Source organism: Drosophila navojoa, chromosome 4 (assembly GCF_054131105.1).
Source record: "Drosophila navojoa isolate 15081-1374.11 chromosome 4, UAZ_NAV_1.0, whole genome shotgun sequence".
In the NCBI taxonomy this organism is placed as follows: Eukaryota; Metazoa; Arthropoda; class Insecta; order Diptera; family Drosophilidae; genus Drosophila; species Drosophila navojoa.
In genome coordinates this window covers 6545110-6604201 of record NC_142892.1, presented here as the reverse complement: position 1 = coordinate 6604201, position 59092 = coordinate 6545110, and the positions used below count along the sequence as shown (strand labels likewise).

General features: G+C 42.5%; 8 protein-coding genes across 8 annotated transcripts; 4 read left to right on the top strand and 4 right to left on the bottom strand.

Annotated features, from left to right (window-relative positions):
- Positions 1-18300: 18300 nt before the first annotated feature.
- Positions 18301-19223, bottom strand: ND-24L (NADH dehydrogenase (ubiquinone) 24 kDa subunit-like). Its single transcript, XM_018102513.3, has one exon. It carries the CDS (start codon positions 19140-19142, stop codon positions 18402-18404), a length of 741 nt encoding a protein of 246 aa, XP_017958002.1. The 5' UTR covers positions 19143-19223; the 3' UTR covers positions 18301-18401.
- A 1431-nt stretch (positions 19224-20654) lies between these two features.
- On the top strand, positions 20655-23884 carry LOC108650131 (uncharacterized). The gene has a single exon (XM_030382867.2). The coding sequence runs from the start codon at positions 22026-22028 to the stop codon at positions 23847-23849; it is 1824 nt and encodes a 607-aa protein (XP_030238727.2). The 5' UTR covers positions 20655-22025; the 3' UTR covers positions 23850-23884.
- Positions 23885-24016: 132 nt separating this feature from the next.
- LOC108652346 (uncharacterized) lies at positions 24017-25044 on the top strand. The gene has a single exon (XM_018102515.3). It carries the CDS (start codon positions 24148-24150, stop codon positions 24745-24747), a length of 600 nt encoding a protein of 199 aa, XP_017958004.1. The 5' UTR covers positions 24017-24147; the 3' UTR covers positions 24748-25044.
- Positions 25045-36867: 11823 nt separating this feature from the next.
- On the bottom strand, positions 36868-39198 carry LOC108650130 (transmembrane protein 209). Its single transcript, XM_018099248.3, has 5 exons — positions 39064-39198; positions 38655-39001; positions 37871-38601; positions 37485-37814; positions 36868-37420 (listed from the first exon to the last, which is right to left on the bottom strand). The coding sequence occupies exons 1-5, from the start codon at positions 39183-39185 to the stop codon at positions 37058-37060; spliced, it is 1893 nt and encodes a 630-aa protein (XP_017954737.2). The 5' UTR covers positions 39186-39198; the 3' UTR covers positions 36868-37057.
- A 137-nt stretch (positions 39199-39335) lies between these two features.
- Or74a (Odorant receptor 74a) lies at positions 39336-40726 on the bottom strand. The gene is made up of 3 exons (XM_089259326.1): positions 39799-40726; positions 39634-39729; positions 39336-39575 (listed from the first exon to the last, which is right to left on the bottom strand). The coding sequence occupies exons 1-3, from the start codon at positions 40672-40674 to the stop codon at positions 39336-39338; spliced, it is 1212 nt and encodes a 403-aa protein (XP_089115452.1). The 5' UTR covers positions 40675-40726.
- Positions 40727-41926: 1200 nt separating this feature from the next.
- On the bottom strand, positions 41927-46666 carry Mip (Myoinhibiting peptide precursor). Its single transcript, XM_018102514.3, has 2 exons — positions 46375-46666; positions 41927-42982 (listed from the first exon to the last, which is right to left on the bottom strand). The coding sequence occupies exon 2, from the start codon at positions 42976-42978 to the stop codon at positions 42322-42324; it is 657 nt and encodes a 218-aa protein (XP_017958003.1). The 5' UTR covers positions 42979-42982; positions 46375-46666; the 3' UTR covers positions 41927-42321.
- A 1888-nt stretch (positions 46667-48554) lies between these two features.
- On the top strand, positions 48555-53465 carry LOC108652353 (uncharacterized). Its single transcript, XM_018102522.3, has 6 exons — positions 48555-48755; positions 48820-49237; positions 49293-49543; positions 49602-50195; positions 50255-51101; positions 51166-53465. Exons 1-6 carry the CDS (start codon positions 48672-48674, stop codon positions 52695-52697), a joined length of 3726 nt encoding a protein of 1241 aa, XP_017958011.1. The 5' UTR covers positions 48555-48671; the 3' UTR covers positions 52698-53465.
- A 1624-nt stretch (positions 53466-55089) lies between these two features.
- On the top strand, positions 55090-57290 carry tap (Basic helix-loop-helix neural transcription factor tap). Its single transcript, XM_018099699.3, has one exon. The coding sequence runs from the start codon at positions 55289-55291 to the stop codon at positions 56450-56452; it is 1164 nt and encodes a 387-aa protein (XP_017955188.2). The 5' UTR covers positions 55090-55288; the 3' UTR covers positions 56453-57290.
- The last annotated feature ends 1802 nt before the right edge of the window (positions 57291-59092 follow it).

The following is a 59092-nucleotide window of genomic DNA, read 5'->3' as shown; positions in this document are numbered from 1 at the left end:
ACAAATTGTTGTCATCATGTTGACATTTGCGACATCTTTATCGGCATCGAAATTCGGTCCAGGCCCATGCAAAGTAGACCCTGGCACTCTTGTTAATGTAATTGCTGTGCGAACGAGTGAGGTGATATACAGAAAGAGAGCGACGCGACGACAGCGAGCTTAAGTTCGATTCCCAATTGGAAAAGATCAACTATAACTAGAGCTAAGTGGATGCGCATCAAATCCATTGCAAAAGAAATGCCAGCAAAGTGAACTAAACTCTGATTGCCGGTCAGCAAATCCCTCGACGCAATCGCTAACTTTTACAAGGAACTCAAGACTTCCGGGCGGCGTTAGTGACTGTGACGGTGCTCTTAGCTCTTCCTGATGCCAGGCGCAAATTAAAAAGAAACCAGGAAAAGCCAGAACAAGAGAAAACAATAACAAGAACAGCATGAAAGACAAAAAAAAAAAAAAAGAGAAAGGAAACGGGGCGAGCTGTAAATTTGCTGTACATTTTATTTTTATTTATGTATTTGCATTTGCCATAAAACTCAACACAACATCATCAGCGACGGCGCTGAGTAGAAGAAACAACATCATGAACGTCGACGTTGCCCAAATGACTTCCGTTTCCGTTTAAGATGCAGCCACGCACACACACAAATATATGTATGTATGTGGACGGGGCATCAGCATGCAGTACGCGTCATTTGTTTGGCTGGCTTGTTGTTGCCCATTACCATCTGCGTCTACACATTTGCTGTCCATTTTGACAACGAAAAATTGCATCAAGTATAATGTAAATCGTGTCATTTGTCAAGGCCAGCTGCTTCCCAGCTGCCAACAGCAGCAACAGCAACAACAACAACAGCGAAAACAGCAGCAGCAAAAAATAATAAAAACAAGCACAGCCTAATGACAATCGGCATGTCTTGACAATCATACGAAAGTGTGTGTCATGCACTGAGAGAAAAATGTGAAGGTGCTGATGAGAGGCTCTAGATGCAGTAGAAGACTTTTAAGACTAACTGTATGCAGAGTTCAACAGGGCATTAGCAAGATCTTGTATTGCTTTTCTATAAATATGGTTTGCTCTGAGTCAAATTGGAATGAAATAAATATAAATAAAATTTAAATCAAATATACTATAAATACTAATAAAAAATTCTTATCAAGTTGGAATAATGTTGCTCAATAAAAATGTATATAATAATTTGCTTAATAACATATTTGTTTTTCAAACTCTTGCAATATTTTCTTTGCTTAAAATCTAACTAAAAATTTATTAAATAATATATAAATTATTTAAATGTAAATTTCTTAAGTAAACTACATTTTCTCCATTAGCAAATTCACCTCTCGTTGCGTTCAGTGTATTAGCATCGCTAGAGATAAATGCCTAAGCACATTGCTCATAAGCCCAGGCACTCGAGTTGATTTAATGAGTCTTTTCGCAAAAGTAATTTGAAAATTTTCGGGGCACTTCGTCTGTGACTAAGTCGGAGCCGGGCGCGTGAATAATTCAATAAACTAACTTTCATGAAGATTAATTAAATATTTCTGTCTAATTTGACGCAATTTATGCAATGCGTCGGCCAGGAGCCGCCGCACAGAAAAATGAACAAACTTTGAGCGTTAGCTATCTGCAACTCCTAAGTGTCTGTGTGTGTGTGTGTGTGTGTGTGTGCTGCTAAAACTTTTATTAATTACAAAAGATACACATAAATATTAGTAGCGCAGCAGTTGGGTAGTCAAAGTAGCTGCCGCCGCACTCGTTTATTTGCGAGAAAGCCACTCGACGAGTTACTAACTTAGTTTCTTATGTTTCCTGCTTGCTTTTCCAGTGTCCGGATAAAGTTGACGAGCTCTGGAGACCACAAACAACAAACAGTAAATGGAGTAGCAGGAGACGGGAGCTGCAGCTGGGTATTAATGCCAGCGGAGCTACGATATTCGCTATATACATATGTATGTATATATATGTATATATGTATATGCTCTACGGTTTACGGCTTACGCTCTAAGGTAAGTGGGGCGGTGTGGGCAGGAGTGACGGGAAATAATGCAAGTTAATGCGCTTGTGTACACGGACATAATGTATAATTAATTTGGCTCGACATGCACATTTGCCAGCGGCCACCTGTTGAGCGCCGGCTCTCACCTGCCACCGTGCCACGCCCCCAGTTCAGCCAGCCAACCAACCCATTGAGAAGTGGCATAACGAGCACTCAGGCAACGGCTTAAAAGTGCTTACAAATTGCTACATGGCAATGTCTGTGTTACAGTCGAGAGATGTGCATGTGCATGTGTGTGAGTGTATGAGTATGTGTGTGTGTGTGTATGCTGCTGGGCTGCTGCTTTCATCAACACTTCCGCTGCAGCAGCAGCAGCAGCAGCAGTTGAAAAAGAGCTGCAAACTGAAACTGCAATTGAAGCGCTTTCCACTGCAGACAGCAGACCCACCTGGACACAAAGCACAAAAAACAGGTTCAGGTGCACTAATTGGCCATGCTCAACGGCCAGATGCCCTGTAATTAGCTGCAAGCTATCATTTGAAATGATTTGTATATAGAGTATATGTGGAGTATATGAAAAATATTGCGTACATATATTTTAGTGTTTACAGTTTATATCGATATTTATCGGTTCAATGTAAATTTAATGCGTAGAGATTTATTTAAAATATATATTATACTAAAATGTTATATTTAAAGCCCCTAGATTCTGTTTCCTGAATCGAAAGAAATATATATTAAAAGTTTATACTAAAAATCCTTGAACTATTATTTATTATAAAATAAATATACTAAAAATTAAAAAATACTAATATACTAAAAATATATATATATCATTTAAATGGAAATTTTGTTGAGCTGGAATTATTATAACAATAATTTTTAATAATAATTTATAAAATAGATATAACTACAGTAGAAAACAGCTATAACGACTCCGCTTATAACGTCCCAAACAAACTTATTTATATAAGTTATATGACTTCTTCTTCTACTGTTTATTATACTTCTCAATTTTCGGTCTTTGTGCAGCTTCAAGTATGAACTTCGACTCGATTCAATGTCTATATCACTTATATGCTCTATGCTTCCATCCTCTGCTCTCTGGTCTGTTACATGCATTTGCATTCGACTATGAATACCCCTTTTAGTCAGTTTCAATGGGCTCAGAAACGAAGCAAGTAGAAGAGCAAGGCTTTTTAATGAGTCAAGTGGCCAACACGTACTCGCTAGCCGTATCCGAGCGCGTGTGTGTATGTGTCGACGTGTGTAATGACGCGCATTCGGTACGCTTTTATGCCAGCGTATTCGTACGAAATAAACCGTTTGCTTTTGAAGTTCGTTTCTGGGCGTCATGCCAACGTTTTTTCAGTTGCCAGTTTGCATTTGCTTTTATAATTGCATGCCGCTCTTAATGAGCCAAGCGCCATGCAATTTGTACAGCACCCACACACACACACACACACACACAGTGAAAGAGTAAGAGAAACACTGAGAGAATGAGTGAGTGAACGACTCACTATGGCGCAAATCAGCCTTTCAAACAACTTTTGCCGCCACTTGAAGTTGAAGTTGAGGTTGGGCTTGGGGTTGGGGCTTTTGAGGTTGGTTAGTTTAGCCCCGTTTGCTGAAACAGCTGCCAAAAAGCGTTGCTGGAAAAAGTTAAGCTATGGCCAAATGGATTTGCTCGTAAGCGAAAATAAAACCACGCAACGAAACGAAATGAGTAAATTGCGGTTTCAAGTTCTCGCAACTGTACAACGCCGCACACAGTCGTGCCTTGTGCCACATCCGCAGCAGCACCACACAACCCCGCCCTCCCCATAGCTACGACTGTTGCCCAGGCAATGCGTTACTCTTTACCAATTTTTTGCAATTTGCCCCCGAAAACCACTTTGGTTGTTAAAATTTTTAACACATGCTGCATACTTTTAGGGGTAAAGCGGTTGCTGCTGCTGCTGTTGCTGTTGGTGCTGTTGCTGTTGCCGTTTCTGCTTGGATACGCGGCTTAAACATTTGATTGACTTTTGTGCACGGACACAATAACAGCGCGCGAAAATCATTTTTGCTTTTAATGCCAGTGCCAACAAAAATGGCTGCCACACACAGACAGACACACATAGGCAGCAGCAATTTTGCAATTGCTTTAAAGCGCTTTGTATAAAATATTGCGCATACGCCCCGCTGTGCACACACGCACACACACATGTAGAGAACCCTCGACACAAAACGTATAAATGTATAATTGAAAACAAATTTTACTGCATGTAATTGAGAGTGTTTGGTTGTGTGTGTGCGTGTGTGTGTGTGCGGGGGCCTGTCTTGATATCGATAACAAACGCCACAAATTGAATTTAAATCATATTACACATACACATACGACTACAGCCAAGGCGCATACAAACAAGGCATTTGGCCTGCTTGTTTGTCGTTGCTTGACTAAGGGCAGGGACTGAGGGGGGGGGACTGGCGCTTGGTAGCTGCTCTAGCCTTGCCTTGCCTCGTTTGTTCGCTGTGCCATGTTCGCTTGTTTTATTTATGGAGCCAGTAACAGCAACGACAAACAACAACAACAACAATCATAATAACAACAGCCCCAGACGGCAAAGCAGTAGCAGCAACAACAACAACAACAACAACAACAACAAATTGAGCAACGCCTTCGCTTTTGCTCTATATGGCCAAAAGGGCTGGGTCACATGCATTTGCCAATGGAGCTAGCTACGAATTATAGAAGAGATTTTGAAATATGCTCAGACAAGTGCATTTTAAAATTTTAATTTAATTAAAAATTAAATTTTATAAAATTTTCAAATTAATTGCTGCACAATCCATCGATAGTCCGATAGAAATAAATATACATATGATTAATTTAATGAAGTTAAGTCCGAGTCTTTATTTTTTTTTTTTTTTAATTTGAAAAGAGTTAATATAATATAATATTTTAATATAGACTTTTAAATAAATTTATTTTTAATTTTTAGAAATTTTATCAGCATTTTTTTGCTTTGTTTTGTCATTTAATTTAATCTAAATTCATTTGCTGTGAAAAATCAATATTAAATATGGATTAAAAAGAGTTAAATTAGTTTTGTAAATAGTAACTACTATATATTTTCACAACAGTTTCTTTCTAGCTAACAAATAAATAGCTAAAATTTCGCAATTTAGTTTCTGCTTTTCTTTCCAACTAAATTCAAATTTTTCCACTACAAAAGAACTTCTTGGCAATCACTCAATGCTAATACTTGGTCAATTTTTCATCTCCGTGTTCTGTGAATTCGTTTCCTCGAGCAGAGCATTCAACTAGTCTTCATGGGAATCGAGTGCCATTCGCCGTTGCTTGAGTTGAGTTGAGTTGCCTTGTTTTGAGATTTCCGTTTTATGCATTCACTGCACACGTTTGCCAGAGACAAGCGAGCCAATCTGTTGGCAGGCTGGCTGGCTGGCTGGCTGGCTGGCCGTGCGCCTCCTGCCATAGCAGCGTGGCGTGGCTTCGCCTGCCACCCAGCTCTTAATTGTCTGTGCCGTGCTCTGTGGCATGCAATAAATTTATGCATTGCATTTGAATTTCGGTACTATTTGGAGGCAATGCAATCCATTGCACTTGCCCAGGTCAGAGGCCTATCGGTAGCTGCTACCGGCTCTCAGGCTATTAAAGTCATAAATAAATGTTTGATTAGCAGTCAAAATATGCTTTGTGCCATATGAAAATATTTTGAAAGTTTCATTCAATATTTGATTTAAAGTTAGAAATAAATAAATTTTGCAATTGAGTGCTCTCCCTACAACTTGCTTTAAGCGCATTAAACTATAAATACCGACTAATTAACAAAGATTTAAGAATGCCTTTAACAAATAAAAAAAAAAATATATATATATATATATATATACACGTAAAAGCATTTTATTAACAATGCGTTGAAATTGGCTTTGGGCTTGAGAAATTAATATGAAAAATGTTCGGTGAAAGCAAATAAAAATGTTTTCATACGTTATCTGGTATCAATATATTTTTTCGCAGAAAAATCATATCATAAATCTTCTTTTATTAAAAGCTGCAGCTGCAGGGCAGTCAACAAAATCTTGATAAGAGCCAGACGCATTCACTGAAAGCCTAACGATATTTTCCTGCTCTCTTAGCTTTGTTGTTCAATTTAAAGCATTTTAAAGTCCGCAATTTATGCAGCTATTCATATTCATTTAAATGCTACACCTAGAAAATAAATATTAGGCTCGAATTGCCACCTTTGCATAATTTAAATATTAGAGTAGAGGGGAATTTGGTTTCTGTTGAGCATTGTGTAACGCAGAGCAGTTGAAGGCATAGAGAAAGGAAACGATATGGAAGATGAGAAAGTAAACAGAAAAATGAAAATACGAGAAAGAATATATGGCAATGAACTAGAACAAGCAGAGGAATAGAATAAAGGATAAGAGTATGACACTGAAGAATAGATGGAAAAGGGAGCGCAAAATCTGAGGCAGAGAGGCAAGACATGGCAACAGAACCAAGAGAATAGAATAAACGAATATATTTTAGGAAGAGAAGAAGAGGTGAAGAACACACTTTAGAGATGGGATAACAAGAAGACTAAAGATAAACGAAAGGAGAAGAGAGCGCTGGGGTAGGCAAACCAGACAAACACACGAACGTGCTGTGCATGCAATAAAGCAGCTTTTTTGTGGGATTTCTTGCTCTGATAGCAGCAACTAACGTCACACAATATGCTACAACAACAACAACAATAACAACAACTATTGGACTGAGTCAATACCAAGGACCAATGCACAATACAGTTTACACTTGTACACCATGTCGCCCTCAAGGATTTAAAGACAACAACAATAACAACAACAACAACAACAACAGCAAGTGCAAATAGCAACAAATGTAAATTGTATAAAATTTGCAGTTTTGAGCCGCAAAGGCAAGGCTTTAAGCAGAAATCCAAGTGAAACTCTCCTATTCTTCCATTACAGGGTATGCCAGGGCAGGTGTTTACCACAGTTTGCCTTCAGCTTTGTTTGTAACGTGAAAATAATCCAGGCGCACAAAATCAAAGTATTAGCGAAAAGTTGAGCTGCTCGCACTTCCTGCCCGAACAACCGCACAGCCAGTCCAACTTTTCATCAGTGTGTGTGTGTGTGCCTGTGTGTGTGTGTGTGTGTGTATTCCTTTTATTCATGCCCAACTATTTGCACTAAAGTTGGCTGTGCCTAGCAGGGTTGTTTCTGGGGGAGTTCGAATTGTATTTTTATGAGCAACCGGGGAGAGAAAATATCGACTGTGGGCGGCATGAATTAAGTTACGCCACTTAATGATGTTGCTTAGCAAATTGAAGCAACTAAACGCAAACATAATTGAAACAATTTTCTCATTATAATGATGATGATGATGAAGGCAAAACCAAAGGCAAAGGCGAAGGTAAAGGCAAAGGCAAGGGCGAAGGCAACGGCAACGGCAACGACAAAGGCAAAGGCAAAGGCAAAGGCAAAGGCCATAAACGTAACCAGGTAGTAGCTACAGCAGTTGGGCGTTCAGCAGGTGCGCCTGACGCAAATTGTTTGGCTTTGTCTGAGACCCTGACAAGGCAGCGGGTAAACAATGCCGGCTGTTGCCACGCCCATGCCCTTGTCAAGCAAATATGCGTCGCTCTCTCTCTCCCTCTCTCTTTCACTCGCTCTCTGTGTGAATAAGATGAAGTGCTCGGGCCACGGGCCACGGGCCGCACCGGCGGAAGTCAGCGCAAAAGTTAAGCGCGCGCGCGTTTCTTTGCGAATATTGCAAATAAAATGCACGAAATGAAAAAGTCAGAGAGCGAAGCTTAGCAAATTCTATCTGCAGCCCACTGAGTTGAGATGGGCGTGGCCCCACAGACTGTTCACAGGAAGCGCACTCAGGCTGGCTGGCTGGCTGGCGGGTTACGTAGGCGGCGCGGAAGTTGTAACAAGTTAATGGCAGTTTTCAACAAGCAGCCGACAACTGTCAGCCTCTCAAGTGCGCCAGGTGCAGCAGCAGCAGCAGCGGCAGCAGCGGCAGCAGCAGCGCCAACAAAAACAACTTCATTTTGCTACCGCCTAAAGTGTATTGAAGTTGACACTCAAGTAGCTGGCCAAGTAGCTGTTAACGTGGCCTAATAAAGTTGCTCTCTCAGATTAAATTTACCAAGCAGCGACACTACACGCGGCGTATGCGTGATATCTATGGGAAACCCAACGGCTGCTGCTGCCTTTTCTTTTTTCTTTGAACAGGAGGCGGAGGAGGAGAGCGGCGCCACGCCTTTTGTCTTGGCAAACAGACAACAGCAGCGATAATGTCAAGAACAACAAAGGCTTCTTTTGTACATCCATCTCTATATATTCGGCTATATATATATATTGTTATTGTATTTATGCTGTGGGCTCCCATTAGCAGCTCAATTTACACAGTAAAGTCGACACTTTGGCCAGCCTTTTGCGTGGCAATACACAATATTTGCCATTTGTTTTTGGCTTATAGCAGAACTCACACTCACGCACTCGCCCTCTCTTTGGCTCCCTCTCCTTCGCTCCCTCTAGCATATATATCCGTTGCTAAAAGCTGACCGAATTCAAGTGGTTCGCCTAATGGACCAACAACTGCAATTCGATATGCTCCCAGCTGAATTCGAGAGGTGGTGGAGCACTACAACCCGCTCCACATTGACTTTCCTTGGACACGCTTCATACATTTGTGCGAGCGAAAGGAAAACAAAACGCAAAAGGCAAAACAAACCACACAAGCAAAGCAAAATGTAACCCGAATCAAAATTGCTTTCGACGATGTCTGATTATCCGATATATATCGCCGGATATGGCGCGCAAATGAGAAACAAGTTTGCGTTTTGCAAATTAATAACAACAGCCTGAGTACAGTCAATATCCTTTGTAGTTATTGCTGCCAGCTCCAGGGAGAGAGATGCCCAGACATGCGTGTGTGTGCTTGTGTGTGTGTGCCTGTGTGTGTGTGCCTTAGACTAATGCCAGCAGGTTGACGTACGTGCTGCGGCATTTTTATTAGGCTCGGGCCTTTTTTACGAGCAGCCGCCTTTCAATGTTGTTTCTGGAAAACGAGCAACTCGCTCTTTATGATCTGGCTACCTCCAGCTCCTTCTCTTCCTCCTCCTCCTCTCCGCCTTCTCCTGACAGTGTGAGCGTCGACTGCCGTCGCAAAGTTTGCTTTCATTGGCCATAAAAATAACAGCGCAAGTTACATTTTTAATACTCTTTAAGAGAAGCGAAAGGGGTGCACAGGTTTATGGACTTGAAACGAATGCAAATGCAAATGTATATATGTGTGTGTGTGTGTGTGTGTGTAACTCTGTCTGTTTAACATTGATAAAGAATTTAATTACAAGTTTTATAAATTGAATGCACATCCGATGGGAATTGCGTTTGTGTTTATTCTATGAAAATCAAAATACATATTAATGTATGTTAATGGAAATTTTGATAGCTTAGATAGGATACGTGCTTTTATACATGACTCTGCACTTGAAGTGTAACCCATATACAAGGCTATAAATTGGGTTAGAAAAATAAATAAAAAATACCTAATAACAAAATACTTACTATGAAAAAAATAAATATAAAAAATAAAAAACCTAAATTTTTTTGTTTCTATAAATAGATATTAAGTATTGTTTATAATTTTTTTTTTATTAATTTTTTATATTTATTTTTTTCATAGTAAGTATTTTGTTATTAGGTATTTTTTATTTATTTTTTATTCTTTATGGAAATATATTGTTATTAGGTATTTTTTATTGATTTTCTTTATAAATATTTTTTTATCTGAAGTAATTAATTATTAGGTATTTATATTTAATTTTTTTTATAATTATTTCTTATTATTTCTGAAGTCTTCTCTGATTTGTATCTATTTTTAAATAATTTAAATATTATTATTTTTTTAATAATGTTCTTTATATTTATTTCTTTATTTAAAGTTTAGTTGTAACATTTATAAATATTTCTCTGTCGATTTCAATTCCCATTGCTTTCGTTTTATTGATTAAATAAATCAATCTCTTTTCAACTCGAGCTCTCCCACACTCCCACACTCACACACACACATACACACCCACACACTCGCAAACGTAAAGCTTAAACTAATGCCCTGTCACATGTGATTTCTTTACCTAACCCATTTTAGAATCTAAAAAATAAATAAAAGGAAAAAAAACGCTGTCTTGCTGTTTCTTTCATTTGAAAATAAACATCGGCTCGCGTTCCAGTCACATTCTGCACATGCTGTCAGCGAGGATTACCTTTTGTTTTACTTAATTAGTCTGGAATTCAAACAGAACTTGCTCCATTCACACACACACACACACGCACGCACACGCACGCACGCACGTATTATTGTTATTAGTGTGTAGAGGCGTTTCATTGGCCGCTCCGTGACTGAAAAATGTCGCTCAATTAAAATGGAAACACTTAAAATTCAACACTTAATTCCGTGCGTAAAATTAATGCCGAGCACCTAATTAAATTATGTTAATTACTTTTGCAAGTCTATTAACAAACGGAGCCCACACAGAGAGCAAGTGTTGGCCTCGATATTCCCTTGACGAAAGTTTTGTTGTTGCTGTTGGGTTTTTGGTTTTGGCTTTGAATTCGGCTTGAAATGGCAAAACATCAAATAACTTTCAATCAATTCCAATTAACCAACGTCCATAAAAGTAGCTCCAAAACAGATCCACAAAATGCACATAAGAATGTCAGGACAATTTAATTTAAAATTTAATGGCAAAGCAGAACGAAGCCGAAGGATACAGCAATAGCACGAAACCGAAGTTTGATGTTCTTATCAAAAGGCAACCCTTGCTGCGGCCGAGTGTGCTGGCAGGAAGGGACTCGAAACGAGTCCAAGGAGCGCTGCTGAACAGCTAAGGATATATTGTAATAACAGTAGCCTGACACGCAACGGACAACGACACGGGCCATGGACACACGCACATCAACAGGCACAGCGAGAGATAGAGAGAGCGGGGTGAGGAGCATCATCAAGTCGTGCTTGGCTGGAATGCAGTTTTACTGTTACCAACAATGGGCAACGTTTCGCAGCCACAATAAAAGACACAAGACACAGGCCACAGGACAGACAACGCAAGCGAAATAAAAACCGCAGACACGCCAACGCCAACGCCGATGCCAACGCCAAGTCCTGCCAGGATACAAGTGTCCATTCAGAAGCACCCACACCAGCAACACCTCTCCCTTGTTGTGGCAAGGACATATGCGCTGGCAAGTTCATTTTGCACTTGCAGTGCAAAAATTTAATCAAGAAGTGCAGCGCGAGAGCCCAAAGCGAGAGAGATAGAGAGAGAGAGACAGAGAGCGAGGACTACCCTAACCACCATTGAAAGCCACCAAACCACGAAGCCACCAACCAGCCCACCCACTATCGCAATCAACCAAGCACCACCATCCGCCATCCGCCATCCGCCACACCCGCCACACTTGCCACACCCACCAAACCCCTAAAGTTGTCTTGGCCAGCCCCTTGCGTGTAATGCGAGATTCGTTCAACATTTACAATGATTTTGTGATTCTTCCGACACTTTATGGCCAGCCAAGCTGACAGCCAGCGCCGCGAGCTCCCGCCTGACCCCTGACGCCTGACCCGCGACCCTCAAGGATCTCCTACACTTCTGTACGCGCGGCTAAGTTGTGTTTTCTGTATTTTTTTTTTTCTCTATGCGATCCGAGCATAATGGAGTGAAAGACTTTAAGCAAGCAGCTGAATGGACATGGAGCCGGGACGAACCTCAATGCCGTATTAAGTTCCAGCATAAAGGGGTTTTTCTTTTGATTTTGCTTTCATTTTTCCTCTTCTTCTCAATTTTTGGGAAATGTTACAGCTGATGCCATGTGATATCATGGACTAACGAATCGAGCAGCTGGCCCGGTTTCCCAGCGGCTAAAAGCTTTCAAGTGTATACTATATACAAACATATATTTGGTTAATTCGATTTTTAGCTATGATTGTCCAAACGCAATTCTTGTTGATTTTTAAATACTCAAGGGTTGCATCTGGGCATCGCGGCTCGAAATGAGAATCCAACACAAAACCAAAATGTATTAATAAAAATAATAAACAACAAACAGAGAAAACATCGCCTCATCCCCGCCCTCTATATCCAATTAAGTATGCCAGCTAATTATAAATTATTTCAATTTAGCTTATTAAATTTTGCTAATTAACATTTATTGTGCAATTCTCAAGTTGATTTAAATGGAGAGAAGTGTATTAATTGAATGCCTGACAACTTGTTATACATTTTTAAATAGATGCTCATCAAAGCAGCAGCAGCAGCAGCAACATAATTTATGAATTTATAAGAGTGTGAGGGGGGCGGAAATGTATATAGAGGGAAGTGGATGATGCTTTCAAACTGTTTAATACTCTATTATCCAAGTATTTCTTAAGAAAGTCAAAGACTCACAATGAAATATATTCAATTAATATGCTGATGCTATAATTTTAAGAGTTTAGCTTAGCTAGTTTGCAAAAGTTAATTAATGAATGGAGTACTATCCATCAACTCGAATGTTAATTGAGATTGAAAACATGTTATTTATAATATTTAATATATATACCAAATCGAAACGTTCATTAGCTTAGTTAGTCTGCTACATTCGTTTCAACGGAAACATGATACCCGCTTTAAAAGTTTTGTCAAAGAGCATAACAATTCATTGCCTAGACAACAAACTTGTTTCAGCCAGCCTCGACTTTTTATACTTTAGTCCAAGTTTTATGAAAAATAAATTTATGAAATATAGATCCACACAGAAGAAAAAATGAAAAAAGAAGAAAAATGAATTTGCTGACAGAATTTAAAGAATGTGCGGAAAATAAATGTAAAATATTATATGTATATTATATTACATACATTAATTTGATTAGTTAAATAAAAGTAAATAAATAAAAAAGTAAATAAAATAATACTAATATATAATAAAATTAATATTTAATTAACGTAAATTTAATAATTAATTGTATACATATAATTTTATATATATACATTAATTTGATTAGTTAAATAAAAGTAAATAAATAAAAAAGTAAAAAAAATAATAGTAATAAATAATAAAATTAAATTAATTATATTTAATTAACGTAAATTTAATCATTCATTTAGCTTTAAGCACGAAATTATAAAATGTAGAATTTATTTTATGTGTACAAAATCAATGCCAAATATGTATATAAAATAAAAATTTTAAATAAAAACTATGTAAATTTAATATTTAAATATATAAATAAGTAAATAAGTAAGTAAACATAAAAGTAAAATAGTTGCAAATTAGCATATGAATTAAATAACATTGCTTGCCAGCACTGCAAATCGTTTCTCGACGTCTGCAAATTTTATTCACACTCTTCAAACAGACAAAGACTCAGAGAGCAACCGATTCTATAGGTACTTCGATGACTTCGTTCGGGATCGTCTAGCATATCAATTGCGTTCGTGAGTTGAGAGTGTGCATATGTATGCGAGTGTGAAGACCCTCTGCATTCGCTCTTCAGCTATTTGCTCACCTTTTGTCGTCATGGGAAACGAATCAATCGTATGTCTCCTTAAATAGTCTTTGTGAAAAAAAGCGTTATACGAATAGTTCGACTCAATGAGCTCAAAAGAAGAAAGCTCTTGCTCATATCGCAAGGGAATATGCTTTCTTTGAATGACTTTGAACAGAGCTCAAATCATAAATCTGTTGAGAGATTTATTTGCGAGCTAGGAGTAAACATTAGGATATTTTGATTACCTATCTAAATCAAAATATCCTACTAACTTATTAGTTTACAAATTTCCCACCACATGAACCAAATCAAATATCATAATATATAATAATAAATATTAAAGCATAATAATTAATAATATAACTGTATTTATCTAGCCATATATCGAACATAAAAAAACCACAAAGTACTCACATAACATTTTTTGTTCACGAAAAATCACTGAAAAATTCAATAAATAATTTCCAATTGCATTTCAAGCAATTTTCACTTTTCACTTGTGTTGAGAGCTGCAAAGAGAAAAAAAAAAAAAACAAAACGAAAGATAATAATGAATATTGTACTGAATAAGGAAGTCAGGTGCATAATTGAGTGCAAAGCAGGTGCTAATTAGCAAGTGGTAAGTAATATCTATTATAGAGCAAAAGTTCGCTTTGACTCGGGATTGGCTTTGGGCTATGGGGGTGGAGGCGGAGGCGGGGCAACTTCAATTCTGTTGTGTTATGCCCTGAGGGATTGCGCCGAGCTCTTGAAGTAACAAACTTTTAGTTTGGCTTTCGAAGAAGCGAATAACAAAAACAAATGTTTACAATATTTCACATGTATTTAGTTTAGCGTAACTTAAAGAATGGCCAAAGTTAAATGTATTATTCGATTATGCGAGTTTATGTAGAAAAAGAACAACAACAATAACAACAGCAGCAAATGGCAAACTTTTTGCATAGAAAAGCTATTTGGCAGCAAATATTTGCCTGAGCATATATATACATATGTATGTATATACGAATATGTATTTATTTGCCAACCACTTTTGCCAAATTATGACTGCCCCGCAAAGCCACCTTGCAGCGGCCTGTGTACGTGTGTGTGTGTGTGTGTGTGTGCGTGTATGTGTGTGTTTTTATTTTCTCACAAACTATGGCTGTAAGTTGCCATGACAGCCATGCCACATTATACAACAAGTGCTCGAAATAATAAAGTTAACAGCACTTTAATAGTTAGCTCGAAACGCCCCCCCCCAGGCCCGGTGGCAAGTGGCAGACGCCCACAAAAGATTGGACTTGGGATACGAATCGAAATGCTGGCAGAGAGAGAGAGAGAGAAAGAGAGAGAGACAAAGATAGAGAGAGAGGAACAGCAGAGACAGAGAAACAGGCAACGGCAACGGCAACATGTTGCCCGGCAACGGACATAAATGAGAGGGGCTTATCCTATCGAGCAGCAAAACTTGAGCAATAAAATTGCTTTTATACTTGGCTATACGAGTCTAATTCTCTCTCTCTCTCTCTCTCTCTCTCTCTCTCTCTCAAATATGCCTGGCATGCCCAACCAGCAACAGCGTCTACAGTCAGATAAATTTCTCCACTTTGATTTTGCGCTTAATAAAAGTCAAATTTAAATTCGGCTGACTACGCACTGCCTCTCACTCCGGTTCCCCTCGGCGGCAGCATGTGTGGAGCTGCTGCCGATGCTGCTCTAACAATGGTCGAAGCAGCAGGAGCAATTTTTATTGCCAGCCGATGACACGACTTCGTAGCTAGCAACACAGCTTTGGAATGTAATAAACTGGGTACGGACTTTTATGGCGTATACATAAAAGGAAATCAGAGAAGATGTAAGCAGCCAGCTACTCCAGCTACTCCAGCTACTCGAGCTATTCCGGCTGCCAAGTCAAAGAGTGGCCGCTGCACTCGAACAGGATTGGGGCGGGGCGTTCAAGTTAATGAGCCCTCTAGTGGGGCTGGTGGGGCGTATGCTTAACATCAGCAGCACCAACTGGCGCAAAAGGCAACCTCAAAGCGCTTATATAAATGCTGACGGGCTTGGATGGAGATGGGGATGGGCTAAATGGGGACGGAGCTGCGGGGTGCCGGATGCCCACCACGCCAAGAGCACCAAGCGGAAAGTTGTGCATAATTCAATTAACTAGAAACATGCAAATGAAAACTTTGCAGGCGACAAGGCCGCGGGCAGCAAAAGTGCAACCGAAATCCAAGGCGGGGCAGAGGGAGGAGGAGGAGGAGGACAAAGAGAGCTCAGTTCTGCTGTTGCTTTTAATGCTGCGTACAAATTGGACAACTCTCCAATGGAATTGCGTAAAAATATTTCTAATTATTTCAGAGGGCAGCGCAGAGCGCCTGGCAACGAGCTACTTGCTGCTCGCCCCGATGCCCGCTACTCGCCCGCTGCTCCTACTGTTGTTCGTCCGGCTGCTGCGCTGCGAGACTGCTTAGTCAACTATGCGTGTATATCAGAAATATGAAATGCAATAACGTAATGAGTAATTGCGCAAAAAGTAATAAAAGGACACGGCGCACAGTTACGCAAAAAGCAGCATGCAATCTGTTATGGATAACAAGGATACACGGCGCCGCCAGCAGCAATTATGGATGCGGTGGATGCGGATGCGGGCGAAACAAAAGTTGTCAACGACAGGCAAACTGGCAACCAGCTAACCAGCAACTGGCAACGGGCAACGGGCAACGGGCAACAAAGGCTAGCCTGGGGGTCAGCGCGGGCGTACGTGCAACGTGGTCACAACAGCAACAACAACAACAACAACAACAAACAACAAAAAGTAAAGTTGAAGCTCAGGTCACGAGTTGCTGCCGCGTGACTCTGGCTGAGCGCCGCTGCGCTCTGCCGCAGCTAGTTGGCTTGGACAAGTCGGGCCAGTGGACTCTGGGTTGAGTGGCTTCATCCGCCACCTCCTCCTCGTCCCATTGAAGAGGACATTTGGTGATGTGTGTGCGCCGCGTGCCTTGCTACCAAAAACGATATTAATTTCCCAAAGGTGCCGTTCACAGCCAGCGAAAATCACGCAGCATCAGCAGCAGCAACGGCAACAACAAAAACATTAAATAATAATAAAAATACGCACACACACACACACACACACACTGAGAGAGAAATTAAAAACTTTCAATAGCAACAATTTTCATTTAAAAATTCAACGCCAGGCACTGGGACAGCGACAATGCGGCCCCCAAAACGGTGGGCGGGCTTTGGGCGATGGGCGTGCACTGCTGTTGTTGCTGTTGCTGCTGTTGCTGATGGCCATTGAAGCGGCAAACAAAAGTGACAAACAGATTTATTAAAACTGTAAATCCGCATTGTTCGAGTAGTTTGTCTAACAGCAAACAACAAAAAGCAATAAAAACAATTTGAAACAATTTGTAGGCAACGGCCAGTTACCCTGCAATAGCATGTCAGCTACAAGCATGCACTTACCAATCAATTTAAATTGAATTGTGGTTTTTGGCACTTTGATCACTTAAAAAAAATAAAAACAAAAAAATTTCCCTCGTATTTATTTTATAAAGCCGCGCACTTGTGGCTGTAGCGCAGCCGACTTCATGCTGATCGCAACGCTGCCACATTATAATAAAAGTTGAGGTCGCCCTAATATTTATTTACATATACAATTGGAATTGTGGCAGCCTTAATTAGATTTGCGTTGCTCCAACAATAAATAAACATTTGATAAACATTTTTTAATATTATTAAATAAGACTTTAAGCAAGTTAACTATTTTTTTGCTTGCACACTTCTTGCAGGATCGCTGATTTGATCGCGTATTCAACTTGAAGTACACAACATTCTTATTGGGTTAACATAACTTCCAATTGGACTCTTATTGTGCGCTTCTTTGACGCTTATATAGCACAAAACCTCCATATTTACACAGCAACAAAAATATTTAAAAAATAATATTTTCACTATTTTTTTTAGTAAAAAATAATAAGGCGCAATTTGACTAACTAACTTTTCCCGCACAACTGACTCTTCTTCTTCATCCAACCACTTGTAGCGGTTGCGTTGCCAACTTCAAACTGATCGCAGCGTTGCCAGAGCTAGAAAAGCCAAGGTATTTTTAACTTCATTCGATGGCAGATTTAATTAATTTCATTGAATATTTATGCGACAATAAATGCATTGTGTTGGGGAAAATCAATAGCCCTTGGTGTGCATACGCTTCACGAGGTATGCTCCAAAAGTTGTTAGCCGCTTTAGGGGGCGTGTTGCAATTAAAACTATTTTGGCTAAAACAATATCGAAGCTGTTGCTATCGCTATCGTAGTTTTAGTTGTTGTTGGCCGTGCTGCTGCTGCATGTTGATGGCTGCCAACATTTCATTAGAGCGCCAACGGGGTTTTGTGCCCCGAGGTCAAACCACAGCATGCAACGGCAGCTGGGACTGGCGGACGGACAGGCAGATAGAGCGGCAGGGAAGACAAGGCAAAAGCTGATTACTTGCTGCATTGGCTGACAGGACATGGCAGGCGGGAGGCCAGGACTTGGACTTGGGCGCTGTTTCGCGCTTGATTCGCTGGCACGGCTGCCATTTGCCGTTTGTTGTTTATTTTGCGAGCGCTGTGAAATTGCAAAGCATGTCCTTTCGCCAGTAGGAGGGATACACTGACAAACACACACTTACACACAGAGAGAGATACGGCTATGCAATAAGGACGAGGTTAGCTGCACAGCAACAGCTGTTGGCAGCAGGAGCTTTCAAGAAAAAGCTGGGACTTTAATATTATGCCATTGCTGCTGCTGCTGCTGCTGCTGTTGGTCATAATAAATGCAAATTTATTGCCTTAACCCAAAGAAAATCAGTGTGGAAAACATTCTTAACATGGCTTCGCCTTGGGACTCAGCTCCTGCATGCCAAAGCCCGCGGACGGTGGCTCAGTTAACAAGCTAGTCAGGCCGGATCTGGGCTCAGAGGCGAAACGATCTCGGCGCGGTCCTGCTGGCGGCATTATGCCAGATTTCAATTCCGACAGCAGTTTCTCTGTCTCCGGCACATCCAGATCCTCGTAGAGATCATCGTTGACAGCAATTACGGGCCCATTGACGCAGGCGCCCATGCAGTAGGTGGCAGTCAGGGTGAACTGCATGTCCTTCGATGTTTCGCCATCCTTCAATTTCAATGCATTCTCACAGGTGCGCCATATGTCGTCGCTGCCACGCAGCCGACAGGGCGTGGTCATGCACACCTTCAGCCTGAACATGCCAATGGGACGCAGATTGAACATGGTATAGAAATTGGCCACCTCCCACACCACAAACGGCTCCAGCTTGAGCATCTCGGCCACGGCCTGGATCGCTGTGATGGGCAGCCAGCCATGCTGTCGCTGCGCCAGGTCGAGCAGGGGCAGCAGAGCTCCGCGTCGCTCCGGCTCCGGATAGGTGGATATCAAGAACTCAGCCCGCTTCTTGTTCTCCTCGTCGAACTCGAACTTAAGCTTCTCATACATGTTGCACGCGTCCAGCTTAAAGCGCGGCTCCGAGGCGCTCAAAGCGCGGATTGGCGGCGCCTGCAGCACCAGACGCGGCAGCTGATACAAGCGCAACAAATTGGCAAACATCTTGGGAATGTATATATGTACATATGTCTATAATTCTCTATGTATTATATGTATGTATGTGGTGTGCTTGCTTAATATTTGATTGGAGAGCAAAAGGAAAGGCAACCAACTGCTCGACACGAGCTGCAGCGCTTACCTAGCCTCTAGTTTAGTATTTCAATGTGATATTGAAATTGTCAGCGTTGCTATTATGTTCACATTATGTGAGTGTGTGTGTGTGTGTGTGTGAAATTGCAATCAAATTAGCAATGGAGTGGTATGTGAGTGGCATGCACTGTCATGGCAACAATCGTCATTTGATGCGTGTGACGGCAATAACTAACTCAAACAATATGTCAATCAGTGCCCGATCGGGTGCCCCAACGTGCTGAAAATTGCTCAAATTGTTCAAATTGCATGCCACGCCTAATTGGCAATATAGAGGCCGAGAGAGAGAGAGAGAGAGGGGGCGAGCGCCAAACAAGTGATGGAGCCACATAGAAGCCACAGCATCTGCCTTTCAGCAATAAAGACAGTGGAGAGAGAGAGGGTGAAAGGGAGAGAGGTAGGCGGACATGGAGAGGGTACTGTAGAGCAGTCAATCACTTTGATGGGCCGCCATTGTTATCAACACCTGTCCGTGCTCCAACACCTGAACCATTTGCCACATTCCTGCATTTTTACAGCTATTAAGAGGCGACGCTGACTATGACTCTGCCGCTGCCAGTGCTTCCCTCTCTCTCTCCCTACCTCACTCTCCCTTTCTCTTCACAAAAATCTCGTAAAATGTGTAATTCAGCAAAGTGTCTAATAAAAGTTTGCCAAAAGCGATAATCGATAATGGCTGCTCAGAATGCCATTGATTACAGATCACATGGTCTCGCAGCGCTATTAACCGAAAACAATTGAGAACATCCCACGCATGGAGCCCAATGAACCAGGTCTGACAATTAACTGCAAACAAGTGTTTAGATTCGATTGCGTCTATTATTGGACAAGGGATTATTAAGGTTAATAGTAGAATATATATATATATATATATATATATATATATATATATATATATATATATATATATATATATATATATATATATATATATATATATATATATATATATATATATATATATATATATATATTTATTTATTTTTTTTTTTTTTGCTTTTGTAAAGTAGAATATAATATATGGTTTATGATGAAAGCGCACGATTTTGTGAGCTTTTTATTGGCTAGCTTCATTACACACGTGGTCAGTTCAATAAGCTCTGGGATTTTCTATATATGTGAGAGTTTTTAGAGTTTTGGTAGTAATAATATAAAAGTAATTCTTTTGCCAACAAAATAGGAATGAATAAATAAATAAAAAAAATACAAAATTAGACTTGATAGCCAATTTCAAAGTATATATAAAAAAAATTTTTTTTTAATATAAAAAATATAAATATATATAAAAATAATATATATAAAAAAATTATTAATATAATTTTTTGTAATACAATTGTAATACAAATAAATATTGTTCAACTCGTAAATTATTATTTTTTTTTTTTAATTATTACATAAAAATATTTATGAAATTCAGCTAAAAGAAATTTTGCCATAATTTATAATTAGGCTCAAATTCCTTGTAATACCTAATTGAAGAACTCTAAGCGCGATTTGTTCACACCTGAAGCAGCTTTTTATTCGCAAATAAAGCACATAAATACCTCAGGCTTCTGGCTCGACATATACGTATATTTAACGAGCTCCCAGACATTTTACGTTATATGTTATAAATTTTACTTGGAAAAAAAGAGAGAAGAAAAATGTGTATAATGTGCCCATGTGACGGCGTTTCTTTGAAGTTGTTTTTTCTATAAGGGAATTGAAATTTACGACTCAAATAACATTAGAATATATTTGAAATAATCAAGAGCAGCAGCCAGAGCTCGTTGAAATATTGTTTAAATAGCTTTTAAGAAATTGACAGCGACAATTAAACATTTTAATTCTTGGCATATTTATAGCACTCGGCTGCTAATCTCTTGATTTATTGAGCGGCTGGATAAGAACTTTTGCATGCTCGAACTCAAACAGAGCTGGAAACTAAAACCTTTTATGCTTATGTGTGTGTGTGTGGCAAAGGGTTGGGGAGGAGTGGCATGGGGCGCGTGGAGTCGAGTTACACGAACTAATCTGAAAATTCTGCTGACCTCGTCGGCAGCCAACTGCAACTTCAATTGCCCGCTAAGCACTTTCCAAAGACTTTTTTGCATGGCGCCCTCGGAGCGAACAAAATTCGCTTTCGCTTTGCCTTCAAAATGTTGTAAGTTCTTGTTCTTGTTGCTGCTGTTGTTGCTGTTGCTGTAGCAAACAAGTTAGACAGCAATTTCGTGTGCTCAAAACATAATTAAGTGCTACACAAGTTGTTAAATGCACCAAGTACGTAAATTTGTCATAACAGAAGCCGTTGATGATGTACTAAGCGGCAATAAATTTTACTTTTATAAGAAAACTGCGAGGCAGAAGAAAACTGAAAACGAAAACAAGAAAACTCAAAACGAGTCGAAAAGTAAGAATTATAAGTATATAAAGAACAAACTAGAAATCAAGAGCAAGTGAAATGAAATGAAATGAAATGAAATGTTTAACCAACAAGCTCAACAAGTAGCCAAAAGGCTGACTGATTGACTGACTGACTGACTGACTGGGCTGACTGGCTGGAGGGACTGACTCAACATGGCTAGCTGGGCGAACCGAGCTGTTAATGTGGCCAGTGGCCAAAGCGAAATGTCAGTTGAAGTTCGCAAGTCGAGCGCAAAAGTTGGAAATTAAATCAAACATAAAACTGAGTACAAGAAAATATTCGTTCGTGCCACGTCCTGGCGCCGCTGTTGGGTCGAAAAATGAAAGGACGACATGCCGAAAGTGTTGCACAACTTTCTTATATACTATTTGTTGATTTTACAAAGCAGCGATGGGGCACGCACCCAGCCAGAGATCGGCAGGCGTGATGGATTAGCAAAGTTTGAGTTTAACGGCAAACAGCAGCAGCAGCAGGAGCTGGCAGCAAAGGTCGCCCACAATGGCAGCGTTGGCCTGGCAGATACCCTGCATGAGTTTAATTTTGCAAAAATCTATGAAACTTTATACGAGCAACTGGTGCAGCCAACAGCTGAGCAAGAGCAGGAGCAGCAGGAGCAGCAGCAGCAGCAGGAGCAGCAGCAGCAGCAGGAGCAGCAGCAGCAGCAGGAGCAGCAGCAGCAGCAGGAGCAGCAGCAGCAGCAGCAGCAGCAGGAGCAGCAGCAGCAGCAGCAGCAGGAGCAGCAGCAGCAGCAGGAGCAGCAGCAGGAGAAGAGGAGGGCGAAGCAGCAAGCGCCGTTGCGTCAGGGGCGTGGCCTGCGTCGGCCACAAACGCAGCTGTTGTGGATACCCGAGAGCCAGCCAATAGCCACGACTCCACAGCCCTTTCACGTGCTGCAGCAGCTGCAGCATGACTTGGAGGAGCAGCTCAAGCACAGCACCACAAAGAAGCCATTCAGTGTGCTGGAGCAGTTGACGCTGGAGCAGCTGAAGCTCTTGCAGCAGAAGCGGCCGAACAGCAGCTTTAGCATATTGCAGCAACTGCAACTGGAGCAGGAGAAGCAGCTCAACAAGACCGGCACAGTGCAGCCATTCAACATCTTCGAGCAGCTAGATAAGGATCTGCAGGAGCAGGAGAAGCACGAGCAGCATGTGGAGCAGGGCAGCACCTTTGAGGTTGTGCAGCCAGCGACAGCTGAGCCGCTGGAGCAGCACAAGAGCGACGGCAAGGTGCCGGCGGAGTCATCCCGGGCCAAGGACAGTCAAAAGCGAAAACGCAAGCGAATACGCCGGCGTCGCAAGCGGATTCGCCGTCGCCGCAAGCGCAAGCGTCGTCGTGGCAAGAAGAAGCGCAAGAAGAAACGCAAGAAGAGGAAGAAGAAGAAGAATAAAAAGGAGAAGAAGAAGAAGAAGAAGAAGAGACGTCGACAGCAGAAACCCGAATACGAACACCCGCCGCTGGGACAGCCGGCTCACCTCGTCTTCGCCAATCCCACCAAGCAGCCGTACCACTCGCACCACCACGGTCCCTCATGGGATCCACATGGCCAGCAGCCACAACCGCCAATGGCGGCAACCACAATTCTGCAGGTGGTAACCACCAAACGTCCGTCGACCACCAAGGCGCCCTTTAGCAAAATCAAATATCTGCTGCGCCACAACACCCTCTTCAAGCGGAAGAAGAAGGAGTGGTTCAGCCATGTGGGGCACGTGCTGTATCCGTTCATCAAGTTTGTTGCCTTCTTCACAGTCCTCAATCCCTTCACACTGGGCGTCTTCCTCTTCACGCTGATCTCACCCGTCGTCTTTGGCTTCTTGGGCTTCCTGCTGCTGAGTGTGCTGGTCAAGCCGTTCCTGCACCTCGTCTTCGGCGTCAAGGCCAGTGTGGATAGCATCGAGCGTCAACGGTATCTGGCCAACAAGCGCGCCGAGCAGCTCAAGCTCAATCTGCGTCCAGTCACCATCCACAAGCACTACTATCAGCAGAAGCCGCTGCACTCCACACCAGCGCAGCACTTCCCACCGCTCGCGCACTGGCGACGCCAAGGCCCACCGCCCGAGCTACGGCGTAATAATCCGCCACATCCCGCCGCGCGTCGCTATAATCCTTTGCTGCCCGCGGTACGCGCAGCGCTTGCTCGCGATGATCTTCGTTTTTAGTCAATAGAAATGATTTGTATATAATGTTTAATAAAAATTTACAACTACTTAAATTTCTCAGGATTAAATTCTTCTAAATTTAGGAAATATCTTGGAGCTGGTAAAAGATCGTTGAATTCTTCCACAATAAGATATTCCAAATCATTCAGTCAATCACCCTTTAGTATAATATTTCTAGCCTCCATTCAATCAATCAATTCTTGTTCCATATTTCGTCCATGTAAGCAGCTAAAGCATTTTCAGTCAAAATTATAATTCCTCACACCGATTTATAGCCGCCTCCTCCAAAATTGTAAACATGTTCGGGATCGTGCAACAGGTGAGGGATCTGCTGCGCGTCCACTACAATGCACTGGGTGTCAGCTGCCTGATCTGCGTGTCTCTGGTTGGCATTCTGGACTACAGTCACGGAGTCCATGGCTGCGATCTGTACTGCTGGCAGGAGCAGCTGAATCTGGTGGAGGATAAGCCCATGGCCCTCATGCTGCTCATTGCCAGCCTCAAGCTGTTAATCATCCTGGTTCTGACACTGCTCAGTTATACACAGACTCGCCCTGCGCCGGAGCAATCGATTGGGCAGCTGAAGCGTCGCTATCGCCGGTTCATTGTGATGCGTCTGCTGGCGGCCCATCATAGATTCCTCTATGGCTCCGAGCAGCTGCAGCACAGGCACTCGGAGCTGCTGCTGGCCATTCAGCTGTTTCGCTCCGATGCACGCAAACTGTACGAACGCTCGGCGGAGCAGCTGCGTCAGGACGTGCACCAGATGCTCCATGTGGAGGAGCAGCTGGAGCAGGAGCTACTGCAGAGGGGCTACGACAGGTACAAGTGCGTCTCCCAGTTACGGGATGTGGATATATATCGGTTGGTCTTGGCGATGCCGTTTCCCAAAGCATAAACCAAGCAAGTCAATAAAGTGTGGTGCTCACAGGATTCGGCAACAAAAGTCGTGCATGGGAGTGGCCGTGGGTGTGGTTGTGGGCGTGGTTGTGTTATGGAAGGGCTTCGCGTCTGTTAACCACAACAACAACAACAAACAGGCAACAAAATTGTTTAGCTCGCAAATTTGGGCAACTTTTTAATTAGGTTTTGCATGTTGTTGATACCCTGTAAAGTGTTGTGGTTAATGTGGTATATTGAAGGGGTAGAGTAATCTAATTGAAACACGGGGAGCTACGGATTGAATCGATATTGTAGCAGCTGCTGTGCATTTCGGGCAACCTAAGATTTAGCCAAGAGGCTTAAAAATACTTGAAGAAGTATCAAAGCAGCGTTTCTTCATTTTAGTTTCCATTGAGAAAGTGAAGCTCTTTAGGTCAGACAATCAGTTGGTTAATCAATAAGACAATCAATTAGAGAATTTTATAGTCACTGAGCTAGTAAACCAGAATCACATCAAGCAATCAGCGACACAGTTTCTTCTTTATCAGTCAGGCTCATTGAATCAGTCATACAGTCAATCAGCTAGTCTATAAGTCAATCAGTTAGGGTCAATCCGTGAGGATCAGTCCTTTACAGACATTCAATCAGAGTCTCAATTTCATAAATCAACTAATCAATCAGCTATTCAGAGTCAATCAAAGTCATTCATTAAGCTTTAGTCTGAATTTGTAACAGTCAGAGAAACGCCAGCCAGTCCGTCAGTCAATCAGTCAGAGCTGAGCAGTCAACTAATTAGTCAGTCAATTAAAATTAGTCTTTAAATGTTAGTCTGACTTTTTAATAGTCAATCAGAAACAATCTTTCAGTCAATCGAAGCCTCAAAGCTAATCCATCAGAGTTACTCAATGCAGATCTGTTCATCAGAGCTCCTCAGCTGTCTGAAGAGGAGTTAGCGAATCAAACCGCCGGAAGCAGTTAGTAAGTCCAACCCTATCAGAATGATTCAATCAAAGTACAACAGTCAGAGCCAATCATTCACTCAATCAGTACAACGTCTCTACCAACCTGAAGCACCTGTCAAGCCTGCTCATTCTAAGTACTCCATTAGGCAAATATTACAGGATATCTCATTATAATATCTCGCAGCTGAGCCGGGCTGTGCTTGTAGCTCGTGTGGCTCGAGTTAATTTTTGACAATTTTCGGTATCATGTAGATTTTAAAGCCTCTCTCAGAGCAACCTTTCGCAGCTGCCACATAATTTCCGTCAGTTTGTTAGCCACGTCTAAGGAGGCGCAGCAGAGGATAGATAGACAACAGACGCCTCGGGTGCCGGCCAATTAGGTTGTTCGCTGAAAATCATTTAAAGCTCTCGATCATTGTTGTTGCTGTGCTGGCATTTCTGCTGTTGCCTGGTGCGAGCCAATATCAATTGAGCCTTGCAATTTGCTGGCGGATTGTTGGCCATAATGGAATTGCCTTGGGAACGCTCGAAAACAAGTCGCATGCCATAGAAATACGAGAGCGAACGAGATGCCGAGCTGAGCGAGTAATAATAAATAAAATTGTAGTCAATTCATAAGGATTGCGCCACGCAACGGCAACGGCGGCGACGGCGGCGACGGCTGGGCGGTGGGCGTGGCAAGGAGGCAAAGAGTCTGGCGACAGGCAAAATGCAAACAACATTCATTCATATTTGCCAAAGAGACGAGCGAGCAGCCAGCTTCCCTACCACACCCCCTCCCCACCCCCACCCACTTCAGCAGCAACAGCAAAAAGAGGGAGACGAAGAAGTAGAAGCGTACACAATGTGCGTATAAATAACGGATTTCCTGTTATAAAATATTTGTAACGACATTTTATGTATACGCCGATTTATCCATACCATTGTGCAGCAGTCATAAGTGTATCATAAAACAGCCACCCCTCTCCCACTCCCTCTCTCTCTCAATCTCTCTCTTTCTCTCTGGTGTCATACTCCATCATGTCTCTGTGAAGGGGCTCATATCTAGTCGATGTATGCATATCGATGCTGCTGTTGCTGCAAACGTCTTTTGCATTTGCAGCTGTCAGCGCAGCAACAAATTTCATTCGTTTTAATGTGTGGGGAGCTCTGCGTGTGGAATCGATGCACATTGATGCGCCACAGCCAGCTGCAATGTCAATTTCATAAATCATGCAGCCATACAAGATTATCGAAATATCCCTATATATGCATATATAGAGTGTCTATGGTGTGCTAATCTCTGGCAACTGCAACCTGAGACTTTAAAAATATGCGGAAATGCCTTAAATACCATGCAAAAGTGACCCAGGGCGTTGAGCGTTGCATTTGATATGCTCGCTCGCAAAGAAGGTGAATAGGGCGTATTGGTTTATGCTATTTTTTGTTTATAAAAATATTCACATACATATATAAGTGTTTGTTATATTTATAGAATCTTTAGCAGTATTAAATATTGATATAAAAGTTAATGCTTGTTATTTCAATTCAATTCAATTCAATTCAATTTATTTCACTCTTTGTTGTAATTACAGTTTTTTTTTTTTTTTTTTTTTTTTTTTTTTTGTGAATGGTATCTTACAATAATTAAAGAGTTTAGACTAGGAACTAGGCCTTTTCTGCTTAGATATTTACTTAGAGATATGACATGGTATATAATATGACTTAATTATTTGGGGGAAAAATCAAAGAAATAGAAAACCCCGATAATGCTTGTTATGAATGTGGAAAGGGGTATATTGGTTTTATGTAAAATTAAATGAAACACTCCTATACTAGTAGATATCTTGATATACTCGCTTGAGGAATTGCAACGAACAGCCTCTTTCTCACTCTTATCCACCCTTTAACTATCTCTCTCTCTCTCTCTCTCTCTCTCTCTCTCTCTCTCTCTCTCTCTCTCTCTTTCACTCACCTTGTTTTCTTTCTGCTTTCAGTTGTGTAAAGCCTAAAATACTTTGGCTTACCTGTGATTATTTTGACAGATGCGGCATATAATATTGAACACTGTGCTTACAACAAGTGCCTTAAACTACATACATGTATGTGGCATACACACACGCACACATACACACTCCTAAAAAGACCCACAAGCAGACAGACCGACAGACAGACAAAGACATTGCATATCAAAGAACAAAAAGGCGTTGAAGCACAGCAAATTCAATTCAACTACTGTTGCTTAGTCTCAGCTGTTGTTGCCGTTTGATAAAAGGTCAGGCAAGGCAGGGGGCGTGGCGAACTGAAGTGGCATGGGACGACAGCAAAAACGGAGCCCAAAAACCCAAATAATATTAATATGCAAATTGAGTTTTTTAGTTGAGTGATCTAAGCGGATAACTGTGCGGCCCAACAAGACAAGACAAGACAGACAGGAGGCTGGGGATTGGGATCTAGGGGACGGCAATGAGCCTTGAATGGACACGTAACCCCTAGAGATCGAGTCAGCTCAGCTCAGTTCAGACCGTCCAAGCACTTTACTTTATTGATTGCCCCGTCAAAGGATGAGCCTGGACAGGGCGAGGGAGCGAGAGCGCCGAAAGAGCCGGGAGGAGGTGCTCTAGCTGGAGCAGGAGCTCTGTCAATGGCAGCGAATAATGCGAGCATATATCGCACATTTCGATTCGAAATGCGACTTGTGAATCAATTGAAATCATATTTTATTAAACGTTTACGGGGCCATTTCCCACAGCCGCCACGAGGCAAACAATGCCAGCAGAATGAATGTATATACACACTTCAGCCTTGGGGGCCACTGGGGCACAAATCAATGTTTGTAGCTGCGTGTGTGTATATAACATAAATCGGATCAAAATCAAGCAGAGAGCAGAGGTCGGTGGAGGAGGAGGAGGGGGCGACTACTAGCCGCCAGGCGGGACACCATACAAAAATATTTACAACAAGAAGTTTGCGCTGCATAAAATGTAAACCAGCTCGAGGCAGAGCATAAACACATAAAAACGAACAAGATGGAAGAGGAGCACGAAGCAATAGTATTGTCAGAGGATAGGCATGGCTGCCTGGAGAATGGGTGGTGGGTGTTGGGTGAGAGAGGGGCGCAGTTATGAAATTTGCTTTTCTGCATGAAATGAATTTCCAAAGAAATTGAAAATGAAAAGCGCAGCGCGCAGATTGAAAGCAAACTCCGACGACGCGTCGAGGCGGCGGTACAAAAAGCCGTGCGAAATGTGTAGAAATGGCACGATTCGAATTTCACAGCCGCGTGGAGGAGGCGGTGGGTGGCACCGTCTATGCCAGTTGGTGGCAGGCATTTGCCTTCAATGTCACGGAATTGCTGCAAGTTGTCGCTGATGCTTTAGCTATTTGCCTGAAATCCGAGCCGATTTGTTTTTTTTTTTCGTTTCTTTTTTTCATTTTGAATTTCTTTTTTCGACTACGACTGCGATTGCAGTTCAAAGCAAACACCGCAAGCAATTGATTTATAATTACGAACCGGGCACGGAAGTGAGCCGCTGCCAAAGCCATTTAGCGATTTGCTCAATTAGTCCAGACATGAAATTGAAACCCAGCAGCGTTCCAGCAAAGCCGCACGACAGGTGTCCCCCTCTGTATCTCTCTCTCTCTCTCTCTCTCTCTCTGTCTTCGTGTCACTCTGCTCTATGCTCTGCTCAATTTCCGCTTGACATGCTGTTCGCTGGGCAATTTCTTTCCATTTCGTTCCGTTCTTTATGTTTTCTTTCAAGTTTGCCTTCCACCTGTGGCGCACCACGTTGCGTATGCGTAATCTGCCTCTGTCGCAGCATAATTTGCTGCTCTCCCATGCGCTCCCAACAGCTAGCATTTCTTCGTTATGCCACGCCCACAATAAAATGGTATACAGAAAACAAAAAACTTTGCCGTGTGCTTTGCTAAACATATGCAAATTAGAATATTTGCATGTGGCAGGATAACAGAGCCTCCGGCTGCGTACCACAGATTTCACTCACTGGACGTGGCACACGTATGCGGCATAACAAATCGTATGCCCATAATGTGTGTGTGTGTGTGTGTGTGTGAGACTTTGTGTATGAAAACATTTTCAGGCACTGTCTGTCTAGACAATATTTGAAGCCAATTTGTAGTTGCATTTATATGGAGTCCTTTGGCTTAGACTTTAAATGTTTATATAACAAGTTTTCTTGAATATGATTAGAGGGAAAGCATACAAAATTTCATTAAATATTATTAAAGAAGTGAAACTCTCGTTGTCTGGGCAAAAATATTCAAAATTCTTATTAAGCAACAACTTTATTTGTAAATAGAAATATTTTAGAATATTTTTAGGCAAATAAAATGTGAAATTAAGTAAAAAATGAAAATAAAAACTAGCATAAATTTGAACATTTTTAAATATTTATTTTTACACACATTTTAAATCGCAGCAAATTGTCTTGAATTTTAGATTCAATTAAATTATTATATATTAATGTTCATAAAATATTAAATTAAAATAATTTTTTAATGCTCTTCATAGTCAATTAACATTTTAAAAATCATTTTAATTTTTAAATTTAATTAAAATGTAATTGAATACATTTTTAAGAAAGAAAAAAAAAACTCTAATTAAAACTTTTACTGCATAAACAGCTAAGCAATTGCTGCGCTCAAATATGTGCTATAAAATACACAACAATAACAACAAAATGCGTAGTAAAATTTAGTTTTAAGTTTATTTTATTAGTTAGGCGCATTTAGGGTTTCTTTGATTATAAACTTTTAGTTGAGGATGGGCGATATGTGAAGCAGATTTTATTGAGGCAGTTGCTTTTATGTGGAAACTTCTTTAAAAGCAAGAAAAAAAAACCTTAAGAGGCAGATAGCGGGACTGTTGTTAAAGGACTAAGCTTTAAGCTGCTGAATAATTAATTTCATCGGCTCACACAGCCAACACAATGGCTCTTATCGAGCCGGCATTGAAAGGAAATCGAATAGTCCTCCTGCACATGTTACTCTAATCCTGATGTCAGCCCTCCCCCTTGCCCGCCCCACACCACACACTCATGTTACGTATACCTTTACGACCCTCCCATTCGTAGGCGGTTCGCCTTGAGCATGTCCGTTATTTTGTTTACAAGAAAACATAAATCTCGACGTATTGAATGAAGTGAAATGGGTGGGGCGCATCCTGCTCTACGGTATGGGCATGTCTGTGTGCGGTCGAAAGGATTGCCGAAACGGTTGCCGTGTGAAATGAAACATATCATCACTTTCGAGAGCCCACACCGCCACACATGTGCGGCATACCGGATGCCTCTATGCCTATGCCAGAAGAGCACGTTCCTGGCTCTCCCTCTCTCTCTCTCTCTCTCTCTCTCTCTCTTTTTATTTATATGTGTGCAGAAAAAAAAGGACTACATGGAGCTACTTTTTTTTTAAAGGGGGGAGGCTAGAATTGAGTGGGGGCCAACTTTGGTTTGTACGCGTCAACTGTGAAATCCTTTTTGACATGCCACGGGCCAGCAAAAGGGGCTTTGACTACGTCTGTCCTCTGCAAAGTGGCCATAAAAAATGGGCCAGCTGGAGCTGGAGTATGAGCTGAGAGCTGGCTGGCCTTTAGATGGAGCAATCCAATTATAAAGAATTTTAAACTATGTACCATGAAGAGGACACTTAAAGTGCACACAAGAACCAGGTTATTAGCGCATTAGTATGTGTGTGCGAGAGTGAGTGAGAGTCTGAGTGTGTGTGTGTGTGTGTGTGTTGAAGCAAGTTATTAAAAAGGAGCAAAGTTGTGAAGGGTCACATCAGTCAAGGGCCAACACAGCTGGGCGCTGTGTATAATACGTTTCGTTTTTTGCGGGTCGAAAGTTGAAGAAAAAATATATAGCAACAATCCATAAAGTAAATGTTGCATTTAAACAAACAAAACAGACAAAGAGTGTGTGTGTGTGATAGAGTGAGAGGGATGGGGAGAGGGGAGGACTGACAGTCAGAGCTGTGACAAACACTGACAGTGACAACTGGCTGCCTGTTTGGTTACTCTGGAATGGCAGCGATCGGAACGAGTAGCAGCAGCTCGTTGATGATGATGATGCTGCCGTTTCCTCCAGCTTCTACCAGCTGCTTGCTTCCATTTGGCAGCGGGCAAAAAAAAAAATTGACATAAGCGGATATGTTACACAGCGCCTTTGCCAGTGTCGTGCGGTGGTGGGGGCGTGGCATGCTATAGGCAGGCGCTGCTGCATGCGACGACCGAGCAGATAAATTAATGCGATTTTTCATGCTACATGTTTGAGTTTGATTTATGCAATTATAGCTCTCACTCTCAGGCTCATTCTACGTCTCTCTCTCTCGAGATTTCTCTCTCTCTCTCTCTCTCTCTCTCTCTTTATGCCTTCTTTCTGCTCTGATATACAGCTTTTGTCAAACATGTCTAAGAGCAGTCATTTTTTATATTTTGATATAAAGCGGAAATGCTTACCATGTTTCCGGTTTGTTACCTACACGCAGACACGCACACACACACGCACACACACACAATTATAGTAAATCCAGCTATTTAGCTGTTGAGCTTGAAATACTCTACCCCAAAATACAAACGGCAGCTGCCAGACGACATCTATTATGCAGCAGTGGCTCAACTAACTGCAGTTGGCACTGCCATACGACTATTTGTTAAAGTCAGCTAACAAAATAAATACCAAAATATAAGTATACGAAATGGTTTTTCTTAAGGAATTTTTGTGGGATTTATAGAAGAAATATTTGAGCAATTGTTTAAAAGATTGTAATTAATAAGTTTAGCTGAAATAGTAAAGGGAAATAATTTGTTTGTATACTAATTACTAGTATATTTAACTCTCTGATTTCATAAAGAAATTAAAATAAAATTTTAAATAAATTCGGAAAATATTCTAACACATTCTAGAATATATATTAGTATATACCAACATATCGTTTGAAAAATTATTAAACTATATACATATATAAATATATTTAGTTGCTCTTGAACAAGTTTATAAAACTATAAAGTAAAATATTTTTATTATAAAAAAATGATTTTGTTTTGATATGGGATTATATGTGTAGCTAAATGTATAATAAAATCTAGGTAAAACCAAATCTTATATGTGATCAATATTATGTGAGTATTTTGATTTTGTTACCTCAAATCTCTTCTTATATTTACTTTTCAATCAATTATTTTTTTCATATTTTCATCTAGTTACTTTCAATTAGTTTAAGCCTTTTGCCACTCGTATTATGCCACTTGAGATCGACAAGCTTTCGATTTTAATTGCCTGTTCGCTTGGGCAACAGAGCCATCGAGTTCCCCAGGGAAGAGTATTGAATGCCCAGCAGCTGGCTGGCGCAGCAGCAACAAGAGGATCAATATGGAGCGGTAAGACTCAACTTGAATTGGCAGCCACGTTAATTTGTCATGGCATTTGGCTGTGGTCAGCACACACAGACACACACACACACATACACACAGGCACACCCATCATACTATATAGCATATTACACAACAAGTGATTCTCTTTTTTGCTCGCCCAGTGCTCAAATCAGAGTCGTTGTATGCGTGCTCGTACCTGTAATCTGGACAACAAATCCGATTAAATGCAAATGCTGATGTATGTGTGTGTGTGTGTGTGTGTGTGTGTGTGTGTGTGTGTGGCAGCAAGTGGCATGCAGCTTAGTTGCGTAAGTTATCAGCAACGGTATTGAAGACCAAAGCAGCAGCAGCAGCAGCAGGAGCAGCAGCAACTGAAGCAGCATTAGCATCAGCGGTTGCTTTGCAGCATCTAATTTGAAGATGACACCTGGGCAGGTGTGTGTGTGTGGCAACTGCAGCAATGCGCATTTGGCGGCTTCTAATTATTATTTCAATAGCTAAGCTCCGGGCACTCTGCATTTGCATGGGGCTTGCCATGAAGGCACTCATATGCTCCGGCTGCCAATAGATAAGCAGCATGGCTTAAATTTCCCCGGCCCGAATAGCTGCTAGAAAAACTCAGTTTGGCCATTAACGCAAAGAACGTGAATTAAAAAGGTGTGGAAAATGAAAGCGAAAACGAAAAACTGTGGAGGTAAGAGAAATGTGAAATGCTCTATTAAAGAAGCTTAAAGTAAGCCAAGTATTACCGTTAAAGCAGATATCGTCTATAGACCTTTCAGTTATAGATAAGGCATTTCCCATTGCCAGAAACTGTTATTGAAACTTTACATATTCCACCATTAGATTTTAGTACATACAACGCTTAGTCTTAGACTAAGCGTTACACATTCGCTAAACCTATTCGAATGCTCGACTCGTAGGGTATGTATAAAACTGGGAAATGACAGCCAATTGCTATGCCAATTCCTCTATGAGGACAGACAGCGCGCCCAATGAAGTTCCTGGGAAAACGCGCAACTGCGTGTAGTTAGAAAGTGGGCGGGGCTATATCCATATATACATATATATAGAGACAACACACAAGTCGACGACTTTTTAAAGCTCTCGGCGTCTGCACTACACAAATTGCTTGTTTAAAAAACAAGCTGAAAGAGGAATAAAAAATAAATGAATAAAAAAAAATGAAATGAAACTGCGGCAAATATTTGTTCAACATTTAAGCATCGACATTATCATCATTGTCGCAAGTTTGTTTGGCTTCGCATCAGAATTTTATGGAGCGCACAAATATGAGACAGGATCAAGAACGAGCAGCATGTGGACTAGGCAAAGGGCAAGGGAGCAGCCGAGAGGCCGAAGGGAACGGGCACTAGACGCTGCTCTGGTAAAAATAAAAATGCCACTTCCGTTTTATTTGCGCAAAATTAAATAAACCGAAATATGGGCAACCATATTGGCGCATAATAGGAAAAATATTTTGTTCATTAATGTGGCACCCCGCCCCCCCAAACGAGCCGTAGATGGAAAGCAACTGGAGAAAGGGAGCAAAAAGTTAGAGAGAGAGAGAGAGAGGGAGAGAGCAGAAAACTTGTGCACGACTTGAAGCTGCGCTGGGAGAGCTATGTAAATTAGCCTGAGCTGAAAGTGAGTAAGTAAAGGTAGCTTAGATATAACTGTGTGTGTGTGGTACTGCATGTTAATTAACTTTTAGCATAGAGAGAATGGTTCTGGTAGAGTATTCTATACACTATACAATATTTTCCTATGCTATACGCCATCTTATAATACATATGTATTATACAGTCTAGTCTAGCTGGACTAGGCTAAGATATATTATTATATTTTAGAAGATATAACACTTGTCTGTACTATACCATAATAATTTAGATTGTATATTAAGACTTTAAACTAGGTTCTATATAGTTCTTTGCTTTATTGACTAAGATATAGAATATATATGCACTATAGATATATATATATAGCACCAACAATTCCTTCAGTTTTCATATACCCAACTTATACACGCTTAACAGGGTATACCAAAAGTAAAAATAAATAAGCAGCCAACAAAAAAAACCCAAGAACAGAAGGGAAAGAGGAAAAATAGAAAAAAAAGGAAAGCCGAAAAGTAAAAGCTTTGCCACTAGCCAGTTTATTGTGTACAAACATTTTGCGACAGGACAACAGCGTGCAGGATATTTATATATATACATACGTACATATATATATAAATACATATATATAAACTTTTTTTTTTGGTGGAGTGACTGGCGGAATAATATTAAATCGAAGTTTTGTGTAAGCCGATTGAATATAACAAGCAATTCGAATCTCGTTTCAGTTCTTTTAAAGTGTTTTTTATTTAGCACAGCTAAGAGAGAGAACGGGAGTGGGAGTGGGAGAGGCAGCTCTAGACCTGAAGGTGAAATCCATCTGCTGCCTATGGGAAGCCAGCGAGCCGCACTAATCAACACAATTACGGTGCAGCCGAAGGAAAACTTTTCTAATTGGATATGAAGACGCGCACATGCGTTTCTTTAAAAGAAAAAAATTTGTTAACCTGCTCGTGGGGGGGGGTCTACCACACAATTTGGCGGCGAAAATGCCAAGCGAGCGAGTGGGGCAGAGGTAGAGAGACAGCTAGCGAGAGCGCAAGAGAGACAGCCAGGCACACCCAATCCCCTGTACGCTGAAATGCTTTGACAAATTATTTTTAAGCCAATTTACAAGTTGAGAAAAAGTATCAAGAAAACATATCACCCAGGCGAAGGTGATGGGGTGTGTGTGTGAGTGTGTGTGTGTAGGTAAAGCAAACATAATGCGAGGGATAAAAGTGTAAAGTTGACAACCCAAGCACATTACTCACCCGAGGTGCCAGCTACAACGACGACGGCATTAAAATAACCAACCAAGCGATTCAACGTCAAATGAACAAAGAGCTTGAAACAGAAACAGGCTAACCGAAGCGCCGTTGCCTGCCAGCCGCCAGCCGCCAGCCAGCCAGCCTGCCGTCTAAAATGAGCATGGCCAAGAAAAATGGCCATGCAGGAGGAGCACAAGCCACGAGCAAAGCAAAGGCAAAAGCAAACACAGAGCCAGGCAGTCAACAGCCGAGAGCCAATGCCACATGGCGTTAAGTGTATGCAGCCGTAGGTAGTCAAGAGTTCATGTCAGTCGCTGGTTCTACTCTTTCTCGGCTTTCTCCGGTTCTGGCACATGATGCCCCGTGTTGGCCAGCCAGCATTTTCTGCAAACGCTTTTCTTAAGCTCAACAAAATGACGACACTCATTGCCGGAAGCCATTAATTTTGTCACTCTCCTCGAACTGTGTTGTATTGGAGCTGCCACATGGGAGTTATCGTAGTAGTATAGTGTCGCCTTCTCTTTTTGGGCCATTGACCAGTCACCAGCACACAGTATATACACACACATATGTGTGTGTGTGTGTATGTAGTATATATTGAAAATCATGAAAAAGCAATTAAAGTTCTGCACCTGTGCCCGACCACGGCTTGACAGTCATTGTGTGTGTGAGCTAACTGACTTGGGTGAGGTCCAAGGCATAAGTTAATTGTTGGCAAAGCGCAGACCGCAATGACCGCAAGGATAACAGCAACAGCAACAGCAACAGCAGTAACGGATGGCGCCCGCTCAAAAGTTCACATGACACTTTGATGATGATGCATTGTGGCCAGCAGCAAGCAGCGTGCCGCAGCGACTGCTCTGACCGCAAAAACCGCGCACATGTTTACAGTTGCATGTGTATGTGTATGTTGTTGTCGTCTTGGCAATTGACTTAATAATTACAATGCATAATTTAATAGTTCAATATGCGGTGCTATGGCTTGTCCAGCCAGTGTAACAATAAACGTACATATATAAATAATTATAAATTTTTTTAGTTGTGTGTGTGTGGGTGTGCCGGTCATGCCACTACACCGGCCAAGTCCAGAAATGCCTATAAATGTCTCTATCTAGCTAGTTGTTCAGTCTCCGATTACGCACATTATGTTAATGCCGCTCTTGCCCAAATTGACGCCTTCGAGCATCGATTCCTGATGGCTGCGCATATAAATCAGGAACTGTATGATAACATAAAACAAATTGTTGCGATCATTGGCGCAATTGTGCAGCTCCTTTTCGCTGATGAAATTGAACTTCGGCTTCAGCTGAATGTTCGTCACGAGTATGGCGCAGTGGGCCTTGTTATTAACAGCTTTTATAATCTCTTTGGTGGAGCGTTTCTCCTCGCGTATAAGCACATAGCGTGAGTAGAAGGGACGGCCGCCACCCTGCGGCAGTGGCATCAATTGGCTGTCAAAGTAAACGCAGAACAGATGGAACACTATCTGGAAGGACATATCAAGAACAGTATTAAAGGTCATTCAAGGCATATTCCCAGAGTTCACTTACTGCTGCGTCTGTGGGCAGATGGGTGCCCCACACTTTGCCTTTGTACGAATCGCCCGAGTTCCAGCGATAGTCGCCCATGCAAGAGCCCTCCGCAAGATCTCTAATGCGCTGGACCAGATACTCTTGATTGGTGAAGGTGTCTAGAAATGGAAACAGCAGCGGTAGCATGGGCGCGCAGCTCTGCACGAATTGCTGATTCTCTGCCATCTTGCGCAAGCGTTCGAGACCCACGGCGCCAATCTTGAAGTCGCTAAGGCCACGCTGACGAAAGATTTCGTCCATGTTATCAATCTGCTTGACTAGGCGCTGCAATATGGTCGTCGAGATCCACTAAGAGCAAAGATTGCTTAGAAATGGAAAACTGATAGCATAGTAACTATTCTTACATATCTGAGATTGCTTATATACTGCGTCAGCTTAGCAGTTGAGATGTGCTTGATGACCTCCGAGTTGCTATCCTTGAATGGAACAATGCCAAAGTCTTCGATGGACGAGGGCGCATTCTCTGTGGAGGGCACTGGCGCTGGTGCCAATTGATAGATGGTACGCTTCAGCATAAAGGCAGCATTATTGCAATAGTTCCAAAACGAATTGGTTGCGCCCATGTTCTGCATCGTTGATGTATCTGCCATTTCGGCATAGCTACGCTCCCTCTCCAGCTCTGCCCTTCGCATCAATGCGGGCAGCTTTCGCACGTCAGTGGGAAAATCGTCGCGACAAACTTCCGCATAGGGCGACATGTAGACGGAGTCGTTGCTCACATTGGTGGCATTGAGCGAGCTATTTCCAACCATGGAGCGATTGTAGGAATGATTGCCCATGGAGCAATTGAGGGATTGATTGTCCATGGAGCGATTGTGGGATTGATTGCCCATGGAGCGATTGTGAGATTGATTGCCCATGGAGCGATTGTAGGACTGATGGAACTGTTGCTGTTGCTTCGTTCTTTGCTGAAGCGGGCTGCGCGTTGGACTAACACTGCGGCGAGCCGACTGCGAGTTCCAGCGGGAGTCTTCGAATGAAGAGTGCCAATTGATAATGGGTCCTGGGAGATCGTCATATTCCGGAGCACACGCACTCGGCTTTGACAGATTCTTTGCGCATGGAAAGGTATTATCTAAAAGTGCAACGTATTTATCGATGGTATGATAGTTTGCATTATTTCCTTACCATTTCCTTCGTCCAGCAGACACCGTTGCACTTCCGTTACGCACAGTGGTGTGCTGTCAATGCAGAGCCACCAAAAATATTTTCCAACACAAGCGGCGACGCTGAGGGAGATGCAAACGGCAACTGAGAATTCGACTTGATACCATAGGGTTTCGCGCATCGAGAGGCATGTTTGCCACAGATCGGCACAGATCAATGTCAACAAAACTACGTTAATAAAACCCCATTTCAAATAGTTTCTGGCCTCTACACGTTTCTGGCGATGCTCCAAGCTTTCCTGCACATTGATGCGAGACAGTTGCCGGCTTTGCTGTTTTTGGGCAACAGGGCTGCGTAAACTTGGGGAGCTGCAAATAGCGATAAATGTACATCAAACAAGTTTATCAGTTGTAATAAAACCAAAGTTTACCATTTATTGCCAGAGAAATTCATATTTTGCAAAAAATAGCCTCGCAAAATGTGTGTTTCCAAAATAAAATGCCATAAATTGGCGGCCTCAAAAAGTGTGTACACATTAAATGGTGGATACATATGTTATCGATAGACTGACGCGATAAATATTTGTATGGTAACTCTATAAAAACAGTCGGCACCGTCACAAAGCTGACTGCTACAAGGCGCCAATTTGAATTATTTAACGCATCGAAGTTAGAAAAGTAAAATATGAAAATGCGCCTTGTATTATCTGAAACAAATTGATAAATATAATAATATAAATTGAATAGCTAAACAACTTACCTTAAGCACGGCAACTAAAGTGACACGAAAGTAGTTTAAGCCCGTTAAACAATAAGCGCGACAATTTATTTCAATGGCCAACGTGATGACCTTCATAAGTTGAACATTTTCAGATGCATTGCTCGACTTGTGGATGATCTGCTCCCACTCGCAGCTGTAGTACATAAGGCTCAACCGATCCGTCTGTAAATTCAGTTTAATTATGTAAATATTTGAGATTTAAGGCGAGTAAGAAACTAACTGTTGTGTAGACAGTCGAGCCAAGCATGCCCAGAGCTAAGAGTTCGCAGAGCTTCGCTACGAACCACACGATGTAAACAATATTTGCCAATGGATTCTGCCGAGAAGAGATGGTGTGATGAAGCAAGTGTATTATAAGGATTCAATGTTTTTCAGAGAAATATACCGTATATGCCTTATATCCCATGGCACACAGCAGGGCAGCGCTGAATGCAAACAATATGAATATACGAAAACTGAATTCCAATTCCATTTGTTCGCCAAATTGATTCAGAGCAGTATTGCGTCGCAGTATATGGACGACTGCTCTTCTATATTTCGCTGAGATCTCCGCCGGGTGTGCGCTCTCCAGCAAATGTTGGGCCACTCGATGGAGATCTCGTGCCAAGAGCTTGTACCGCGCATTCAGGTGCATCATCAGCTCTCCGAGCACATTCAGCTCCCCAAAGAGCATCGAGGTTATGATAATGCCCACCCAGTAGTTGGCGCAGATCAGTGGTATGTAGAAATACAGCTTCGTGTTGTCGAACAGATAGACTTGCTTATAGAGCATTTCCCTACGGTGGTGAATGATGTTCTGCACGGGCACAATCAAGAAGTTCAGCAGGGCCATCAGATAGACCACCGAGTTGAGGCGTGTGGCCAGCATCTGCCTCTGTATGCGAGCGAAGACCACAGGCTCCGCTTCCTCCGTCACATAGATATCCGCATAGTATTTCTGCAGCAGGCGCTTGAAGGCGTCCTTTCTCACGGCCAGCTGGAAGCCGCGGATCTGCAGCTCGAGGAGCACCAGATATGTGGGCATGCCCGTCAGCATCTTGTTGATATCCTTTCTATTGGCCAGGCAATAGTGCATATCCACTTCGTTGTGCAGGCAGAATACCAGAAATCCCACAAAGATGACGAAGCGCTCGAGCAGCACCACGCGACGACTGACGCCATCCTCCAGGGGCCAGACGATGTGATTGAGCCGCCGGTACAGGGCCAGAGGCCAAGACATTGGCGCAGGCCTGCCATCTCTGAGGCGTGGCAAATACCTCATAGCTGGACTTGACTCGATAAACTGTTAGCCCCCGCAGCATAAGCCAACTATTTATACTCGAAACCCAATCAAAACTAATTGCTGTTAGATATTTCTAAATTATTCATAGTTCGTATTTAATGAGTGCCTTGAGCGAGTCATGAAAATAAATAAACAAAATTAAATTTGTGCGTTTTAATTGTGTTAAATATTGAATTTTTATATTTTCATTAATGAGCTTAAAATAAATAATTAATTATTGTGTACTATTAATTCATGTTACAAGAGGGAAGTTCTCAATGAAACATGTTCAATTCACAGCTGAATGAACGGCACGAGATGGTATGGAACGCAATGGAATTGAAACTAAAGCAGTCCCAAAACAGAGAGCTATTTTTATAGGTTGATTTCTAAAGATATTTGACAACGCGCATTGGAATCCGAGTCAAGGCAATAGCAATATGCAGTCGTTAAGACTTTGTTAGCCAAATTTTAAATAAGCTAAGATTTTGCTTTCAAAGACATGAAATCATAATAATAATAATTTATAAATTTATAGTTCTAAATTATAAAATTTATTTGAGTGTTTTAGAGCATTACATATATTTTATATTTACAAATGAAGCGAAATTTTCATTCAAATTTAGCTTTAATCACTTTATAGCTATCAATACTAAATAAATAAGCAGTGTTATTTGAGCCACCTGACTTAGTTTTGTGGATGGCAGGATATTGACATCATCAACAGGAGAGACGAGCAACCTGACAGAATATGTGTGAGCATTATGCCCATAAGGGTACTGGAAATATATTTATATATTCAGTAAATACATTAGAGTCGGGAAAGTATTGATAGTATCATCCTTGAAACAATTAAAGCCCCACACATACGTCATAAGTAAGTCCCATAATGCACAGCCCTTCAATTTCTTATTGGATTTTATCAGGTGCACGTTTTCCAATCAGATTCCAGCTAAAATCCCAATTCAAATAAAACAAGAAATTCAGGCAATTGTATATTGATGGATTTTCGTTAATTTATTCAGATAATTTGATTTAGTCATATATATATATACTCATATATATATATATTTACACATATATGTATGTATGTATATAGTAATTGCAATGCTTTTGTTTCCTGGTATGTATACGTATTTAAAAAATATGCACAATTCGATTAACTAAGTTAAGGTTTTTCCTTGTTTCTAGAAACTAGTGTCATGCTCCGAGTTTCAACTTGGTATAGGTGTGTGTGTGTGTTTGTGCTTCGATTATATACTTGGATTATAATACTGGCTTCAGCTACCAAAAAGACATAAATATATATTTATATATATCATATATACTTAGGCAAATTACAAATACTTTGGTAATGTTTCATTTTTTGATTAATCTTCTTCTTCTTCTTGTTGTTGTTGTTGTTTTTGTGGCGAGCGCTTTCATACATTTTCGGAATTCGACCCACATCCTTGGTTTTTTGTAGTTTTTCTTTTTTATTTTTTGCTAGAACATCGAGAGACTCTACTGGGGAAATAAGTTATCTTAGATTTCGTATATTTGTATACACAGATATTTGATATTCATATATGTATATGTATGTATTTAAGTGTTGCATCCATTGGTATTTTGTTGCCTATGTGTGTGCGTGGGGTGGGCGAGTTTAGTTTAGTTGTTGAGGGAGCGCTTGCCCCAGCCAGCGTGCAGCTTCTGCCATTGATCGCGCTTGCCCCACATGCCCTTCAGATTGTTCCAGGTGGGCTCGCGCTTGCCCCAGGCACCTCGAAACTTGTTCCAGCCCTGTGCCTGACGCCGCTTGCCCCAGGCAACGTTCATGTTCTTCCAGGCGCGCTTCTCCATGCCATTCTCCGAGTTGAACTCATCGCCGTCTTCAAGGGAATTCGATGGCTGTTGCTGCTGCTGCAGTTGTTGTTGCTGCTGCTGCAGTTGCTGCTCCTGATTGTTGCTGGCCCAGCGCTCGAAGGTGTTCCAGTCGATGGTGTTGGTGCCGTCGGTGATGACCAGCGGCACAAAGTGCCCCGTCATATAGATCGAATCATCCATTTCCAGGGCAGCCGGATCGCTCGACGAGCGCTTGCCCCAGGAGCTCTGCAGCGATTGCCAAGCGCGTTTGTTGTTGTAGAGATCATTGTCGCCCAGTTGCTCGACCACCTGATCAGTGAGTCCCGTGGCGGCCAGCTCGTTGTTGTTGCCACTCTGGCCACTCGCCATGGCCGCAGCCCGGCTGCTGTGCAGGAAGAGCAGCAGCAGCAATAGCCCGAAGCTCTGCGTCGCGCAACTCGAGCTGATTCCCGACTCAGCCATGTTCCTGCAAGGCAAGAGACTAAATGTGAATATGAAGTGAAAAATGTGAAAAATTGAAACATTGTGTGGGTAACAGAGGCGGGAAAAGTGCGTGGATCAATTAAGTTAAAGCGCCGTGTTGCCCTGTTTTCCCCAGGGGCACGCAGTGAGTGCCGTTTCTGTTGCTCCTCCTGCTGTTGCTGCTACTCCTGCTACTCCTGCTGCTGCTGCTATTGCTGATGTTGTTGGCAATCATTTCCGCCTACGCCTCAAATTACAGCAACAAGCGTAACGATTTAGCTAAATAACCACTCTAATTGAAAGCGGTGGGGCGGCCGAGCAGCCGGCCCGGCTGTCCAACCACTCAACTCCCGGTGGCAGGCCAAGTTCGAATGCCAAATGCCAACCGCTGCGCTAAAAGCCAACAGCGCATAACAGTTACAATTTATGGCCTATTAATGGGCTATTGCAGCTCGGCAAATGAGCCAGAGGTAGAGGTAGCTCGCGGTAGGCGGCAACAGCGAACTCCAAAGGCAGGCATTATAATGATAATACGCATTCGCCGCATTGTACCACACGGATTTTTAACGCCAGCCCAAAAAAATGCATGAGTGTGTGTGTGTGGGTGTGTATGAGTGTATCAGTGTGTGTGTGTGGGTGCTTTAAAAGCGATACTGTATAATGATAGTAAAGCTTATGGATATGTTTGCTGTTGTACTTAAGTGGCTGCGAATTGCACTTGCACTTGAGAGAGACCTTAGAGAGAGGGGGAGAGAGGCGGGAGATAAGGATGGGATGTGATGCTGCTTGGCACTGTTTGCGCTTGCTGCTTAAGAGGTTCAACTTATGCGCTGTCAGAGCTCTGAAACAAGCAATCACATGCGTATACACTGCCAGAAATGGGTGGTTCGGGTGGTTTCTGTGTGGCTTGCGATATATCGATTACAATAAAACTTGAATTAATTATAAGCCTTTGAAAGTGAATGACTATACTCGTAAGTTTTTGGTCAGACTAAAGTCTTTAGAGTGGTATTTAGGCCTTTGATATTGCTCACTCTACTAAATTTCCCTTTGCTCAGATTTTTCAGAAATCTGTTTATGCTTTGCCAACATTTCATAACTTCATTTAGTTAACAACTTAACTAATCGACTAGCAGCTGCCATAAATATATGCATATCATCCAGCGAGCTGCTTCACTGAGCTAATTACGGACATTACACACTGTAAGCCAGCCGTAATAAAACAAAAAATTCCAAAGAGTAAAGGGCTTTTCCCAGGTTCTCGAAAAGAGCGCAGCCATTACCACATACATATCAGAGGGAGTTAATATAGTCCCATCATGAGGCAGCGGGCGGAGCGGCAACTGGAGAAGGAGGCGTGACCTTATCGCTATCTAATCGAAGCGGGCGCCGATTAAACGATGCTTTCACATTGTTGCTTTACGGCAAATGTGGCTGGGATTGGAAAGTTAATTGGAGAGTCAACGGGCTGCTGCTGCAGTTGGTCGTGCTGCCCGGATCTTGGCTCTTGGCTCTTGACTGATTGTCGACGGGGTTTTGGCTTTGGTTTTATGCTGTCTTAGTTTGCATTTAATTTGTGCGCTTGTCGTTGATTGATTGACGTCCAGGATGAAAGTTTTAGCGGCTTTGCGTTAAATTATAATAGATAGCAACGTCGTTTCGATAGGGCACGCATCAAATTTTATGACCACACACACACACACACGCACACCGACTCGTTGGGGGCAAAGGGCAATCGTTCAACTGGGAGCCAGAGTCAGCACGTTCTGTAATTGAAATTAACTGAAAATATATTTATGGCCGTGTTAGGGGCTGACATGCCAGTGAATTGTGTTGGCTGAACCTCGAGCTCTTAGCCAACTCCGAGTGGCCTGTATTATTCAGCAGCTGCTGTCCAGGCATTATTCACGCTCGTGTCGCCCGGTTGACAAGCACAGGTACTTCTTCAGCATCTTCTTCGACTGATGCGACTGCTTGAGCCGGGGCACATCCTTTGCAGCGCGAGCTGCTTGAAATAAATGTGCCCAATATGCGTATGTACATATATATAGCGCATTTCGCTCGCTGTTAGTGTGCGGAGGCGTTGGTGTTTTCGAGAGGCGTGTCTCGGCTGGCGCTCTACTATTCATTGCGCCCTTACTCGAGCAGGCAACGCCAATATTTGCCAAAGGATGGCGTTCGCCTATAAGTATTTTGTTTAAATAGGTACGAAGGCTTTCGTCCCACGTTTCGACGACATTTCATTTGAATAAAAATCATCGCGCCTCGAACACGCAACAACGAAAGCTCGTGAATAAACAGAATATCCACAGAAGTGTAAATAAATTTACTAGAGAACCCAGCTACGGGGGCTTAGGAGCTTTTTTTATTTCTTACTCTTTTTTTATTTGTGGTGGTATGTCGGTTTCGGAGCCTTTTTTCTCTACTCCCCTGCCCGCACTGCAGCTGTTCGTGGCAGGCTTTCGATTTTCTGCTAATGTCTTCATTTTGACTGCCTAATATTTCAATTTTTTAATGCCCACAAATTTGCCTCTCGAGTTTATATACAGTAAACATATTTAGCTTAGGCTGCGTCATTCCACCAGCAAATATGTCAAATGAGCTCACGCTAATAACTAAGTAAATTCACTTTTAAGGAATTCACATTTGATATATTATTATAGAAATTAAATAAATAGTTGATGTTCAAGCTCTTGATAATGAATTTTAATATATTGTCGAAGTTATATTCGAACTCTTCAAATAAATTTAATATAATTTAGGCAATAGTTAAAAAACTTAAAATATGCTAGAGCTTCGAGTTATATAGATTAAATTGGCAAATAAAATTTTAAAATGTTTTAAATATATATATAAATATATTTTGTTTTTTTTTTTTTGAATACTTTTTAAAGTAGAAAAATAAAATAAAATAAGTTTTAGACATTAGGTCATACATTTATGTATGTATATATTCTAAATTATTGTGTATATATTTTTTAGTCATATCTAAATTATTTTTGTTGTTTGTATTTTGTTCTTCTTTTTTTAATAATTAAAAAGGAAAAATTTAAAGGCAGATATTAAATAAACTATTGCCCCTACTATTTTTAAGCCTCAAATACTTAATTTTCATTTTTGTTGAGAAAGTATCCATATTACTCTATTTTCTACTTAGGATTTTGTTATTATTATTATTTTCTTTAATTATTAATTTATGTTATATTTGCAGAGTAAGACAGATAACCTAAAAAATTGGCTATGGATGGACTTTCGGGATTCGCAAATATATATTATTTTTATATAAAATGAATTTTCAAATCAAATTCAATTAAAACTTTATTTTCTAGCCTAAACACTTTTCAAATGTTTTCCATGGCACCTATTACCCATATGCATTTCCCGTAATCGACTCACCTGTATGCTTGATTATTTGATTGTATTTGAAATGCCGGAAATGTTGCCTCGACTTCCGCTGTTTGTGGTCTATGCGTCGAGTGCGGTAGAGATCTGAATACGCACGCGTTCTATTACACTATAAACTTGGTTAAGCACGTGAAATGACTTTTATAACTGAATTTGTGGCAGCTGCAATTCAATTAGAACTGCTTTCGATGGACTGCCTCGTTGCTTTTCGCTTGGCACTGCGCTGCGGCTCGAATGTCTGCGCAAACCTGTTGATCAACTGTTAATGATACGCAGCTTGGCCGCGACGCCCGTTTATAAATCAAAACGGAAGCGAATCGCGACACGATTGCACCATACGAACGTGACACACGAAGTGCTCACACACACACACACACGCACACACAAGCGAGCGCACGCACACGCATAGAGTGAGAGAGACATGCACACAATAGCGAGCTTTGTGTCGCGCAGCTGGCGACTGCAGCAACGGAAGTGGCCCAAAAAGTGTTGCCTACTTAGTGGGGCAGTCAACAAAGCGTCCATGTCCCCGGCTACTGCTTTAACTTGCTTCCAGCGCACCACCTCCTACCCTTGGTGGCTCTTCCTGTCACCGCTACCGCTTGTCCTGCTCCTACTTTTAGCTCCCTCCCCCCGCCAATGGGGCCGTTTGACGAAGCGAACGCATTGCGCGCTGAAGTTGATGGCACACATGCGCGCCTTTGCAATGTTTATTTGCCATCCCCTGGGAGACGCACACGCACAGGCACATGCACACATATACATATATAGATGTGACCACGCGTAGGCTCATTCAAATTCATGTGCATGCTCCATTTGGTTAAGCTTTAGCCCGCCCCCAACCGCTGCCCATCCCCTGCTACTTAGGCTTAGCCAACGCCCATTGCTGACCTTTAATATTGAATGTACTTGTAACGCGAATCGATGGCCTGCAATTGCATTTCTTGGCCACACACCAATTGATATATAATGTGTTTTTCTTTTCCCATTTCGGGTGAATTTGCGCACAAGTAAAAACCCTTTTAGAGCTTCATGAATATTTATGACTGCCAGATGCAGAGCAGCGGAGCTGTTGCTTGTCTCTTTTCTCCTCTTTTCCACTTTTTTCCCTTGCAACATTTCAAAAACGTTTCTTCAATTACGAACGCAACCTTTGATACGGACGATTGTGTATCACTGTGTGTGGTTGTGTGTGTGTGCATGTTTGTCTCTTTTGGATATCAACAGGTTTTCATTTGTGCCATTTGATAGCCACTCTGGTTGAGGACGGCAAATAAACGATGATGGGAATATTTATGACAGTGCCACCTCTACCTGTGCGTATAATGAATGGGTTATGGAGCAGGCGGCGTCGCACGTACGGGCATATCACACCCATCGCTCAACCGATAAGGAAGGCTGGTTGTGGCCCTTACGTAGTTACTAATTGATTTTGCCACTGATAAATTGGTTCGGAATAATGCTATCATCAAATTGTAGACAGCTCTACATGTGTTTTTTCTGATTGGTCTTCGAGTGCGGCAATTGTAAATCATTTGTCACTTACATGGAAAATACTAATTGACTTTGGCCTATTTCTTGCTACCCTATAATACTCGAAATTATGTTATTAAATCGAAATCATGGCTTTAATGTTCATCTAGCTGCAGCTGCAGTCATGCCCTGCTGCACGCGTTGAAGCCCTGCTTGTTGGCCAACTGTTGACCTCTCCGCCTTCCGGCCCCCACCACACACAAACATATTTACTCTTTGAAATGGACACATTTCTAAAGGAATACCCTTGGTGCTTTCATTGTAAGATGAAGTAGCAGACGCTGTTGGCAGCTAATAATAATTTGTTTGCACTTTGCATATGCCAGCTGGCATCAAAACTCAATCACAATGTGGGCAGCCGGAACCGAACGAATGAATGAGAGTGAGAATTTAATATGGCATTGCTGCATACACTTGTGACACTTCATATAACCTAACATAATATATCATATACCTAAGCATTTTAAAAATGTGCACATTATTGAAAGTAAACTAAATGCAGCAATAACTCAATTTCAATTTCATTTCTATAGCTTCTATGCATTTGATATATTTCGATTTTCAAAAAATGCCGCTCAATGTTGTTGCCAGGCTGAAGCTGACTGCTACGCAACTCAAGTTTCTATCGATAAGCGACATACGCAAACTCTCATCTCTTGCGGACGTGCACACCGGCTGAAAAATAAATAGAACTTGTATGGGTTTTTTCTAAACCCAATAAATATTTCCGAGGTTTATTGAATAAAAACCTCAGAATGGATATAATACTGCCTGATCAATGTAATGAACAGAAATTTCTTGACTGTGCTGCGAAAATACAGTATGACGAGTTCCATGCAGTAAGTATAACAAATTAGACGGCATTTTCTTAGTCTAACTGTTGTTTTTCTTTTCTTGTGGCAGAAAATGTTTTTGTTCTTTGCGGGTTACAGCGATGTGGACGTCTATCAGCTGATACCTGATGATCGCACTCTGCAGTTAATATACGGATGGGAAGCGTGCCATATACACAGTCGTGAACGCATCACTGAGGAACTGGTCTACATTGTCCGAATACTGGCGCATCATACGTTGCAGCTGTGGTTCAGCCAGGAGTGGATTGGGTGCTCGGAGAGCCTCAAGCGCATGCTGATATACTACATAAGCAAGGGCTACACAAAGTTTAATAAGATTAAGGGACTATGCAACATCGACTGGCCTTATATACTCAACTACCAAATGAACCCATGGCGTTTGCCCTACCTGCAGCAGCTCTTCGCCAATTTAATGCAGAATAAACATAATGTGATTGAACACGCCGTGCCGCCAGCCACGCCAGAAGGTGTAAATATTTACCTTGTGTTGACTTGAATTAATCGTTTCTCTTCTTTTGGTAGATATAACATTTCTGATGCAGGAGCGTTTGCATTTGATTATTTTGCGTCTATTGAAACTCTTCGATGCTGGCAGTTGGGAAGCTGTGAAGCAGCTTTCGCTGCGTGTGCTCGCCGCCTGGCTGAAATGTTATCCAAAAATATATGGTACAAGTTTGCCCTTTGAGCAGACGTCCATAGTGCTGGTGGCGCATCTCTATCTGCTAACGGTTTTTGTTGCAGACGACAATCGTGGATATAACATTGATAATATGGTAGATATACGGAGTAAAATTCAGTGCACTGACTTTAATATATAACTCGCTTTGGCAGATGTACAACATACGCTTCTATGCGCAGAGCATGCAGGAGGCATCGAATACGGAGGCCATGGGCTACACACCCGCTAGACTGATTGCACAGATTTGTGTGCGCTTGGGCCTAGGCAAGGATGGTTTCTTCGAATACATTGTGTTCAAGAGGTTCCATTTGAACCCCGTCACCTCATTCGCTGTCATGCTGGAGGCCTACACAAGCTACGTGCTAGGCAATCAGCTGCTAGAGCTGATGGCTCTCAATGAGCACGACTTTATGGCGCACCTGGCAAAGTTCAAGGTGCTGATGCATTGCTATGTGGAGGAGCGTGAGAACAGCGAACGTTTCTTACTCAATGAACTGCAAAAGCTAGAGTGCCAGCGCAACAGCCACGCGCTACCGCACACGGTGAATCTGAATCTCAACTATCAGCAGCAGATTTGCAAGGGCAATCGTGCGAGCAATATTGGCAACTACAAGAACTACGACGACGACGAGAAACCACTGCAGGATGTGGACGAGGAGCTAGACAGACAAATAGATCCGGTCTTTCAGAACGTGCCAAATAATGAGAAGGTGTTGGACTTTGTGTACAAATTGCTGGCACAGCGTGTAAGTTATCCTAATCCTATATATATAAATTATATATTAATAATTCTTTGCTTTCACAGAAATTCAGAGGCTGGCAGTTTGCCAAGATAGCGATCCTCTTAAAGATAATTGGCCAGAAGCTGAATACAATTGAAGTTTGGCGCTATCATCCGGGCTTGACCACGCAATTCATGCTTAACCTGGAGCACAATCTCTCTGATAACTATGCCGACTTGGCCAAGGTGTTTTCGGAGCACGCCTTCATGGAGGCTGAGTTCTGGCTAACTGCTTTCTATTTACATCCAACACGCAGCAGCTACTATGAAGTCAAACGTTGCTCGCGCATTAAAAAGAAGCGAAAGGATGACGAGGAAGTTGTCTCTAGCAGAGCTGCGGCACGTCCTGACAAACTGGAGCAGCATATCAAATATGAGCTGTTGAGTTCTACGATTGATGTTGATGAAATTGTTGCCATTACGAATCATAATTCGCCCGTAGCCGACTATGATCCAATTTCCAAGGCGCTGCAAACACTGCGGCTGCCGCGCAGCATACTCAAAGACTTGCTCACGGTGGCCTTTCAGCCACGCAACAAACGCTACTCCTGGGCTTTGGAATGGAATACTTTGCACGAGCGCTGCAGCGCCCTGTTGAAGAGCACGGACCTAAAGCAAAAGTTTGTGGCTTTAAATATGGCGGAGGCCAATGATGATCTGAAATATTTGAAGATCGATTATGAAAAGTATAAAAATCGGCCGCAATTGGACTATGGCACCATCGAAGAGGGCTACGAGAACGCTGTGAACGCAGCTGAGGGGGATGCTGAACTGAGCGCCGATGAGGACGAAGAGGCGCAAAAGCCACCGCGTGAGAAGAATGACCGGGACAGGAAGCGCCACCGAATACCGGTTAAGTTCTGGAAGGAAGGTAATTAAGACAAATAAGCATACTCTCATTTCCAGTTATATTAACTCAATGTTATGCTCAATAGTGTCCGAGGATGAAGATGAGGAGGAACAGGAATCTGACGAATCCGAGGCCTACTACACAGGCTCTGGAAGGCGCACTCGTTTTCGAGCAGCTGCGCTCGTGGCCAATACGATGATCAGCGACATGGATAGAGCCATGCGCAGTGGACGTCGTTCTCCGGCTGCCGAGCCACCAGCAGAGCCGAAGACACAGGAGACCGAGCAATCTCCGGTCGAAGCAGAGACATCGAAGCCACCGCCGCCAGAGAAATCAAACGTGCCGAAGCGTTCAATTGGTGAGCTGCTGCAATCGCAGGCGAAGTACACGAACGAAACTAGCGGCTTTAAAGCGTTTTCCGACATTTGGAGCTTCGAGAAGGTCGAAGAGCTCAACGTGGAAGTGGATGATAATGTGCTCATGGAGAGTAATTCTCTGCTGAGTAAATTTAAAAGTTTGCAGGGCTTAAGACGAAACGCACCGGCGACGACGACTCAGCTAGACACGAGCACGGAGACGGCGTACTCACGCACCAGCAGCCGTTACAACAGTGAGACGGACAGCTTGGAGTCTGGAGCATCGATGATGGCCATGCACGATGCGAACGAGTTCGAGGAGGGACAATCTGAAGCTGTAACTGGCGTAAGTAAAGTGTTCACGCCCCCTCCGGAGCCAACTTCAGATTTTACAATGGAGACAGAAGTGTTGCAGCTCAGAGGAAAGTCTTTGACCGGAGATGAGGAGGCCGCCAAAGCAATGCCGGGTGCCTTGGCGACGGAGGAGCGGACGGTAACGGAAGCTGAGACGGAACCGGCGAATCAACCAGCCATAGAGAAACAACCAAGCAATGAAAATGTCAAGCGATTCAAAGCAAATGATAGTTCAAGTCAGGAGCCAAGCTCATCCGTGAGTTTAGCTAGCGATGTGGATGCGCGACTGATTCAGGAGTGCTTGAGCCGTCAGTTGGAGGTGCGTCTGCACATGCTCTCACTACAGGACATTGAGCAGCTGCGTGGACTGAGGGTGCGCGTAAAGCGCACGAATCTCCACCACTATTACCGGGAATTGAAAACACAACAGGAACACAGCAGATCCTCGTCGACAAGCAAGCAGAGCCACACTGACGGCAGCAATGCCTCCACGCCCACTTCGGAGGTGCAGAGCGAGTGCGGCAGCAGAAGCAAAGTCAAGAAGGAGTTTGTGCATATAACATCCGATACGGCCGACCCAAAGGCAGAGCCTAGACTTACGGTGCAATTGAAACGCTTTAAGCACATCACTTCCGATTCGTCCACAGAACCGGATGAACCGGCGCGTCCAGCCTCGTTGCGACGACGACGACGGGGTAACAGATGGAGCCAGACGAAAATCAAAGTGAATCCGGCAAAGTTAGCGAAGGTGAAGCACGTGACGGGCGATACGGATGTCATCGAACTCTCCTCGGAGTCGACGTCATCATCGCAGTCGCCTGTGCCCGTGACCGTGAGCCGATTCCCAGCTATGGTGGTGCCCTCGGAATTGGATCCACTCTATGAGGAGGAAATCGTACCTTTCTGAAGATGGAAGGCATTTGCTAAGCTGATGCTGGTTTCTCTCGCTCTCCCTCGCTCTCGCTCTCCCCGCTCACACGCATGGCCCGGAGCTACGTGACTGGAGCGAATGCAGTCGGGGTTGCACGCCACGCACACATACACACACACACACAGGCAAGGCAGGGACAAGGATTGGGCACACACAGGCAGCTTGTTAAATTGAATTTGCGTCGCTTGTTAGAATGCAATTTGCCCGAGGCACACATATATGTATATTTGTCGATGCGAGTGTATTTTCTTTGGCTCGGACGGTGTTAGGATGTTTGATGAAATTATATATGTACAGAAGCCAGCTCATGGACCGGCACAAAGCGGGCATGGCTTTTATTTAGTTAACACTGCCTTGAGGCTATGCCTGCTTGCGTGTGTGTGTGTGTGTGTGCGTGTGCGTGAGTCTTGGGCGACAATTGCTGAGAAATTGAATGCGCCAGCTTCCATAATAATTCACATACTTTCATGCTAACCTAATAAGCGCTCACACTTCAATTAACTGTATAATTGATACGCATTATGCCTACTCACAAAACCTTCAATTAGCCACACGCGTCCGATCGACGGCTGCCACTTGAGCCACCAACAACCAGCGCTGACAACAACAACATTGCATACACACACGCACACACACCGACACGTGGCGCATGGTGTGAATTTCGATGGCAACATTTGAATTGCTGTAAGCCACAGTCGACAAGCGGCGATTGCTTGGCTTATAATCTTTGCTTTGACAAGAATATCCTGTGGCTTATCTCATAGGTGTTCGAAACAGAAATAACTAAACTGCTTAACTCAATTGGCTGCGTTTCTCCGGATATCTTGAGACTTGTACAAAAAAATGTGACCAAAAATGTAAATAAAGAAACAAGTATTAATAATGCAATTTGAAAATGTTTTTATGTATTTATATTTATTATTATGTTTTAATGGGTCGTAGATTGAAGACGAAGTACAAACTTCCTTCAAATTTAGAATTAATTTTCCTCAAGAAAGCATTATTAGCTAGAGAATTGAAATTTAGAGCATTTACTTATTTATATCTATATAATATCTATAATAATATGAAATGCGTTGACCACTCAAACTCCAATTGGAGACTTGGAAAATCGAATACAACTGTGTCTTGTACAGTTCTATATCTAGAAACTTTCGCTGTTAAATTGGGCAGTGGGAGACAGTGACAGGGATCTGGCATACTATGGGCTGCGAATGGGTATGCTACAGCCGGTAAAGGCCCGACTCAAACGCTTTCATTTGTCAGTTATATGTTTAAAATATTTGCATACAATTATTCCCCTTTTTTTGTCCTTAAAATTATTTTGAGGACTTTTCATTAAGTATATATGCCAGATATAAGCTATATTCTAACTACAACAAATCCACATCTATATCCAGCTTAAAAGAGAAAAGTTCCCACAGTTCACTTAACGCAGTTACTCGGCAGCTACTTCTAAGAGCTCTTCAATTGCCATAAATCTTGGCAACTGTCATCAATTTGGAACAATTAGCGTGCTTCAGGCCTCTCAATTAACGGTAAGCAGTGTCGCTGGCGACTCACTTTAAAAAAATGTTGGCTCGTGTCAACAATTTAGACCGGAATGGGCGGACGTATCATAACAAACCTGCACGTGCTCATTGTGGGCGGGGGCATGTGTGGCAGCCACTTAAAGTGGCAATCCCATGCAGCCTTGGGGCGGCGGCTCAGGCAGCCACTCGAGCAGCTGTGAAGTGGCTGGTGCCACAAAGCTCTGGTCCAATTCTGTGGCACGTGCCAGCCAGCCAGCGCAGCTTCACACATGTTGCGCCCACGGAAGTGTTGCGGCCACGTGCCGGTAATTCGCTTAGCGACAGGCGTAAGCCCGCAATGATTATTGCGGTTGCAAAAAAATAATAAATAAATAATGGAAAAGAGTTGCGCGCAATTGATATGAAGTGGCCACAAGATGTGTTGTGACAACGGCTGCTGATAAGCGGCACAGAGCATGCCGCTTTGAACTTTATGCGCTGATCCTCGCTGCCAGACAGAGCAGAGCAGAGCCAAAGAGAGCTGGGAGACAGATAATTCACTCTCATAGCTGCCATTGGCTTACGTTGAGGCGTAAAAAATGCTCGCATTTTAACTGGTAGTGGTTGCTGCTGCTGTCAGTGTGCCTCTGTGTGCGTGTGTGTATGTGCGTGTGTGTGTTTGTGTGTACAACCCCCTTTAGGCTAGAGAGCGAGTGGCAATCACTGCCGCGCATATCTGTTGGGATTTGTGCCATGGCGCCGCCATCGTCGCGACCGACGACAATGCGTCGAGGGTTGTTACCCGCCTAAATCAGCGGGCTTACCAGCCAGCTCGACCAGCACATAAAACCGTTGCGCACTCCTGTTCAGCTTTTAGTTGGTGCGGGCACGCGAAACGGTTAAGGCAACACACAAGAGCACAAATATCAGTGATATACGAGAACAAGCTAATATATATATATATATATCAGAGTAAAATGCGCCTAGTTGAGATCGTGCTTTAGATAGAGCTGCATCTATAACTATATATATAAGGAAAGCTACTGCGATCTCAACATGTCCGCCTGCTACAATGCCTACAATCCGGCGCATTCGTTTCAGTTTGAGGAGGCCGACGATGACGATGCTTCCTTTGACAGCGGCTACGAGAAGAGCTTTGAAACGGAGGCCCAGACCAGCTCACGTCGCCGTTTGGACTTTGGCGAACACTGCGGCAGCACAACGCCGGCCCAGGCGCCAGCGCCGTTGGCCTATGCCGGCAACTGGGAGATGCAAATGAATTCGCCACCTGCCGGCTTCGTCGGGCTGCTGGACTCGAGCAGCAATCACAGCACGCGCAGCGGTCGCACGCTGGTGGAGCACCTGAACAGTCGCGCCGCAACGGCCACATTCGAGCCGCTGGTGACCAGCACGCCGGTCAAGTCGCCGGAGGATCCGAATGCGCCGCGACCGAAGCGGAAATATGCCGTCGGCAAGAATCGCGTGACGCGTTCGCGCAGTCCGCTGCAGGTGGTGCGCATCAAGAAGTTCCGGCGGATGAAGGCCAACGATCGGGAGCGCAATCGGATGCACACGCTGAACGATGCGCTGGAGAAGCTGAGGGTCACCCTGCCCTCGCTGCCGGAGGAGACCAAATTGACGAAGATCGAAATTCTACGCTTTGCCCACAACTACATCTTTGCGCTGGAACAGGTGCTGGAGAGCGGCAACACCATCAATCTGGATCTGGAGAAATTGCAGAACTTTACGCTGAGCGGCGAGCGCATCACCAAGGAGCTCTTCGATGCGCTCTTCGTGAACCCGCAGCCGTATCCCATGTTTGGCAACGGGCGCATCTTTCCCTACGGACCGCATCAGCAGCAGACGCCGCCGATGCACTATACGGCTGGCCAGGCCATGGACTATCAGCCACCTGGCTTTGATCTGGGCAGCAGCATGCGCTACTATCAACAGCAACAACAACAGCAGCAACAGCAGCAGCAGCAGATGGTGGCGCAGTCGGAGCTTAGTCCTCAGCCCACAACTTCGGCTGCGTCTCACTTTTCCCAGGAGAAATATGATCTGTTTCGCAGCAGCTTTGAGGCAGCCGCCATGAACGACTCGGGCCTGCATCAGCAGAGCAGCTTCTACACACAAACGCCGCCCTGGAAGGACTACCAAGAGGATTATCACCAGCAGCAGCAGCAGCAGCAATTGCTTTATAAACAGTTTCAGGTATAGCATAGTTTCGGGGGCATCAGTGCGGGTGTCTATCTTCTCTGGGTGATATGTTCGACAGTGTGCTGAACCCTAAGCGGCACCGACAGCTGGAAAGGATTCACGCAAGCGCTGCACTAGCGACTCACCTTTGACCTATGGCTATATATATGCATATATATATATAGATAGATAAAAGTGTTTTGCTTAGAGCAGCCGAGTCAGTATTACTTTTCCAGCTCTCAGTCCCGCTGCGGCTCGCAATCAGTTGATATTTTGCATTAAGTATTAAATTGATAGCCAAGGCCGTGCTAAGCCAGGCGGCCTTAGTTATCAATTTGATTTGATTCACTTGGTGAGCCAAACAAAGCTTCAATTGGAATTCCAGATCTGATTGGGCTTTTGTTTTGCTCACTGAACTGAACTATTGAAGCTAAAAGTGTTTTCTATATCAACTAATTCACACTCAAATATAAAGCAATTTCATTTATATTTGATTGAAATGAATGCAAATATAAGAAACACTTTTTGCTCTAAAGATCGAATACAAAACGCATCGGTTGTCCATGTAAATTTAGTCAGAGCATCCATGTACCTTTGCTAGCAAGCCATATACTTATACATTAAGATCAGACGACTATATTTAGGATGAAGCATTAGCTAGATTTAGTTAGTTGGTTGGGTTAACAATGCAATTGCTAAGGAGAAACGCGAGCTAGTCATTTTTGCAAATCAGGTTTTATATATCTAAATATATATATAACTATATTTCGATTATAACTTAAGCTGAATTTGATGTAAACTATTACAATTTATTTTTGCTAATAAAGTTGAAGAAAAACCGAAACAAAACAAAACTACTGCAAAAAGCGATGCTTAGGTAAGCAGCAAATGGAAGTGGAGAAGAAAATTGCTAAAGTCAAGCCAAACAACCCTGAGTATGTGCATGTGTGTATGTTTGTATGTGTGTGTGTGTGCGGATTTCAGATTTTCAAACAAAAGACTTAAATTCAAATAAATATTGTATATTGCAGTGCACATAAAATGAATGCGTGTGTGTGCCTGTGTGCGTGTGTGTGTGTGTGTGAGTGCAGCTTGTTTATTGTAGGGGGCATTTTTGCGCCCTTACAATTCGACATGGGGTGAGTCGAACAATGGAAGATTGCCCGTCACCTGCCACAGAATTACGACTACAAAACGAATGTACCAATGCCTAAAATATACAACAGCAGCAGCAAAAGCAACAACAACAATAGCAGCAGCAGCAGCAGCAGCAACAGCAACAGCAGCCGAGAGTCCTGAAACATGAGCCAAGTGGCAGTGGACCTGCATGAATGCCACTCAAATTATTTAGTTGAATGAACCGGCAAGAGTCGAAATACTGAGTCGACTGACTGACTGACTGACTGACATTTTCCGTTACAGGAAAATAGAAAGGGTGACTCGTCGAAGATGCTGAGCTATATATTGTTGGAATGCAACATCTCCAAGAGAGTAGAGTGGAGTGGAGTAGAGTAGAGTAAAGTAGAGTCGCTAAGCTGCGCTTGTCATTTGTGCAGCTTTGTTGAAGGTGTCGGGATTTATCTTAACAATAATCATTATTCTAGCCAGTATATTTGTCGTTGTCAAAGGCGCAAATACGCAGCGGGCGAGCCGCTAAGCTGCATTCAATGCCAGCAGAGCTGGCGCTGAGGGTGATGCGCACAAAGGACAACTGTTGGACGGGGATACGGACGGACGGACGAAGCGCACAGAGGACGGGCATCATTAGCGTGCTGTCCCGCTAGCTGTGTCACGGGGTAGCAGCTCACTGCAGATGCTTATCGTCGGATCAATAACGGCATTACGCATACAACTACCAGTCCCCGCTCTCTATATACAATATATATATATATATATGTGACTATGCTAATACTGTGCGAGGCTTTGGTTAAACAATTTGCCGATTGCCGTAAGACGATAAGAAAACCAAAATGGAAACAAATTGCCAAAGCACGGTGCAAGGAGCAAACACAATGCTGACTGCGTCAAGTGCAGGTCCTTTGGGTCCGATTTATATGTGAGCCAATGGGCAATAGATTTCATTTCTTTACGCTTGGATATTGAAAAAAATGTAAGCAATTGTTTGACTTACTTGCAATGAATGTATATTCAGTGGAGGGTAGAAAAATAATCTCTTGAAGAAATCTCTCTTAAAAAAATACAAATAGAAATTATATATGTACCTTATTATACAGCTTTGATCACATAAAAGAAGTCTCTTCCTATACCGTTTCAATATATTAATATGATGTCCTTTAGCAGCTGCTTTGATCTTTAAGCAATGTTTTATTCCTAACATGTTGAATATGGGACTTTTCCACAAAAACCCCTTTAATTCTATCATCTAGTTGTACAATTTACCCTTTTAAAAACCTTACAAGCCCATAAAAGTATTCGACATTTGTGAACATAAATTAAGAGCATTTGATGCCGTCTAATTCTTGCTCAAGCATAAACGTGCCAATTTGTCTATTTGGTTCCAGATTCCGATATCAAAATTGGCAAAAATCGCAAATCGAATTTTATTTGGCGAATTGATTGTTTTACGCCTTTTTAGCATTCACACACATTCACCAGCCAGCTAGCATAAAAAATTTATATATGTATATATAAGAGTAGAAA

Excerpts from the sequence above, each read along its gene's own strand:
- LOC108650131 (XM_030382867.2), top strand. The coding sequence starts at position 22,026 with ATGCCGAAAGTGTTGCACAACTTTCTTATATACTATTTGTTGATTTTA.
- LOC108652353 (XM_018102522.3), top strand. The coding sequence starts at position 48,672 with ATGGATATAATACTGCCTGATCAATGTAATGAACAGAAATTTCTTGAC. Across the intron at positions 49,544-49,601 it reads GATATAACATTGATAATATG|ATGTACAACATACGCTTCTA; the intron begins GTAGATATACGG and ends TCGCTTTGGCAG. Across the intron at positions 51,102-51,165 it reads GGTTAAGTTCTGGAAGGAAG|TGTCCGAGGATGAAGATGAG; the intron begins GTAATTAAGACA and ends TATGCTCAATAG.
- tap (XM_018099699.3), top strand. The coding sequence starts at position 55,289 with ATGTCCGCCTGCTACAATGCCTACAATCCGGCGCATTCGTTTCAGTTT.
- Or74a (XM_089259326.1), bottom strand. The coding sequence starts at position 40,674 with ATGAGGTATTTGCCACGCCTCAGAGATGGCAGGCCTGCGCCAATGTCT. Across the intron at positions 39,730-39,798 it reads TGGGATATAAGGCATATACG|AATCCATTGGCAAATATTGT; the intron begins GTATATTTCTCT and ends TCTTCTCGGCAG. Across the intron at positions 39,576-39,633 it reads GCTCGACTGTCTACACAACA|ACGGATCGGTTGAGCCTTAT; the intron begins GTTAGTTTCTTA and ends CTGAATTTACAG.
- LOC108650130 (XM_018099248.3), bottom strand. The coding sequence starts at position 39,185 with ATGTATCCACCATTTAATGTGTACACACTTTTTGAGGCCGCCAATTTA. Across the intron at positions 39,002-39,063 it reads AATTTCTCTGGCAATAAATG|CTCCCCAAGTTTACGCAGCC; the intron begins GTAAACTTTGGT and ends CGCTATTTGCAG. Across the intron at positions 37,815-37,870 it reads ATATAAGCAATCTCAGATAT|TGGATCTCGACGACCATATT; the intron begins GTAAGAATAGTT and ends CTTTGCTCTTAG.
- LOC108652346 (XM_018102515.3), top strand. The coding sequence starts at position 24,148 with ATGTTCGGGATCGTGCAACAGGTGAGGGATCTGCTGCGCGTCCACTAC.
- Mip (XM_018102514.3), bottom strand. The coding sequence starts at position 42,978 with ATGGCTGAGTCGGGAATCAGCTCGAGTTGCGCGACGCAGAGCTTCGGG.
- ND-24L (XM_018102513.3), bottom strand. The coding sequence starts at position 19,142 with ATGTTTGCCAATTTGTTGCGCTTGTATCAGCTGCCGCGTCTGGTGCTG.